The 64,122-nt window shown below is 42.9% G+C and overlaps 2 protein-coding genes across 2 annotated transcripts; both read left to right on the top strand.

The window, feature by feature from the left end:
- Window positions 1–7,800: 7,800 nt before the first annotated feature.
- On the top strand, window positions 7,801–47,141 carry LOC138783857 (macrophage mannose receptor 1-like). The gene is made up of 30 exons (XM_069959126.1): window positions 7,801–8,074; window positions 13,185–13,577; window positions 16,676–16,849; window positions 18,836–18,997; window positions 20,087–20,200; window positions 21,240–21,380; window positions 23,597–23,770; window positions 25,849–26,006; window positions 26,102–26,206; window positions 26,880–26,995; window positions 28,169–28,317; window positions 28,648–28,844; window positions 30,107–30,234; window positions 30,441–30,528; window positions 31,992–32,133; window positions 32,744–32,776; window positions 34,577–34,740; window positions 35,640–35,707; window positions 36,898–36,998; window positions 37,492–37,634; window positions 39,378–39,492; window positions 39,682–39,836; window positions 40,702–40,804; window positions 41,304–41,539; window positions 42,275–42,440; window positions 43,663–43,812; window positions 43,984–44,100; window positions 44,739–44,906; window positions 45,140–45,175; window positions 46,841–47,141. Exons 1-30 carry the CDS (start codon window positions 8,017–8,019, stop codon window positions 47,068–47,070), a joined length of 4,284 nt encoding a protein of 1,427 aa, XP_069815227.1. The 5' UTR covers window positions 7,801–8,016; the 3' UTR covers window positions 47,071–47,141.
- Window positions 47,142–47,154: 13 nt separating this feature from the next.
- LOC138783860 (patched domain-containing protein 3-like) lies at window positions 47,155–58,955 on the top strand. Its single transcript, XM_069959128.1, has 5 exons — window positions 47,155–47,239; window positions 53,575–54,330; window positions 54,419–54,540; window positions 56,521–56,666; window positions 56,801–58,955. Exons 2-5 carry the CDS (start codon window positions 53,584–53,586, stop codon window positions 58,435–58,437), a joined length of 2,652 nt encoding a protein of 883 aa, XP_069815229.1. The 5' UTR covers window positions 47,155–47,239; window positions 53,575–53,583; the 3' UTR covers window positions 58,438–58,955.
- Window positions 58,956–64,122: the final 5,167 nt, after the last annotated feature.

Genomic DNA, 64,122 nt, shown 5'->3' with positions numbered 1-64,122 from the left:
TCCATCCCCATATATATAGCCCCCTCATGTTGTCCTTCTTCAATATAGATATCCCCCTTATGTTGTCCATTCCCCCATATAGCCCCCTCATGTTGTCCATCCCCTATAGCCCCCTCATGTTGTCCATTCCCCCCATATAGCCCCCCTCATGTTGTCCATCTCCCCCCATAGCCAGCCCCTCCATGTTGTCCATTTCCCCCATAGCCAGCCCCCCCATGTTGTCCATCTCCCCCCATAGCCAGCTCCCCCATGTTGTCCATTTCCCCCATAGCCAGCCCCCCCCATGTTGTCCATCTCCCCCATAGCCAGCCCCCCCATGTTGTCCATCTCCCCCCATAGCCAGTCCCCCCATGTTGTCCATCTCCCCCCATAGCCAGCCCCCCCCCATGTTGTCCATCTCCCCCCATAGCCAGTCCCCCCCATGTTGTCCATCTCCCCCCATAGCCAGCCCCCCCATGTTGTCCATCTCCCCCCATAGCCAGCCCCCCCCATGTTGTCCATCTCCCCCATAGCCAGCCCCCCCATGTTGTCCATCTCCCCCATAGCCAGCCCCCCCCCATGTTGTCCATCTCCCCCATAGCCAGCCCCCCCATGTTGTCAATCTCCCCCATAGCCAGCCCCCTCATGTTGTCCATCTCCCCCATAGCCAGCCCCCCCCATGTTGTCCATCTCCCCCATAGACAGCCCCCCCTATGTTGTCCATCTCCCGCATAGCCAGCCCCCCCCCCATGTTGTCCATCTCCCTCCTATGATAAAAAAACAAAACCCAACTCACCTGTCACCACGCTCCCCCGACGGTCGCGCGTCTTTTCTCCTCTCTTCCCAGACAGATGAGCAGCTCCTGGTCCCGGGCAGCACCATCAACACTGAGCTTGCGCGCGCCGCAGCGGCTGGGACTTCCGGTATGCGCTACGTGAACCGGAAGTCCTAGCTGCCGGACCGCGCACAGAGCTCAGTGGTGATGACGCTGCCGGGACCAGCAGCTACTCATCTGTCCGGGCGGTGGCGGCACCGGCACGCTTGTGATCGCAAGCAAGACGCTGCTTGCGGTCACAAGCGTGATTGACAGGGCGGGAAGCCTATGGCTTCTCGCCCTGTCAATGGGAACACTGCTTGATTTAACTGGAAGCGATCGTTGCGATCGCTTGCAGTTAAAAGGGAAGGTGCGGGCCGGCAGTCGGAGGCTGAGTGGGCCCCCCAGGAGCACGGGGGCCCCCGAGGGACCCGGCTGCGTGTTCCCTGACTGGGGGGCGGGGCCTACTCCTGCTCGGGGCCCACCGGAGAAAGTCCGACCCTGAGTACAGCACTTGGCACTTTCCGACAGCTCCATAGGAATGAATAGAGCCGCAAGTAACGTGTTGTACCCACGGCTCTACTGTAACAAAGGAGACGATCTGGGGATGACTGGGCGACATCAAACCCCCCCACCCCAGATCTCTCACCTGTCCTCTATCCTGTTGATAGGGGACAAGTTAGTTTTTCTTGCAATACACCTTAACTTGTGTTTATTTTTGTTGCTGTTTTTTTGCAGAAATCAATAGTACAGGCGATTTTAAGAAACTTTGTAATTGGGTTTATTAGGCAAATATGCCATTATCTGCATTCAAAAAGACTTTCCCCAGGTTCCCCCCCACACACACACCCTCCTCTCTCTTATTCACTGCTCATTATCAGGAAATCTCAACTCTTTTACATCAGTCGGGCCCTGTGTAACAGGCGCGCATGGATGCGGCTGCATCAGAACTCTGCGGCACCAAAGATCATTGGGATGATCTTTTCAGAGACAGAGGCTGGTCTTATACGCTATGTGAACATAGCCTTGGAATCGGTCACTGATACACCGCAAGGAATTAAAATGATAAACCACTGATGAGTGAGATGAGTGAGTAAAACAATGGGAAAAGGGGGGCAACTATGTCTAGAACCTCTTGTTACCCAGTATTTATCATCTTAAAGGGGTTGTCCGGCGCTAAAAAATTATTCACAGAATAACACACATTACAAAGTTATACAACTTTGTAATGTATGTTATGTCTGTGAATGGCCCCCTTCCCCGTGTCCCACCACCCCCACCCGTGTACCCGGAAGTGTGGTGCGCTATACTCACCTGTCACGTGCCGACCACGGTCTCCGATCTTCAGTCAGTGACGTCTTCTTCGGGAGGCCAGCGGATCTTCCCGAGTGCCGGCCGCCCTCTGCAGCGTCATCCGAAGCTCAGCTGCGATTGGCTGAGCATAACTGTGCTCAGCCAATCGCGGCTGAGCGGCTGATGACGTGGCCACGTCATCAGCTGCGATTGGCTGAGCACAGTTGTGCTCAGCCAATCGCGGCTGAGCTTCGGATGACGCTGCAGAGGGCGGACGGCACTCAGGAAGATCCGCCGGCCTCCCGAAGAAGACGTCACTGCTGAGGATCGGAGACCGTGGTCGGCACGTGACAGGTATGTATAGCGCACCACACTTTCGGGTACACGGGTGGGGGTGGTGGGACACGGGGAAGGGGGCCATTCACAGACATAACATACATTACAAAGTTGTATAACTTTGTAATGTGTGTTATTCTGTGAATAATTTTTTAGCGCCGGACAACCCCTTTAACTAACCTTTCTGTGTGAGTAAATTAGTTAGTAAGAAGTATATGCCCCATAATACCACAATTCTAATGCTGCTTATGGAAGAAAGCAACCATTTTTTTCCTAAGCCTGGATGCTTCCTTTACCTAAAGACCCCTGGTGTTCCACTATTGTGCAGCTTCTTTCATATTTAAATAAAAAATAAAACTGTCCTAAAATATATTGTTGTATTCCGGCTCTTAGCAGCCTTTTTCCACTTCATGAAGCTAGTTATTTGTTTACTGGTCGCCATCCAAAAATTAAAAAAAAATAAAATACTAAAGCTATTATATAGCAGATCTCCCTTTAACCTCTTTTTTTTTTTTTCGTAATTATTCCTCAGCAAACCCAGAGGTCTTGGTTTTAAGGGCCGTCTGCTCTCTCCACACACAAAATCTTGGAGAGAAGCCAACTTTGTATAAAGTTCTTACAATTTTGGCCTACTGTTCCTTCAAGAAAACGAACGAGTAGTTATGCTCAGACAGATGGATAAAGGAAAGAAATAAAAATTATACTCACCTTCCCTGCACCTCCACTGCTGTAGATCTGACGGAATTGGGTCCTACTGCTCAGTAGTTCCTGGTGTTGGCAAAGAAAATTACAAAGGACAAAATACAAAAACGTACAAAGAAAAGTGAATATATACTATGCGAAAGCATAACAACTGTTTCATCTCCACATCGCCTCTAGTCCACTCATAATTCTAGAATTTAAGGAGTTACAGTAAGTTGCGTAAAAATTGTCTCAGATAAGGAGCCGCTCTGTAGACGTTATTCACAGTATAGCAGTTTGCTCAGAATGTTCAAAAGTCTTCTGACAAGAAACTGGAAGAGGATTAACGCTAACAACTCTGGAATTTGTTATATTGTAGATGTATATAGATAAAGGGGGACATTTATTAAGATAATAATTATTTATTACTCGTACCCTGATCTTAAATTGTGCCCCGCCCCCTTTCCCAAGCCAAATTCACTGAGGTGCGCCCGACCCTGCACGAGGCTTATCAAATCTACACCTAGATGTAAATCATTATAAATAAGGCACGGGAGGAGGCCATGCGTACCGCGCCTTAACGCACGGTGAGTCGGGGATATGGCAGGCATACACCAGGGAGAGGGGGGAAATCTGCGCCTTCTCCCTGGTGTAAGCTCCGGCCATAAGTTTCACAAATGTCCCCCATAGTGTATATATATACTGTGCATTGTATATATATACATTGGTGCCTTGGATTACGAGCATAATTCGTTCTGGGGCAGTGCTTGTAATCCAAATCCACTCTTAAACCAAAGCAAATTTTCCCATAAGAAATATGATATGCAGACAATTGGTTCCACACCCCAAAAATAAACATTTATTATTCTGAATAACATGTAAAACAGATAAAACAAACATTGAGAAATAGCAGAATCTGTGATATTATAAGTTACTGTACAGTAATGGAGAGGATGGGAAACACAAGGGCGGACAGAGACTGCAGGGAGCATGAAGGAATGAGCAGGACAGATGTGGGCACATACATGCAGCACTCTCTGTCCAAGGAGAGAGGGGTTACAGCTATGAAGAGATTACCTCCACAGTCCTGTCCCCTGATGTAAGCCCCAGCCTGAAGTAGATCTGCTATGATTTGGAAGATGAGGGAGACTTCCTGGATCAGAGTGCAGTACTGTAGACCCCGCTATGCAGACCATGCCCCTCCTCCACTCCGCCTCCCACCCAGTACAGGGAGCTTTTAAACCAAAGCAATGCTCTTAAAGTGACTGTACCACCAGGCCCAGGCTGAAGCACTGGAGGCGGGCCGACCCACCCTTAGTGGGAGGAAACCATAGCCCCTCTATGATAGGGTTCCATTGATTCTAATGGAGTCACGTCATAGAGGGGCTGGAGTTTCTTCCCACTAAGGGTGGGTCGGCCCGCCTCCAGTGCTTCAGTCTGGGCCTGGTGGTACAGTCACTTTAAACTAAGTCACAAGTTTGAAAAACTGTGAGCTCTTAAACCAAAACGCTCTTAAACCAAGGTACCACTGTATATTTATTAGATTTTTATACACACCAAACCATTGCTTTTAGAGCAGAGTGGTGGTTGGTAACCTAGACAGTGAGTCGCTAACAATGGGCTGGAAAAAGCAGTATATCTGAAGAAGAAGGCAAGTTTGCTAAATGAATGTATTTGCAAAAATATTTAACTTGAGTCCTTCAAATTTAACTATGTTAGTTTAAATCAGGGATGGGGAACCTTTGGCCCTCCAGCTGTTGCAAAACTACAACTCCCATCATGCCTGGACAGCCAAAGAGCTTTGGCTGTCCAGGCATGATGGGAATTGTAGTTTTGCAACAGCTGGAGGGCCAAAGGTTCCCCATCCCTGATTTAAATAGAAATATCCCTTTAACATTTGTTTTTTAATGGATCCTGTTGTATGGAATAGCTAAATGCTAAATAGCTAAATGTACATGCTAAACGGACATCACAAACATGGACTTAGTGAGCTCCAGCTGGACGGCACAGTCGGGGGAGGGAGCGTGAGGAGGAGTGTGTGTCTGTGCGAGAGGCGAACAAGCTGAAACAACACAAACATCCATCCAGCCCCCGCAACTCAGTAACTCTACTTCCAAGTGGTTAACCCCTTACTAAAAAACCAAAACAACACATATTACCACATTTGTAATGTCATATATAATAAAGTTAAAATGATTTATACAATACTTTTTAGTGTGGTACCAAGTTAACAAAAAAAAGGACGTTTCAAAACGTTTTTAAAAACCTGCCTGGTTTAGTTACATTAACCCTTTAGGCTATGTTCACACATCGTAACAGACCGACCGTTCCTTGACCCCGGCCGGGTCACGAAACGGCCGGTCTCTGCCCGGATCATGGCAGCCAGTACTTAAGTGCGCCCGCATCAGAGCTTCCCATAGCACACAGTGAAGCGAGCAGCCGGAGCCGCTCGCTGCACTGTGTGAACTGACAGGCCTTTCTGCGGCCGGAATTCACTGAATTCCGGCCGCAGAAAACTGACATGTCAGTTTTGTTCCGGAGCCGCATGGGCTCCCGACCGGAGCGTGTACGATGTGTGTACGCTCCGGCCGGGATCCCATTCAACATAAAGCTATGTCACACACCGCAAAACTAAGGCCGTAGTTCTGCGGCGAGAACTACGGCCGTAGTTTTACGTAATGTGAACATAGCCTTAAACTGTTGACAAAGTGGCGTTTGTACTCTCATTGCTGTTATTGAGCCCCTGGGAGTCCTCTTCATGGTGCACAGCTATTTCTTATTCTCTTTAGGGGACCAGAACTGGCCTGTTTGCCAGCAGTACTCACCTAGACTTCTTTTCCCTTACCTGTCTGTCCAATAATAATGGTCTTCACTGTAAAGAGAATGGGAGATTTACATTCAGGAGGCAACACTGTACAGTAGTAGGAATAGTGACAAGGTGATTTGGGGTTCTTACTTCTTATTCTATTTAAGTGGAAGGCACCAGAATTAGGCTGATTGCTTGCAGTACTCACATACTTACTTGTCTAGTCAACCACTGGACAGCATCTACTCCTCTCTGATATACCATAAAATACTCCTAGAGAACTGTTGCACCTAACAGGGCCTCATGCTGGGGGGTCATTTACAGTACCTTTCTATGGATTGGATTTGAGGGGGGGGGGGGGGTGCTGATACACTGGGTTTACAAGATGCTATGTGAACAGAAATTAAAAAAGTGCAAAACAGTAAGGAAGGGGTTTCTCTAAATCACCGCTGCCAATGTTGATAATTATGATGACAAGCCCCCAGAAAAAAATACGTAAGGCTTTGCCAACTAAGTATATCACTTTACTGCTGCCTCCTAAATGTAATATGCCCTCCCCCCTCAAACTGAGGACCACATAGGCCTTAACATGGAGGGGTGTTTTCTGAAACAACTGTGACCAACTCATTTACACTTGTGTATCACCCCCCCCAAAACTTTGTATACCTTCATAGATATGATATAAAAAGCTGCAGGTAAAAGCATTCACAAGACGACTGAGTGGAATTAAATCTGGGATTCTTGGTTTAATGTTTTTTGTCTTGAATTTTTAGTTTTTTATTGGGCAATCTGCCAGGGTCACCACAGGACAACATAGCCAAAAAAACAACAGCCACCCCATAAGATAGTGATTATCTTAGAGGAAATGCATAGATAGTTAATAGAGATGAGCGCGCATGCTGGTCCGAGCTTGGTACTCATTCGAGTATTAGGGTACCCGATGGTACTCGTTACTCGGACGAGCATCTCGCGATACTTGAGACAATGGCATCTTCCTCTTCCTGCATGTTTGGTGGCTTTTTTCAGCCAATCATCATGCAGGAGAGGTTTTGGGAGCTTATAGCATCACGTGGGAACCCTACATGTCCATAGCGGCGATTGGCTGGCCAGATCAATTGACCTGGGCATATAAGAATCAGGTCCCGCGGTGCTCGTGTCAGACGCAGGCTGGATAAGCTTAGGGAGAGAGCTGCTGTCTGTCAGGGAGAGCGTTAGGCAGGATATTAGTGTGCGGTTAGGCAGAAATCCGAAGAACCCAACAGTCCTTCTAAGGGCTTAACATTTTTAAAACATTTTTTTTGCTACTCTTGGCTGCTGGCTTGGTCTTGTAATGCAGCTGTCAGTAGTCAATTTGTCCTGTTGCTGACAATTTCTGGCTGGCTGGGATCTGTAGTTCAGCTATACCTATCCTCACTGTGCTGTGTCCTGTGCACGTGGAGCTGCCCCTGCAGTTTCCTGTCCATTTCCGTGTTGTTTCCTTCATTTTCTGGGGTTTCCAGGTTTTCACGCAACCTTTCCTGTGCAGAGCTTTGGTCCCCTGCAAAAATGCTCGAGTTTCCCGTTGACTTCAATAGGGTTCGTTACTCAAAACGAGCACCCGAGCATCGGGAAATATTCGTCTCGAGTATCGAGCACCTGAGCATTTTAGTTCTCGCTCATCTCTAACAGTTAATATCCTAGAGGAAATGTACTTAACATAACTTTTTCGCACAACCAGAACGTATAAACTTCTCTATAGACACTTTATTCATCTGTCCAGTTTTGCCACAGATGACATTAAAAAAAAAACAACAATAAGACAAGAAATTACGAAATGCTTCCGAAGAAAAATGATGCAATGAACTGACCAGGAGGTGTGGTCCCACATTGGCTGAATTGTGTCTCCCTGATTTAATTACGTAACAATCATGAACAGACTTATGAAGGCAGGAAGGACGGGGAGGTTCTGCTTTCTTTAAGGTCAGGATGTGACAGGATATGCTTTCATTATTAAGAGACCACAAATTTGGACTATTACTTCCTATAGTGGGCTGCAACTGGATTTGCTTATTGCAGTTATACTCACATTGTTACCTTAAGAACCGGAAAGAATAATGAGATATTTACAATGACTGCCTTCATACTACTCGCATTATTACATCTACTGTGGCCATGCTGTCTGCTGGGTGAGTAATCCGGTGTTCTTCTTATATTGCTAGTTATCGATGTCGATATCAGTGTGTGGACATATCATCGGACAGTGGTGGCATAGCTTGCAAGAATATGTCACTAGGGTCTGACTGTCATTTTGGGGGTTAACCCATGCAGTACTACTTTGCTGTAGGAATCAGAGAGGGTTTATTGTATTTACCAAGGAGAATAACAAAGTACGTCATGATACTTGTCAAGTAGTGTTGTGACCGTGTAAAACAAAAGACTATCGGATCATAATTTATACAAAACGGTGACACGTGTACTCCAGGGGGACACAATGTCTTTAGGGTGCAGCACAGTATATAGTCACAGTTTTGGAGGTACTTTAAAGGGGTACTCCGGTAAAAACCTTTTTCTTTCAAATCAACTGGTTTCAGAAAGTTATATAGATTTGTAATTAACTTTACTGTTTAAAAATTTTAAATGAGCTGCTGTATGTTCTACAGAAAGTGGTGCATTCTTTTCAGTCTGACACAGTGCTCCCTATTGCCACCTCTGTCCATGTCAGGAACTGTCCAGAGCAGCAGCAAATCCCCATAGAAAACCTCTCCTGCTTTGGACAGAGGTGGCAGCAGAGAGCACTGTGTCAAACTGAAAAGAAAACAATATTTCCTGCAGGACATACAGCAGCTAATAAGTATGGGAAGACTTGAGATTTGTAAATAGAAGTAAATTACAAATCTATATAACTTTCTGATATCAGTTGATTTGGAAGAAAAACATTTGTGCCGTAGTACCCCTTTAAGGTTTCATTATAACTTTCAAAATATAAATCAACAGGGGATGTGAAATAAAACATGTTTACGATTTACATTCATTATTTTTTTTAAATTTTATTTATCATGCTGTAAAACAAAGCAAAAAGAGACCAAACGCAGGAAGTTGTGGTCATGTGTCATCACAGAGAGAAGGTAGTCATGTGATTGATGGATGCATTGAGCCATAGCTCTCTGTACTGACCAGGACTTCCTGTATTTAGGAGACTGGACCTAGATTTCAAGTAAGTATAGCTTTCTTTTAAAGCATGATAACTAAAAAATATATAAATAGATAATATACTTTATTTCACATCCCCTGTTAATTTAGGTTTTGAAAGTTATAGTGACAGTGACACTTTAATGTAATATGAGTAGCGAGTAGTTGATCCTATGTACTTGCATAATTTTGGAAGACAATGGACACATTTGCCTCTTAAATTAAATATAAGACATATCAGGCATATTTCTAGTCTTCGTTAAAAATTATGTACCATTTTGCCGCAGTAGAATCTACACAACCTCCTCTGTATAGCTGGTTGTCCCGCTGCTTTTGACATACATCTGAAAGCAGACTGTTCCTGGATGCTTTTGGCTCAATTGGGCTTTGGACTTTGGAAAAATTGTTGTAAACAGCAGTTCAGAGTACAGAGAGAGAAGAAGACATCCAAGTATTCAGGGGGAGCAGATCACATATATGGGTTTCCATTCACTCAGCAGAACTTTGGAGGGTTGTCTCAGACCAGTCCTCACCAGGGCTGTTCCAGGTTGGCTGCTCACACCTCACATACAGCAGGTCCAACTGTAAGTACACTGGTCAGTACTGCCCTCACATAGGACTTTTAGTAGCCCCACACATCCCACATGCAGTGTATCTGTGCAGATGCTGTAAGTTTCCTCCCCCTGCTTAATGTCGTAGCCCCATTGTCATGGTACATGTTGCTGCTAAACGTCCTTACAATAACAGCACGGACATTTCCATAGCATAGTGACCAACAGTCCTAATCCACCACCATGCAATAGAATGATACAAACCACACCTGGAAGATCAAGTACAAGGGGAAAGACCAGTGTGTGTTCTTGGGGGGGGGGGGGGGGGGGGGTCGGGGAGGTCAGCAATGTCATATGCAAGCCATACTATACTAAACTTTAAACAGGCACAGCCGTCTCCTATCTGAGTGTTTAGACTGTGACCGATCAGTAGAGGCAGAAAGAGACGTGTGCTACTGCGTGCCTCCCTCCCCGCTCTATGTCCATGTGAGCCTTACATTGTAAAATAATATCACTGTACAAGGCCTGTATAATGTTCCTACACAATGGCTATTACTACCCAGTAGTCACTAATATTACCACAGCTATCGAATGAAAACAAGCACAATGTGGAGACCAATATTCCTTTTCCAAAATGACCATATAGTGACATTACTAGTTGTACTTTGTAGATCATATAAAAGGACAATAAAATATAGGACCTCCTTTTTGGTCCCACCTTAAGGAGATCAATACTTTGTTGTCCGTGCGGACAGTACAAACAGGAACCCAAATTCTAACTGCGTACCCGATCCGAAATCAACAGGATTCTCCCTGTAACCATTTCACCTTTTCTTATTGTTTTTCTGTGGCCATATTTCTCTGATACACATGGTGCAGTATATCAGACTACCAATTTGAAGCTGACAATCCTCTTTATTGCTAGATATGGGCCAGCACTATCTTAATATAGTCTATTTCTCCTGGGCTAAAGGTTTATAGGTCCAACTTCTGGAGAGTCTCAATTTTTACCATTTGTCCCAGGGCTTTAGAGTTTGCAGAACTCAAATACCAGATAAGATGGCTATCCCTCCACACCAGAGGGCCGTACCTGAAATTGTTACCTCTCCACACCAGAGAGCTATAGCTGGCATACTTACCTCTCCAAACCAGAGAGCCATAGCTGGGAGAGTTACCTATCCACACCAGAGAGCCATAGCTGGGATACTTATTTCTTCACACCAGAGAGCCATAGCTGGAATATTTACCTCTTCACATCAGTGAGCCATAGCTGGGATAGTTACCTTTTCATACCAGAGAGCCATAGCTGGGATACTTACCTCTCCACACCAGAGAGCCATAGCTGGGATAGTTACCTCTCCACACCAGAGAGCCATAGCTGGGATAGTTACCTCTCCACACCAGAGTGCCATAGCTGGGATAGTTACCTCTCCACACCAGAGTGCCATAGCTGGGATAGTTATATCTCCACACCAGAGAGCCATAGCTGGGATAGTTACCCCTCCACACCAGAGTGCCATAGCTGGGATACTTACCTTTCCACACCAGAGTGCCATAGCTGGGATAGTTACCCCTCCACACCAGAGAGCCATAGCTGGGATACTTACCTTTCCACACCAGAGAGCCATAGCTGGAATACTTACCTCTCCACACCAGAGAGCCATAGCTGGGATAGTTACCTCTCCACACCAGAGTGCCATAGCTGGGATAGTTACCTCTCCACACCAGAGTGCCATAGCTGGGATAGTTACCTCTCCACACCAGAGTGCCATAGCTGGGATAGTTACCTTTCCACACCAGAGAGCCATAGCTGGAATACTTACCTCTCCACACCAGAGAGCCATAGCTGGGACAGTTACCTCTCCACACCAGAAAGCCATAGCTGGGATAGTTACCTCTCCACACCAGAGAGCCAAAGCTGGGATAGTTACCTCTCCACACCAGAGAGCCATAGCTGGGATACTTACCTGTCCACACCAGAGAGCCATAGCTGGAATACTTACCTCTCCACACCAGAGAGCCATAGCTAGGATAGTTACCTCTCCACACCAGAGAGCCATAGCTGGGATAGTTACCTCTCCACACCAGAGTGCCATAGCTGGGATAGTTACCCCTCCACACCAGAGAGCCATAGCTGGGATACTTACCTTTCCACACCAGAGAGCCATAGCTGGAATACTTACCTCTCCACACCAGAGAGCCATAGCTGGGACAGTTACCTCTCCACACCAGAAAGCCATAGCTGGGATAGTTACCTCTTCACACCAGAGAGCCAAAGCTGGGATAGTTACCTCTCCACACCAGAGAGCCATAGCTGGGATACTTACCTGTCCACACCAGAGAGCCATAGCTGGAATACTTACCTCTCCACACCAGAGAGCCATAGCTAGGATAGTTACCTCTCCACACCAGAGAGCCATAGCTGGGATAGTTACCTCTCCACACCAGAGAGCCATAGCTGGAATAGTTACCTCTCCACACCAGAGAGCCATAGCTGGGATACTTACCTGTCCACACCAGAGAGCCATAGCTGGAATACTTACCTCTCCACACCAGAGAGCCATAGCTAGGATAGTTACCTCTCCACACCAGAGAGCCATAGCTGGGATAGTTACCTCTCCACACCAGAGAGCCATAGCTGGAATACTTACCTCTCCACACCAGAGAGCCATAGCTGGGAAAGTTACCTCTCCACACCAGAAAGCCATAGCTGGGACAGTTACCTCTCCACACCAGAGAGCCAAAGCTGGGATAGTTACCTCTCCACACCAGAGAGCCATAGCTGGGATACTTACCTGTCCACACCAGAGAGCCATAGCTGGGATACTTACCTGTCCACACCAGAGAGCCATAGCTGGAATACTTACCTCTCCACACCAGAGAGCCATAGCTAGGATAGTTACCTCTCCACACCAGAGAGCCATAGCCGGAATAGTTACCTCTCCACACCAGAGAGCCATAGCTGGAATACTTACCTCTCCACACCAGAGATCCATAGCTGGAATATTGCTCCACACCAGAGATCCATAGCTGGGATAGTTACCTCTCCACACCAGAGAGCCACATCTGAGATGGCTACCCCTCTGCACAAGAGGGCCTTACCTGAAATGGCTATCCCTCAACACCAGAGGGTCAAAAGGGTGATAATTGAGATAATAACCTTTAGACACAAGGGAGACAGACTTTAGTATAGTCAACCATCCAATTGGGCATACCAGAAATAATCACTTTTTTCACAAAAGGATCAGACATAGGGGGAGATTTATCAAACATGGTGTAAAGTGAATCTGGCTCAGTTGCCCCTAGCAACCAATCAGATTCCACCTTTCATTTTCCAAAGAGTCAGTGAGGAATGAAAAGTGGAATCTGATTGGTTGCTAGGGGCAACTGAGCCAGTTTCACTTTACACCAGTTTGATAAATCTCGCCCATAGTGTATACACCTGTATTAAAGAATTCATGTTTAGAATTTTGTAATGTAACCTGCAGCAACTAATATACAAGTTGTTAGCACATTTTTTCAGCAAACAGTTAATAAAAATCATCTTGTTTTTCAGGTTCCAAAACCTTTTTAATCCAGAATGACTTCAGCCGGCGATGTCTAGAAGCCGAGAAATCTGGGCTCATCATGGGCAAATGTGATGAGAATTATTTAATGCAAAGATTTCAATGGATTTCTAAGGAGCAGCTTATAAATGTGGAAACGTCACAATGCCTGTCTGTATCATCTCTGGCGGAGGGGTCAGCAGTGACGCTGAGCACATGTGACGCCAAGAGCGACCTCCAGAAATGGGAATGTAAAAAAGAGACATTGTTCGGAGTCCAGAAGGCTGATCTGTACATGTCCTACAGGGATGTAAAAAAAATCGCCCTCTATTCAGGAACGGGAAATGAGAGCCGATGGCAAATCTATGCAATGGATGATTCTTTATGTGCTAATTCTTATGAAGGTAAGGAGGGGTTATCCTTAGAGGTCTAATAGAAAATGGACCCAAAGATGGTGCAACCATCAAATCTATATCATTTGGCTTCACCCCAAGGATGGAGTCACCCTAACCTGATATGGATGCATTTTGGCGTCCACATTACACACGCAGGTTCTGGCCCAACAGTAGTCAGTTTGGTTCCTCAGAAACACGGTCAGGCCTGGACTTGTAACTGTAATGTGTCTATATTAGGCTAGAGTAGACCCAGCTCTACAAATGTGGGTTGGTTGCGTCAAGTGATGCCATTGTAGCCTTAAGGCCCTATTACACAAAAAGATTATCGGACGTATTAGGACGATATTGGACGATAATCTTCTTGTGTAATAGAATGCAACAATCAGCCAACATGAACGATGTCGGCTGATTGTTGCTGTTGTTTGTCTTTCAACATGTTCCCTGGAATAGGAGCGGCAGCAGCAGACTGCTGCTATCTGCTATGGGCTGCCCAGACAATCAAATGATCACCTGCAGCTCCCCGCGGCCCCCCTTTAACCACCCGCTTGCTGCGGGTGCAATGGATGACGGCTAGATGGCAATTAAATGATCAATTACTAGGGAGGCCTGGATCCTTTTTACAAGTTATGGGCACTAGATTACATGTGATAGGACATCGATACAGGGATTTGCGCTGTTTGCCGTTGGAGTCGGGAAGGAATTTTTCTCCCTGTGACGGAGTAATTGGCATCTGCCTCATGAGGGGTTTTACTGGGTCAACACAGTAGGGTTTCTGTAAGTTGAACTTGATGGACTCTTGTCTTTTTTTTCAACCTTATGAACCCCTAGATGACCCTGGACGTACATGTATGTCCTGGAAGTCTGTCACCAGAAGACCAGAGACGTACATGTACGTCCTGGGTCTCTATCGAGCTGTAAAGCGCGCTCCGGTTTGGGGGGCGGCTGCAGTCAGCCCCTCACCATTAAAAAAAAAAAAATTAAAAATGTTTATAAAAATAACCCAAAGCTCCATCCCCAATAAAGTTTAAAATCACCCCCCTATCCCATAATATAAATAAAACATATAAAAATAATTAAATAAATAAACATATTATATAGGGTATTGTGCGTAATTGTCCGATCTATTAAAATATAACAAATGTCATTCCGTACGGCGTAAATGAAAAGAGGGAAAAAAGCGCCAGGATTACCGTTTTTGTTACATTATATATAAAAAAAATTAATAGTAAGTGATCCAAACGTCCGTTCTACACAAATAGGGTATTAATAAAAACTAGAGATCATGGCTCAAGAAATTATGCCCCATACAGCCTCGTAGTTGAAAAACTAAAACCATTATAAGAGTCACAATAGGCCCATTTTATTAATAATTAATTGCAAAAAAAAAAAGGATTTCATAAAAAAAAAAAAACCATTAGAAAATCTGTGTAAGGCTATGTTTACACTGCGTAAAATAACGGCCGTTGTCCGCGTTGCAAAACTACGGCCGTTGTTTTGAGGTTCCTTATAATGACTGCAATGCAATGTAACTACGGCCGTTGAATTCACACTACGTATCAGATAACGGCCGTGGATTTCAATGGGGCCGCAAATGTAAAACTTATATCTGCCGAATTAAACTTAATTTTGATGTAAAAAAATTTCTGAGTGGTTTCTCGGGCTGGGCGCAGTATTTAAAGTAAATGACCTGTTTCATCTCGTCTATAATCATGCTAGGAATCAAAATTGGTTATTTTACGCAGTGTGAACATAGCCTAAACCTGCATGTGGTTGTGTTGGGCTGACCTATAGAATAGTGGTATCATGTCGCTTTTTCCGTATAGTGCATTACGTAGACACAGGAACCCCCCCAATTTATATATTCATCATACATGTTATGGTAGAATGAAAGACGCCATTACACAGTGAACCTATTCCTGAAAAAAACAAGCCATTACATGGCCTTGTAGACAGAAAAATTAAAGTGCTGGAGCTCTTAGAAGGGGAGGAGGGAAAAATTAAAACGCAAAAATGAAAATTGTCACGGTCCACTGGGTCATTTTGGGCTTGATCCTCAAAGGGTTAACTATGTTACTGCAGTTTAATGATGGATTTACATTGCATTACTGCGTGTGTGAACACAGCCTAAGGCTGGGTTCACACTACGTTTTTGCAATAGTTTTTTTTTTAATCTGTTTTTTAAAAAAAACGGATGGAAAAAGGATGCATTTGCGTGCATCCGTTTTGATTCGTTTTTCCATTGACTTCCATGATAAAAAAAAAATTTTTAACGCACAAAAATGAGGTCAGTTAAAAAAGCTAATGTGTTTTGATTTTTTTTTTATAATGGAAGTCAATGGAAAAACGGATCAAAACAGATGCACGCAAATGCATCTTTTTTCCATCCATTTTTTGCAAAAAACGATGAAGAAAAAACGGATTGCAGAAATGTAGTGTGAATCCAGCCTAAGCGGTTTTGCCTCAAAACAGGGAATTGTTTACTGTTCTGATTGGGATAATGGAAAGAAGAGAGATAGTCTTTATGTATATGTCTGGTTGTTAATTTTATACCCTACGGGCCAGTTCAAACTGAGTAAACACGGCGTAATTCCGTGGCGGAGAGGTGCTGTAAGTGAATGAGAGGGTGCGCGCTCCCTCTTCTCTCCGCTCAATGAAGTAACATGCTACTCTTTTGAGCGGAGAGCGGTGGCAGCGGACGAGCGTGCGCTCTCTCATTCACTTACAGCAGCACACTGAGCACGGAGGACCTCTCCGCCGCGGAATTACGCCGTGTTCACTCAGTTTGATCTAGCCCGTGGGGTGTAAAATTAACAACCAGACATATACATAAAGACTATCTCTCTTCTTTCCATTATCCCACTGTTTACTCAGTGTGAACTGGTCCTACTACTGTACCTGTGCAAGTCTTTGCGGGTCTTGCTCCAGCTCTAAGGATCAAGTGGAAACTGCAGTTGACTGTGACAGGCTAAAGCACTGCAAGGCCTAGCCTCCCCACAGAGACCCTTCTTCTCGGGGATGTTCCACCTTGACTGTAATAAGACGACCTGGCAATAATCAATGATGTATTCATTTTAACACAATCACAATGATATAATGTTTTTCCGCAGAAATATTCACTTTAGGCGGAAATAGTAACGGACAACCCTGCAAGTTCCCATTCAAGTTCGACAACAAAATGTATTTAGACTGTACAACTGCTGGACGATCAGATGGGAGACTCTGGTGCTCCACAACTTCAGACTATCACACGGACGTGCTGTATGGATTTTGTCCTTCTAAATGTAAGCCAAATAGTGTATTGTGTACACACAACCCATTGCTTTGAATGTGCAATATCATAAAAACCACAATGTTTGGTTCCAAGATCATAGAAGCAGCCCAGACAAGCTGGTGTAAAAATCAGAACGTTAAAATAACTTTTGACATGTAAAAACGTGACGTGTCAAAAGTTATTGATCACAGTGGGTCAATGCTGAGATCCGCTGTGGTCAGTAGATAGAGTGGGGAGAGAGCGTGGTAGCAGCAGCATCCACTCCCCTATCCTGCTGATAAGGCTGGGTTCACACTGCATTTTTGCAATCCGTTTTGTTTAATCCGTTTTTTGAAAAAAACGGATGCATTTGTGTGCATCTGTTTTGATCCATTTTTCCATTGACTTCCATTGTAAAAAAAAAAACGGATCAAAACGGGTCAGTTTTTTTTAACGGACACAAAAGTAGTGTCAGCTACGTTTTTGTGTCTGTCAAAAAAAACTGATCCTTTTTTTTACAATGGAAGTCAATGGAAAAACGGATCAAAACGGATGCACACAAATGCATCAGTTTTTTTCATCCGTTTTTTGCAAAAAAACGGATGAAAAAAACGGATTGCAAAAACGCAGTGTGAACCCAGCCTAATTCTGAAAATGTAGTCTCATAGACTTACATTGTTGGAATTGACCTTTACGAATATGTGGAACTTGGCCATTGCTGTGATGTTACCGGTGATGCCAGTTCTGTGGTATTATACAGGTGTGATGTTGGTTCCTGTTTGGCCGGTTTGTTGTCTGCAAATGGTCGGTAACCTCCAGGATTGTTGACGGTCCCTTGTCACGGTAACCTGGAGTGGTAGTAGACCTACCCGGGATGTTGGTACTGCCACCCACAGAAAGGGGAAAATAACCCAAGGTGAACAGTGGTGTGTGTGAGTGCAGGTGCAGACAGATAAGACAGAGTCCCGTGCGTTTAGTAGAAAAAATAGAATACTTTACTGAACAAGGTTGGAGGTACACTTAATACAGGTAGTAAATCTTGATACTGAAATGTACTTGCTGACAGTAGAGTAGAACCAGTGACCTGTAGAAGTATGTGCTTTGTGGATATAGGTGCTCTGTAGTAGTAAGTGCTTTGTGAAGAGAAGGAAGAGGAGAGGAGTTGCCTAGGTAGGTAGCACGAGCCCCAGTCATCAGTTATCTGTAGCAAGTTCCCGAGATTACCCAGTCGTCATGGGCTGCGCAGTAGGATACGTAGACCTTTTACTCTGGTAGCTTTGTCCTACTGGGGGTCAGCTCCTCTTGTTTCAGAAGATTGCCCTGCACGCTTTAGAAAGGTTCCTGGCGTGGGCTAGGGTTATCCTAGGTGGCTTCTCTCCTGTGGTAACTGCTTGCATAAGGAAAGTCTCTTTGTCACTGTCTCTGGTCCCTGTCAGGGGTCCTGGCCAAAGTCAGGCCCTGGCTTAACTACTGCAGGAACGGGGTCTCTTTGTGTCCTCTCACTCTGAAAACTTACTAAAGACTGACTCACTTACTCCACCAGGTTAACACCTCCTACAGGGGTAAATCTTAACCCTCCTGTGAGTGGTGGGTCTCAGTGTGTGAGAGAAGAAGGATAGGATAGGACAGAAAAAACACCTGTGACTGGTCAGTTTTGAAACACATGGTATAAAACATAAAAGACAAAAACAGAAGTGACACCTAGTGGGGAAAATAAGATACTACATCTCCCACTTTGTTAACCTGACAGAAAACTTTGCACAGGTACCAAGGAACAGCACCCTGTGCTGGGACAGCACAAATGTACAGCCAGAGAGTGAATGGCAAGGCAGTCTCACCCTCTTCATGGCTATATCTCATGATCTTAACTGGTCTCTGCAGTGATACACTCTGCAATCAATAAGTTTTGACATGTCTAATTACCTTTTTTTAAGTGACAGGTAATCTTTAAATAGTATTGACAATAACATAAAATAAAAGTATTTCCTTTTAATATATCACATATTATTCTCCGCAGCCACATCCGACAGTTTGTGGACAACAGATACTGTTAGTGGTGCCTACTATCAGATCAACTCTGATTCAGCCCTCACTTGGTACCAAGCGAGAATAAGATGCCGACAACAAGATGCCAAACTACTGAGTATAACCGAGCTACATGAACAAGCCTACATCTCAGGTAAGAACTGCCCCCGGGATGATACATTATCGGCCGTATCTGAGGCTTCCGGCTCCCTGAGGTCCCACGCAGCTAATTAGTGACTGTGGCGGGGCCGTGCATGCATACTGCCTGCATACACAGATTTTAGTAATTGTAGTTCGTCTCCATTAACTTCAATTGTACTGAGCTACAATACCACACCCAAACTGAGTGGCACTGTTTCTTGAAGAAAATAGCCACGTTTTTATAAGCCTGGATGACCCCTTTAATGGGAATCAACCACCTCCATGAGGGGAAGTAGAGTGAGTTGTCCCCCTGTACCTTACAGCTGTCCAACGCTGTATTCGGCAGTCTCCAGCGGGACGGCAAATTCCAAATCTTCATGTTTAAACATCGGTCCTGGAGCCCGATAAGTACACATGAGGGCAGAGCCGCAGTGGTATGTATTAATGCTGACTCCTCCCTCCGTAGACCGCCCCCCTCCGTAATGTCATCATCGCATAGGCCCCACCCCTCAGCAGCCATTGGAAGGACCAGTCTAAAGGTCTAGGCCTATGCGCCGATGACATCACGGAGGGGTGTGGCTACGGCGGCAATGTTGGCGGGGTTAAGTGGCATTGTACACCTAGGTAGAGAGGTCATAAAGTAAAAAGGGGGTGACAGTGTCACTTTAAAGACCAATGAAGAATAAATGTATACAGGCTCTCAAGACTTCTAATTAAAAGGTATCTTTTTATCCTTCTTCATTTTTTGCCACTGTTAAACATGTTAACATGAAGAGGAGAATTACTCTGTATCTAAAAACAACAAAAACTAATTAGAAATAAGATAAAGGTAAAATAAAAAAATACATTAAAAAATTTAACAGAAATGTACAATAACCTTTTAGCATGTCTTGTAATCCCACATTCATAGAAACTGTGTTGGTAAACTCCTTTAATTATGAATTGTCTCCCGAGTGCCCTATTATTTAAACTGTACAATACATGTTCTACTCAGCTATGTTAGCACATTGGCATCCCCGACACCACCATTCCACCATGCATCTATGGCATGTATGTATGTAATGTGTGTTATCTAGGGTTATTACCTATCTCTATCTTGTAGGATTATTGCATGGCCTCACCACAAGCTTATGGATCGGACTCAATAGTCTGGACTCTAATTCCGGCTGGAAATGGGATGGTGGAGCTCCATTTAGATATCTGAACTGGCTTCCAGGTAAATATTGGGATTGGTCTTTGGATGGTAACTTACTAAGAGCTATATATCACATTTAAACTTTAAGAGTCACTGTTGTATTTATTTATATATATATATTTTATTTTTTTGCAGAAATCAATAGTCCAGGCGATTTTAAGAAACTTTGTAATTGGGTTTATTAGGCAAATATGCCATTATCTGCATTCAAAAAGACTTTCCCCAGCCCCCCCCCTCCCTCCTCTTTTCCATTCACTGCAAATGATCAGGAAATTGTGTCTTGTTGAATCAGACACAACCCTGTCTGTTCTATGGAGAGGGGAGGGCGGAGGAGGAAGGAGGGAGATTAGTTGGCAGCAGAGAACAAAGGATTACACAGTGGGAGCTGTGTGAAAGCCGGTATTCAGAGGTCAGAGAGGTCAGTGCTGAGTTAAGAGGAGATAGCCCGGTGATGTAACTGTAAGTTGACTCTTTGTTGTCCTGTTTTGGTGCCTCATCTCCCTCCACCCCTCTCTTCTCCATAGACAATCATGAAGACAGGGGGGAGAGCTTCAAACTGCTTTTTCATGATAAAAATGCATTTTTCGGCTAATAAACCCAATTACAAAGTTTCTTAAAATCCCTGTACTATTGATTTCTAAAAAAAAATAAAATAAAAGACAGTGACACTTTAACTGAGTGGTAAAATTTATTCCAGTATTTATCTGCTGCTGTATGTCCTACAGGAAGTGGTGTATTCTTTCCAGTCTTACACAGTGCTCTCTGCTGCCACTTCTGCCAGTGACAGGAACTGTCCACATCAGTAGCAAATCCCCATAAAATCCTCTCCTGCTCTGGACAGTTCCGGACATGGACAGAGGTGGCAGCAGAGAGCACTGTGTCAGACTGGAAAGAATACACCACTCCCTGTAGGACATACAGCAGCTGATAAGTACTGGAAGTTTTGAGATTTTTAAATAGAAGTCATTTACAAATCTGTATAACTTTCTGACACCAGCTAATTTACAAACAATTTTCTTTTTCACCTTGAATACCCCTTAAAACTTGTCGCTTCCTATAGGAAATCCCTCAGAAGAGCCTGATATAAACTGTGTAGCAGTAAATCCTGGAGAAAGCTTAAAGTGGGAAAGCAAGGAATGCCAGAAAAAACTGGGCTATATCTGCAAGAAAGACAACAAGTCTTTAGAGGTCCCCTCTCCAGGTAGGAAACAATGATATTGGTAATGATCACCCTGACAATCTCACTAAGGTTACAAACCCACTTGCCGGATCTGCAGCGAGTCTCCTTGCTGCGTTTTTGCAGGGAGACTCGCTGCAGATCCCGGCCCTATACTTTCAATAGCAGAGAAACTCGCAGCAGGGATGTACATCCCTGCTGCGATTTTGTCTGCAGCCCGCCCCATTAACCCCCCGGCCGCCGGACATTATACATTACCCGGTCCCCGTTCCTGCTTGCTTTGGGGCTCCCGGTGTCTTCACGGCCCGCCCGGCCAATCAGTGCGCTGCGGCGGGGCAGCGCACTGATTGGCCGGGCGGAACGTGCCTGGAGCCGCTGAAGCAAGCAGGAGCCGGGATCAAGTAATGTATATCCTGCCCGCCCCCCTGCAGCCCCGATCGCCCCCAGCCCCCGGCCGCACGATCGCCCCCAGCCCCGCAGCCCCCGGCCGCACAATCGCCCCCAGCCCCTGGCCGCACGATCGCCCCCAGCCCCGCAGCCCCCGGCCGCACGATCGCCCCCAGCCCCGCAGCCCCCGGCCGCACGATCGCCCCCAGCCCCGCAGCCCCCGGCCGCACGATTGCCCCCAGCCCCGCAGGGCTGCAGGCGATCGTGCGGCCGGGGGCTGCGGGGCTGGGGGCGATCGTGCGGCCGGGGGCTGGGGGCGATCATGTGGCCGGGGGCTGCGGGGCTGGGGGCGATCATGCGGCCGGGGGCGATCATGCGGTCGGGGGCTGCAGGGCTGGGGGCGATCATGCGGCCGGGGGCGATATACATTACCTGATCCCGGCTCCTGCTTGCTTCAGCGGCTCCCGACACGTTCCGCCCGGCCAATCAGTGCGCTGCCCCGCCGCAGCGCACTGATTGGCCGGGCGGGCCGTGAAGACACCGGGAGCCCCGAAGCAAGCAGGAACGGGGATCGGGTAATGTATAATGTCCGGCGGCCGGGGGGTTAATGGGGCGGGCTGCAGACAAAATCGCAGTAGGGATGTACATCCTGCTGCGAGTTTCTCTGCTATTGAAAGTATAGGGCCGGGATCTGCAGCGAGTCTCCCTGCAAAAACGCAGCAAGGAGACTCGCTGCAGATCCGGCAAGTGGGTTTGTAACCTAAAGAGATATATGGATTATACTCTTTGGTAAACTAGTCGCACGTTTTTCCAGAATACAGTGGTGACTTGGATTACGAGTATAATTCGTTCCGGGACCGCGCTTGTAATCCAAATCCACTCTTAAACCAAAGCAAATGTTCCCATAAGAAATCATTGAAATGCAGAAAATTGGTTCCATATTGGTTTTATATTCTGAATAACATGGAAAACAAATTAAACAAACATTTATAAACAGCTGAATATGTGATATTATAAGTTACTGTACAGTATAGCAATCAGCATGTGGTGTATAATGTATAGTAAGTGCATAAACCTGATAACACAGCAGCAGTTTGTAGATACAAGATGAGACTGCAGATCCCCATAATGCAGTAGCATAGTACAACATGCTAGAATAGAGAAGCAGGGCTGCTGTCAGAGGTCTGTGTGGTCACATGACAGCAATGGAGAAGGGGTGTGTGTGTTCAGCATGGACCAACCAGGAAGTGAGAATAACAGCTGAGCAGGAGGACAGTAACAGAAACTTTTTTTTATACAGCAGTGTGAGTGGCTGAGTGTAAGTGCAGGCACATTATAGCAGCAGTATGTATAGCTGAGTGTAAGTGCGGGCACATTATAGCAGCAGTATGTATAGCTGAGTGGGTTTACAGCTATGGAGAGATTACCTTCACAGTCCTATTCCCTGATGTGAGCCCCAGCCTGAAGTGGATCTGCTATGATTTGGAAGGTGAGGGAGACTTCCTGAGTCAGAGTACTGTGCTGTAGACCCCGCTATACAGACCCTGCCCCTCCTATGCTCCCCCTCCCACCCAGTACAGGGAGCTCTTAAACCAAAGCAATGCTCTTAAACCAAGTCACAATTTTGAAAAACTGTGAGCTCTTCTTGCTCTCAAGAACTGGTGAGTGCCCTTGCATTTTTCTTCTTAAGTGATTGTGTGACTAAATACTGCAACTCCAGCAAGAGAGCTCCACCACTGTAATAGAAGTACGCATAAGTGTAATTCTCCACTAATCCTGCATACCATCTAAGCCGCATGGAGGTAGTAGTGCCGGTATCTGTATCCTACTAAGGTTCTTCTATCTCGTTACAGAGACCACCTTTTGTGATTCATCATGGATTCCTTATAATGGATACTGCTATTACTTTGCTAGGGATAGAAATACTTGGCAGGGCGCAAAGTTGTCGTGCAGAAAGGAAGGGGGTGACCTCGTAAGTTTGCACAATATTGAAGAAGCCAATGCTGTTGCCTCAATGTTTCACTTTGGTAAGTATTACTAAAAATGAACAAACCTCCAGACATTTATTTGGGAATTTTCACGGATTTTGGATTTGACGTTGATTGGGATTTGGTCCCAACCATTCTGGGCCAGGTTCAGAGTGCTCGGCCCATGGAGTGTAAGGAGCTTACTGTCAGGGCACAACATGGCCACAAACTCAATGGCTTAAACAAGATGCCAAAAGTTCCTGTGTAATTTCAATGGCATCCTATACTAGGGCACTGTGGAATATATGTACTGAGAAAGAGGAGATTTTAAAGAGGAGAGTTAAAGGGGTTAGCTAGTGCTACAAAAACATGGTAACTTTTTCTAGAGACAGCACCACTCCTGTCTCCAGTTCAGGTGTGGTTTGTTATTAAGCTCCATTCACTCCAATGGAACTGAGTTAAAAACCCTACACCCAAACTGGAGATAAGAGTGATGTTGTCTCTGGAAGAAAGTGGCCATGTTTTTGTAGTGCTGGATAACCCCTTTTATGCATAGCATCTTGTGAGAACAGGAACTTGGAGGGTGAGAAAGTACTTACCCCCTCCCCATACCTGTCCAGACTAACATGTCAACTATAGGGGCTTAATTAGAAAGGGCTGGGCCCTTTTGATTGGGCCCCCCTTCTTCTCTCTATCCCACTATAGGTAAGCCCCCTTGTTAGCCCTCTGCTCAGTAAATAGCATATGTTAGGCATCTCCCCTGACACCCCCCACCCCAGTAGATAGTGCCTTCATCGTAGACATCTCCCCTAGTGTCCCCTAGTAGGCTTCTCCCCTGGTATCCCCTGTAGATAATGTTCCCCAAAATAGGCATCTCCCCTAGTATCCTACCCCACCCCCCCCCTCCCCCAGTACATAGTGTCATCCATGGTAGGCATCTCCCTTGGTAGTATGATGACAGCTCAGAAGGCCCAGTGTATTGAAGGAAGGGGCCCCATAGCATTCGCTGTGGCTGCTATGGTGGTAGTTACGCCTCTGGTCAACTATACCCTCTAGTGTCCATTTGATTATCACTAGATCTCTGCAGAGGAAAGCCCTGCAGCATTCTATCAATTGCTACATGATCAAGAACGGCCATAGCAGAAGAAAATACAGGACAGGAGTGGGGAGCAAGTGAACAAGGCTGGGTTTACATTACATTTTTTTCATTTTCTTTTTTTCCAAAAGTTTTTGCAAAAAATGTATGCATTTCTGTGCATATGTTTTTATCCGTTTTTCCATTAACGTCCATTATAAAAAAAGGAATCGAAAGGCATCTTTTTTTTTTTAATGTACACAAAAATGTAGCTAACCCTAATTTTCTGTACGTTAAAAAAACGGACGCATTTTGATCCGTTGTTGTTATAACGAAAGTCAGTAGAAAAACTGATCAAAGTGGATGCACACAAATGCATCCGCTTTTCCATCCATTTTTCATCAGTTTTTTTTTTTTCAAAAATGTATAGGAAAAAAAAACGGATAAAAAAAAATTAGTGTGAACCCAGGCTAATCCAGTGGATAGCTCATCAGTATGTCTTAAATGAAAAACCCATTTAAAAAGTCACTGTCGTTACAAAAAACTTTTGACATGTCATAGAGACATGTCAAAAGTTTTGACCGGTCTGGGTCTGTGTGTTCGGGAGAACGAGTGGGGAGAAGACGCGCTGCAGCGCATCCACTGTCTGCTCTGATTTAGAAAAAAAAATCAGACTTATAATGGAGCTCTATGGAGCCTGACTCTTTTCTGAAGCACGTCTTCTCTTTGCTCGATCTCCCGATCGGTACGGGTGTGAACACTCAGACTCAGACTGATCAAAATTTTTCTCTATGTCTCTGTGACATGTAAAACTTTTTTGTAATAACGCAGTGTATTCCTTTTCATTGCACTTGTAAAAGTTGCATTCATGGGCGTGTCGTAGTAAATGACCTCTAAGTGCTGGATGCCTTCGGACTTTCTGCTTTTTAAAAAAAGGTTAAAGGTATATGAGCAACTTTGGAATCAATCAACTATCTCTCTCTATGTGTAATTTAGGATAATACTAGCATGGCCATCTATTGGAGGGTACATTATATTACATATAATCACCATGTTCTTCCAGGAGATGTAGAGTATGTCTGGATTGGGTTGAATGACTTGAAGACTCAGCAATTTTTTGAGTGGAGTGATGGATCACCAGTGACATATACAACATGGCAGAGAGGAGAACCGTCTCACCTCAATAGCAGAGAAGAGGATTGTGTGGCATTATCTACTAAGGTATGACATGGTTAACATGGCGACCATGAGAATACAGTTAATAGTAATGTCCTCAGTGATAAGAAATAATCTCCTTGTAATAAATTCTTACACAGGACGGAGAATGGGCGGACACAATTTGTTCGAAACTTTTTCCATATATTTGCCAAACTCATTCCCTGGAACATGGTCCAAAACACAACACGTTTGGATGTGATGAGGTAAAGTACATTATGTGTTTAAAGAGGATGTACCATCAGGTACATCCTCTTTAATCTGACCCATGGATAGAACGGCGCCGCCACGGGGAAGCCGGTGCTGTGGTCCATTCTTTGAACCACCATCAGGTTCGTGTGTACGGCGCCATTCTATGCACAGGAACTGAGCCGAGGCTGAAGCACAGGAGAGGCGGGCCAGCCTGCCCTTAATGGGCGGAATCCCCCGCCCCTCTATGACGTGGCTCCATTGATTCTAAAGGAGCCGCGTCATAGAAGGGAGGGAATTCCTTCCCACTGGGGGTGGGCCGTACCGCCTCCTGTGCTTCAGTCCCGGCCCGGTACCCATGCATAGAACGGCGCCGTAAAGGGGAACCGGGCTGCAGTTAAAAAACCGGACTGCAGCACCGGCTTCCCCGTGACGGCGCTGTTCTATCTGTGGGTCAGATTAAGTGTTGTACCTGTATCATAGAAAGGGGAGGCTCTATAAAGAGCAGCTCTTGTGTCGGAAAACTTGGCCAATGTAGCTAATTATTTACATGTATCATCGGCTAGAACTTTCCTGCAGTAACAATAAAATAAATAGATCTCAAAAAGTGTCAACATTTTTTTAATTCACGGTAATTTAATTTGGTGCCATTCTTTTTCCCATTTTTGTTATCCTGTTATGTGTGAGCAGCCTTGGAAGAGACACGGCTCCTACTGCTATCTAATAGGTGAGGTGTCCGATACATTTGCAGAAGCTAACACCACATGTAAACAGCAAGGAGCCTCTCTCATGACTATTGAACACAGGTGATTATTATTATTATTATTATTATTATTATTATTAATAGTATTATTTTGTCTGGAAAAAATGATAATTTTCTAGCAGGGGCAAGGAGGAACATAATAAGCAAGATCTTCTTACCTCTCCCTGTGCCTTCACAGCACTGCCTTACAGCTACAGGATTCCCGCCGCGTTCCTGGATTGCCTGCTCTGCCAGGCAGTGACTGGGGTGGGACACCGTTCTGAGTCACTAATTCGAACAAACCATCAGCTGAGTTGTGACAACATCGCAACTTGGGGGAAAATTAGTTCTGGCGGGGGTCCTGGAGCCTGTGACGCAGCACTGCGGGGCACGGGGAGAGGTAAGTAAAGTTTGTTTGTTATGTTCCCCCCTACCCCTGTCTGCTGGCAAATTATCATTTTCTCCAGACTTCTCCGGCGACTTTGAAAATCCACCAGCTGGCAGGGACAGGGGGGAATTTGATAACAAGTTGTGATGATGTCAAAACTCGGGGGAAAATGCCTGCCCCGGCCCCAGTTGCTGACTGGCTGAGCAACCAGTTCATCATACGGGTCGTGACGTGCACACCCCGGAGATCCTAGAGTCCGATAGGGGTCCCATGGCTGGTCCCGCTGCTCAGGGCGGCACAGGGAAAGGTAAGTTTGTACTTGTTATCACATTCCCCCCTTCCGGCTGTATGCATTTTATTTCCCCCCCACATTTTTTGAGTGGCAGCAGTACGGAGTTATACGGCCCCTCCGCTGCAACTGATGGCTGTGTTGGCAACTGAAAGGCTGCTCAAGCTCTGGTTGTGGCACAGTTACAAATTGCTAGAGGTGCTGCATGTAGATACTTAGCCTCCCCTGATGTCTATAAAATACATGTTAGTATTAAACTAGACACATTACACTTGAAGAAGCAGTCTATGTCAGTAGTGCTACAGCCATGGCACAGTGTCGCAGAGAGGGTGGAGATACCTGTGAATCACCACTCTGCTACACTGTGCCACGGCTGCAGCGCTACTGACACAGACAACTTTCCCAAGTGTAATGTCTATCCTAATGCTAACATGCATTAGGGGAGGCAACAGTGCCTGGACCAGGGTTTCAGCAGTCCTGCAGTTCCCGTCACAGCTTTTCTAAATCTTTTGTCTAAACTAGAAAATAAAAGATGACATAATGTTGACTTCTTACTGCAGGGTTGAACAGGCCTATATAACAAGTCTGATTGGGTTTAGACCAGAGAAATATTTCTGGACAGGACTCGCTAATATAGAGGATAGGAACACTTATACATGGGCTAATAGGCAAGCTGTTTCGTATACACACTGGAACGAAGACATGCCAGGTAAGTCCTTTCTCCGCTAAATGGTCAGTATTCATGTAGATATAAAGTAATACTATATTTTCTATGCAGTAGCCACTGATGGTTTTAGCTGCTAGACCAATGGTGATCATACTTTTTTTTGGCTATTTGAACATTGAGATAGCAACCAATCACAGCTCATGTTAAGAAGCTATGAGCTGTGATTGGTTACTACCTATTTTAGACAAACTGATACATTTTGCACATTCTTAGCTTGTCTAGTCTTAGCTTACACTGTCTAGCCATTAGACAATTTTTATATTTCTGCCCCACTCCTTTCTCTTTGCTATAAATTTTAATTACATTTCATAGGCAGAAGACAGGGTTGTGTCGCTATGAGAACTGGAGACAGAGCCGGATTATGGGATGTTGTAAACTGTGAAGAAAAGGCTAAGTATGTGTGCAAAAAATGGGCACAAGGAGCGACCCCGCCGCCGCCTACCCCTACAACAACAGCAGAACCAATATGTCCAACTGATTGGACTTCATCAGGAGATGCATGTTTCAAGGTAAAGAAATCCAATTCAATTATATCATAAATCTAGTGATTATAGTCTTGCTGTCCTCCAATGTTTTTTTCTAGTTTTGGTTGGACATTTGTTTAAAGAAGTTATTCAGTTTAGAATGGCACAACTACTTTCTTGCAAAAAAAAAAAAAAAAAACACATTCCCCACAAAGACATGTCAAAAGTTTTGATTGGTAAAGGTCTAAGTTGTCCAACCCCAACCAATAAGGAGAATGGACCAGGAGACAGGAGAAGTCCACCCACTGTATGTTCACTCATGGGTCTTTTACCTGGTGGACCGTATTGGCTAACGTAATGCACCTGTCCAGGTCACATAACACAGAGCCGGAAGAGAACATGCTGCACACAGACTTCTTCTGCCTCGTTCTCCCGATCGGTCGCAGTCAAAACAGTCAGACCCAGACAGAATGAAACTTTTGACATGTCTCTATTAGAGATGAGCAAACCGAGTTCGGGTTTGAGTCGATCCGAACCCGAACGTTCGGTATTTGATTAGCGGGGGCTGCTGAACTTGGATAAAGCTCTGAGGTTGTCTGGAAAACATGGATACAGCCAATGACTATATCCATGTTTTCCACATAGCCTTAGGGCTTTATCCAACTTCAGCAGCCACCGCTAATTAAATGCCGAAAGTTCGGGTTCGGATCGACTCGAGCATGCTCCAGGTTCGCTCATCTCTAGTCTCTATGCAACCCTCTGTGTAGTTCTCCTATAGTAAATGGCCCCCCTTTGCGTCTTAAAGGTGCACACACAATTGAATGTTGTGCTCGCCCAGGAATCCAGGACAAGTGCCTGCTTCCCAGAACAGTCCGGTAGCAAAGCTGTACGGTCATCAGGGCCCACTGAGGATCAGTACGACACTAGCTGCCCTCTGGACAGTGTCATCTGACATGTAATGTTGGATGAAAGTAGCATTTTTGCAGATGATGGGCTGGTATAATTATACTGTAAAGAAAAGTAGTTGGGTGTGCTTTTCAGTAGAGGGAGATCCCACATAAACTAAAGGGAGTGAATGGCACATATGGTCATAACTCCAAATGGCATATTCTTCATAGTCAGTAGGTAATTCACTGAGAACCATATAAATCCCTGCTGTAGTTTGCTGCCTCTAGTGGTGGTTACTACTGATGCAATTCTTGCGCTCTATAGAGATTAAACTGAATTTTGACCTAATGTTATAGGATAAAATAATTTTTAAATCCTTTAAGGGGGGGAAAAATGTTTTGTTTGTTTCTTTTTTTAAGTTTTACTCTGAAGATTATTATGAAGAAAAATCCTGGTATGAAGCAAGAGACTTTTGCAGAGCTATAGGAGGTGACTTGCTCAGTATCACCAGCAATGAGGAAGAGACAGCTGTGTTAGCAATGATGAGGTAAGAAGTGACCTTCCAAACAAAAACAAAAAAATTGTACACTATAGACAATATGAATTACGATTGTTGATAGAAACCTGTCAATTGAAAAGCAGATCTGGGAGAGAGAAACATGTTATAGAGCAGGAGGTGCTGAGCAGAGTTATAGCTTTCGGTACATTGACGATTATTAATTTTATTATTATTATTTTTTTTTTTTATGCAAGTTCCCATAGCGCTTTCTATAAACCTATCTGGATGGGCCTAGAGTACAGTAATCCTGATGAAGGCTCCACATGGTCAGATGGGTCACCTGTAAGTAATACCTTTTGTGGTATCATCACTATTGTTCCTTTACTGGTAATAAAATTGGCCAGTTGGGCCTCTAATCAGAGTTTGTTTTCAATATAGAATAAAAGAAAATGTATCTGTCCTCTAAGCATTAAGTGCTAATAGGGTGTTTTAATCACAAACATATAAAATCCATCAGCCACTGGGCCCTTGTGGTGTAATAAAATCAAAATATTTAAGAAATAAAATACAAAGCAGTAAAATAACAATGTCAAAGTCCTTAAAACATGATACGTCAAGCACACAGAGTTCATATAAGCTTCATTTGATGGGTAATCTGGTCTTTGGATTCAGATCTGGAGAGTTACTCCCATCATCCTCTCCATAGCTTGCAGCAATGCCTGTCAGTGATAGTGGACAGATGAGGGTTATACTCCTTACCCACTGTGCTTGTGCAGCACTGCTAATGCAGCAAAATTCAGTTTGCTTAAAATAATATATGCGATGTTCCCCTTTATATAGGGTATATATATGTATCTACAACCAGACAAATAGTACTGCCCTCCTGGCGATCTGTCTATAGTACAATGTTTATACTCAGTCTCTCTGGCTTTACAACTGCTAGTTGTCATAGAGGGAGAACTTAGACACATGCAAGTCGTTTGGTGCAGGTGCGCCTCTCACCCATGCAGGATCAGCGTGACAAGCATATTTTATGCTTCAGCATATATTTTCTTATTCTTAAATTCACAAGGTTTATGACGCCTTAAATGAAGGCAGCATAAACTAGAGACAGAAATGTTGAACAGATCGGTGTATTACTTACATCATTCTGTTCAGCCGTTCTCCTAATATGCAGGAGAATAGAATTCTTGCCACACCCCTCCCCCCGCCTTCCAGCTGAAGATTGACTATACACAGCATGGATAGATAACTGCCAATCAGCAGCTGGTGATTGCATGCATGTTTGAAGTGAAAAAAGTGTAATAAAAAAAAAAGGTTTTAAAAGTATAAAAAAAAACTTATAACCCCCCCCCCCCCCTATAAAAGTTTAAAATACCCCTTGCCTGTTATAAAAATAAAAATATTTTAGTAAATAAATATATTGTATATCATAGTGTGCGGAATTGTCCGGTCTACTAAAAGAAAACATTATTGTTCCCGCACAGTGAACCGCGTAAATGAAAAAAAAACAAAAACCAAGATTGCTGATTTTTAAAAACTATATATCAGGAAAAATTTTTATAAAAAGCGATTCTAATTTTTCTGTTACACCAATATGATGTTAATAAAAACTAAAGATCATGGAAATGACACCCCAACCAGCCCGATAGTTGGAAAAATAAAAGCGCTATGGCTCTTAGAAGGCGGGAAGGAACATTGCATACATTTGACCCGGACATTCGGGCATCAAAGGGCTCTGTGTTGAAGGGGTTAATATAGTGACTTTTTATTAGCTAACAATTTCTTACAAATTTTTTTATTAGTTTAGTTATGACAGCTGGTACTACGGGGAACCGGAGACCGACAACGGGCAGGAGTCCTGTGGGGCGCTGTTTGGTTTTAGATTAAAATGGCGTATTCTCCACTGTGATACCAGATGGCACTGGATTTGTAAACTAAAAAAAGGTACATACCTGTCCACCTATGGATTCTTTATGTAACTAAATGGTATCCTGAAGCAGGGAACACCAGAGAGGGTTCAGTGTCTGCCTTGGTGCATAAGGATGAAACATAAAATGCCGCTTTTCCACTATTGCCTTTGGTTACCACATATCTTATGGGTGCAGTCATCCACCATTACCCATTATTTGTGTCTATTTCCTTTTATACTATTTATATATTGTTTTTATTTAGTGGAATAATGTGGAATTAACATAACATATGGGATAGGTTCTTAAACTAAGGCAGGGTCTACATAGAGATTTTGGCCCAACAGGGGTTGCACTGCATAGATCATACAGCATCACAGCTAAGGCAACTATATGGGGTCACACTGCAACTCACAAGTGGTCACAACCCTAACAGACACAAATAAGTCATCTCAGCTGCTACTTATGGCTTGGAGCACACTTACTTTCAATGCACAATCCACTGCAATATGCTAAGGAGAAAGGAAGGGAAAGGGCTGTAGACCTAAATGGTCAGGCAATGTCTGTACCAGTAATATAAGTGATACAGGTTATATATGTACAATTTTCTGATGAAAATGTCTGTTTTTTTTTGGTCTGGTTTCTAGGAACGGAATTAAAGGAAGAACCAAAACCTATTGGTGAGCTTTTTTTTTTTTCATTTATCAAACTGGTTTGTCAATCAGTTTTATAATATATACAACACAAAAAAATGCCCAGACTTCAGACCCGACACTCAGAATGGATAGAGAACTCAAAAAAGACACACCAAATAACTCCAGACCAGACATTCCGAATAGATACAGACTCCAGACCAGACAGTCCAAATGGACACAGACCTCAGAATAGACCTGCTAATGTAATAAGGACCCCTTACCAGACCTCAAAGCGTCTAAACTAATACCCCCAGACCAGTTCTCCTAAGGGCCCTATTACACTGAGCGATAATCGGCCGAATCAGGCTCTGTGTAATAGAGACAATGATCAGTCGATGAAACGATCAACGGTTGATTGTTGTTTTAGGTTTGAAACTAAAATTGTCTGGCACCGACCGCTCATCACTATGTGTAGTAAGCATGGCCAACAACTGACGATTGCCCCAAAACCTTATACCTTACCTCTCCCTGCTCCTGGTCTCTTCTCCTGTGCTCCACAACTTCCTGGTCCCGGTGGCTGCAGCGTCTGGCGCTTAGCCAATCACATTTCATGGTGATCCTGGCCTGTAATTGGCTGAGCGGCCTGTCAGCTGACAGGCCGTTCAGACACTGCAGCCGCTGGGACCGGGAAGCTGCAGAGAACAGGAGAGAAGACTAGGAGTGGGGAGAGGTAAGGTATTAGGTGTTTGGGCAAGGGCTGCATGGACATCGCTAGCAATGTCCATACAGCCGTTACTGCCCAATTATCAGGCCGTCTAATAGGTCCAGTAAACAAGCGCCGATCTAGCAGATCTGCACTCATTTACTAAAATGATCGACCCGTGTACTAGTACCCTAAGTAAATACATGTCCCAGACTAGATACCCTAATCTAGTAGAGACCAACCCCATAATAAAGACCAACCACCTTATAAATACTAACTCCAGACATCATAAACATACACAGACCAGACTCCTGATATCAGACCTGAATGTGTCTGCTGCCACATCAGTAAAGAGGACAGTAGGAACAAGTAGACTTTGAATAAAATACGTAACTCTAGATCCCTGATTCCTGTGATTTCTTATTATCATATTATAACCCATAGTCAGAGAGAAATTACACCAACATTTCATATACCATATTTTCCATCGTATAAGACAACTAGACGACCCCCAGCTTTTCCAGTTAAAATATACAATTTGGGATATAGTCACCGTATAAGACTACCCCTCTTACGACGCACACCAAATAAAAATTAATAAAAAACATCAGACAGCAGCGAGATCTGAGAGGCAGAAAAGGTGGTACAGTAATACCGGTAGGATAGAAGGGCGGCCAAACGGCTGAAAGTGATGTGTTTTTCTAGGCCCCTCTACCGTATCTTTTTTTTTCTATACATCGGACGTCTGCAGCTTGCTCTGCCCTCCATACGGTCGCCGCATATGTCGGAGATGCAGCCCCACCATATGCGGTGACTGCAGATTCTCCAGTCCGGTTTCAAAGCTTTTCAGCACCCGCCCTATAAGATGACACCCATCGTAGAAGACAACCCCTGACTCTAGAGAAAATTGTATGGGTAAAATAGTAGTCTTATGCACAGGTAAATACAGTACATTGTTGGAGTTTACATTCTGTTTTTCTTACCATGGAAGGTAAATGGAATGCCCGAAATAAAACTGGTAAAAAAACAAACCATGGTCCGAGGCCTCCAGGGCCACCATGCTGTCTGATAATTTTTATGTATTATTTTGTCAGTCCTGCTCACTTACATGTTATAATCAGCTATTTGTATCCCCTTTATAGAATATGAATTTACAAGTGACGGCTGGCTAATCTACAATGACAGCCACTACTATATTAGCGAGGATCAAGTGCCGATGGAGAAAGCACAAGAATATTGTAATCACAATTTCTCCCGTCTTGTCACCATTAACAGTGAACCTGAGCGCAAATTCCTCTGGAAATATGTACGTCGTGTATACTTATATTCTTCTAATTATGGGCTAGGGATCCAATGGGACTTTGGGTCACATAACAATAAAGCTAGGTTCACACACAGTAAAATAAAGGCAAAAATAGCTGTTATTCTTCTAATAATCTTCTAGGCTCAGGGCTTGTGCAGCCCTGCAGTTCCCAACACAGCCATTGGTGACAGCAGAGAGGCCGCATCCCCTCTTACTACTGCGACTCAATGTGAAAATGCAAATAAAAATGACACTTTTTTTAATAAAGCTATGTTAATTAAAGTAGGAAAAAGTCTTTTAGACAGCACTTCTATGTCTAGGGTGGTGCTCGCAGTAACAAAAAATTCCAGCGATATTATAAAAGTTCAATCTTGGCACTCACCATAATGCTTCATAGTTTTTATTGTAGAAAAAACATCAAAGCAACACCGAAACGTCCTGTTGCCGTTGTATTTTGTGATGGACTTTTTTCTACAATAAAAATTATGAAGCGTTATGGTGAGTGCCGACATTGAACTTTTATAATTAAAGTTTTATAACTTTAACTAATGTAAACAAAAGCAGGGTAGACTAAAACAGAGTAAGCAGAGCTGTTATTATAATGTTGCTGGGAGGCCCTTATTGGAGGGTTCTTACTGTGGTAGGATATAGTAGTATGTTTATTGGGTGGTACAGGCACATGTGCCGGCTGAAATATACAACCTCGATGAGATTAGGGAGCTGGTGGCGAGGTAAGGGGCCGGAGGCATGGTGTAGCAAATTAGTGTAACGCTGGCAAGAAATGATGTTTTGGCTCAATGGATGTCATTGAATAAAAAAAAGAATAAAAAAATGTAAAAAAATTCTATCTCAGCCCTGTTTATGGACTAATTTCTATTGCATTCTTTTTTCACCCTATCCAGATTTTAACCAAAAGAACAGAACCCGCTTATTACATTGGCCTACGTTTGGGACTGGATAAAGAATTTAAGTAGGTGTTGAACAGTGGCTGATATAAGTTTTGTTGAATATATATATGGTTGGTATGTATAGCTGTTGTCTAGTCTATATACTGCATTTGGTGTACAATGAGAAGTGTCAAAGCTTCAAAAGACACATCTCCTCTTCTGTAAGGCTGCATTCACATGTTTCGTATATACGGTCCGCACATACTGTATACTGCAGACTGGACCTTGGAACTCCCGGCATCATCATTCATTATGATGCTGTGAGCTCCAAAGGAGTTAAATCCTTACGCTGCTGTACTGACACCACTGTGACAGTACAATAGCGTGGAGATTTAACAGTTTGGAAGCCCTCAGCATCATCATAAATTATGATGCCAGGAGTTTCAAAGTCCAGCCCATGGCATACAGTGTGTAAGCACCATATATACGGAACATGTGAATGCAGCCTAAGTGCCCAGTTACACCATTTTAACGTCCGTACCTACACACGCTTCAGCACTGGCCTCTGTGCGTGGTTTGCAGTGGAGGATGCTATGTTGTGATTTTGTGCACTTATTGTTTTGTGATCTGAACACGGCTCTATTACTTCCCTGCAGTGTGATTGAATTCCTCTACATTCTCTTGCTGACCTTGTTTTGCCCTTCAGATGGTTAACCTGGTGTGATTGACAGATCCCTTCACCACTCTCATTCCTTCTTACTAGCCTGTTTTCTGTGAGATCTGAATGCCAGAAGTTTGGTCCAATCACGCCCTGGCATCATATAAGATTACCTCTGACCCTTCTTTCTGTGCTTGCTATAAGTCTATTTAGATTTTGCTAGCGTTAACCTTTTGCTACTTTGTTCTTCTGACCTTTGACTCAGCTTTCTCTGACTTTGCTCTTCCTTGCTGGTATAGCATTTGCTATCTCCGGTATTGACCTCTTTTTGCTTAGCTATCCTTTGTTGTGGTTGTTTGTTTTGCTTGGTCTTTGTGTGCACTGTTACATAGAGAGGGACTGGTATTCAGTGTCCATGTAAATGCATGTTTCTAGAAAATGCATCATGTCTTGCACTGCTGCACAGATCCATTTAAGTGAATGGGTCTGATATACAATTCCAAAACCTATAGAGAGATATGGTGCTGCTTCTAGAAAAAAAAATGTTGTGCATCTTCATGTCCTATGAATGTGCTCCTTTATGGATGTGTTATATAATATTTGTTTTAACATTAGGTGGATAGATGGTTCTCCAGTTGACTATGTTGCCTGGGAGATAAACCAACCTGATTTTTCTCACAATGATGAGTTTTGCGCTGAGATCCTTGCCCGCACAGGTATGACATACACCGGTAATGGTACCTAAAGTGGTACTCCTGAACTGAAGCCTTTCAGCACTTATCAGTTCCTGCATGCTCACTGCTATATGCTTGGGGCTCTATGTCCAGAACATGGTCGCCATCTTGAAAGCAGCCATATTGTATCAAAGGCAAGTTTTTGTAATGGGAAGGTGGTCATGTGGTGTATCAAAGAAGACCAGAGTTGTCTCTGAAATCAATTGCTGCAATCAGATTTTTCTCTTGTGGTTAAAAAGTTATAAACATGGAAAATACTGTAGCAGACCGTGGGATGATGACTATGGTGCTATACATATTTTTTGTGGGCATGGCAGATATACTTCTGCACAGGGTATGTGCCTTTTCTATATGGGGTTTAATCACCACGTGTGTGCATTGAATTTTTTTTGTGCATTTTGTTTTTTAGCCAGTAGATGGTAGTGTTGCAGTAGGATTTATTGGTGTTGTTGTTTCTATTCTGTTACTTTTATAGGTGCCTGGAAAGATATAAATTGTGGATTTCTTAGAGCTTTTATCTGTGAAAGGACAAATAGTTCCATGGGTACAACTTTTCCCCCAACTAGCCCAGCACCAGATGGTGGATGCCCAGCAGGTTGGCTTTCATTTGGACAAAAGGTAATCTTCATAATATAATATATATTAATATTTACAGCAGTAACTTGGGTATCTATAATATTGTCAGCTTGTCACTAGGAGGCAGAACTGGAATTCACCATTACTAGTCCCCTCTCCTGAGACCTCACTGTGGCTCCCAGTACTCAGATACTACCAGGACTTACAGTAAATATGAAAAACAGTCATCAGAAAAGCATACAAAGCACACATCAATACTGGGAGGAACAAAATAGCAGATCAACAACACATGACAAGAGCCGTAGATGATGGAATGAATGATGGCCTGAATGAGTGATGATGAATGGAGCCACTGGAGAGAGTGATCTCTTACTCCTGTGGACAGGTGACAAGTTATTTTATCTTGGAATACCAGTTTAAGTTCCATTCACTTCCATGGAACTCAGCTGCAAAACTGCAACCAAACTAGAGACAAGAGTGTTGCTGTTTCTGGAAGAAAGCTTTTTTTTCTAAGCCTAGACAACTCCTTTAATTATAATAGGGATCCTGCATGGACCTAATTCAGCATGGGAACAGGGAGCAGGGGAAGTATACATGTTAACCCAATCTTCTGGCATCAGCTGTGACTGCATATCAATTGGAGGAGCAACATAGTGATAGGTACCATTAGTTTTAATGGGACAAGTTGGGAAAAACACAGCCTTCAAAAACCAAAAAGTGTTTCACCCGTATAGAAAAAGACACTTGCATGGTTCAAGCTCCCACTGAAACCAATGAAAACTTTAATGAAACTGTCAATGGAAAAAAAAAAAATCTGCACAGAACTGCACAAGCCAGGGGTTTTAACATGCTGAAATAAAAGACGTCCACTTACCTCCCCGGTTCCAGCAGCGGGTCCCTCATCACGGCGCTTCGGTGCCCGGTTACCGGCCACTTCCGGGTGTCTGACGCTGCCCGAGACGCTACGTCTCAGGGCCGCTCAGCCACTCAGTGAAGGAGGCGGGATCCGAGCAGACTTCAAACGGATCCCGCCTCCTTCACTGAGTGGCTAAGCGGCCCTGAGACGTAGCGTCTCGGCCGGTGTCAGACACCAGGAAGCGGCCGGGAACCGGGCACTGGAGCGCCGTGATGCGGGACCCGCTGCTGGAACCGGGGTGGTAAGTGGACGTCTTTTATTTCAGCCACCTCCTCCCCGGTCCCCCCAAAAAAGTGCCCCCACGCTGGAGCACCCCTTTAAAGTGAATCTCTCATCTGCAATTCACGTTTCAAATTGCTGACACTGTTAGACAACTGTTAGGACAAGAAGACACATGGTACCTTTCACAAATATGTCTGTGCTTCCATACCATAGAAAAATGCTTTTAGTCTTATGTACAAAGTGTAAAGGTGAAGTGCTGAAGGTTGTAATGCCTCCTCGCTCCCCCTCCCATCCCTGCTTGATTGACAGTCAGCTTCCAGGGCTGAGCCCTTCTCCCAAATCTCATTCCTGCGCCATGCATATAAATTTTGCACAGGGGAGAGATTTAGAAGCAGGGCTTGGCTTCCAGCTGACTGTCAATTAAGCAGGGATGGGTGGGGGAGTGAGGAGCCGTTCCAGCCCTCAGCATTTTAGGTGATTGGGAAACATCTTTTTAACACTTTGCACCCAGAGAATAAAGGCATTTTTCTAGGTTATGGAAGCACAGATGGACATATGAAAGGTACCATAATTTTTCATGTGCTTAAATTTATTTCCCATTAGAACTTTGATATAAATTATAATAAAATTTTCTTAATATATTTCAGTGTTATGGAATATTTGGCACAGGAGAAGGTGAAGGAGCTCACTGGGTTAATGCCAGGAATGAATGTCAGTCCCTCGGAGGAAATCTGGTCACCATAAAGGATGATTTGGTACAATGTAATGTATAGATTTTTTTTCAGCTCTATCTCCTGCTGTCATATTGTTATGTATAGCATTTGTGGAACTCAAGGAAAACCAACACTGTTACAGGAATTGTACAAGATCATATGCATTGGCTATACTATGTGATTAGACTACATTACGCTTCCCCGTATGATGATATATATATGTTGTGTTTTATTCCAGCTTTTTTGATGTCTAATTTAAGAAACGTTAAGGTTGATGTATGGATCGGGTTACATGACAAGAGTAAGGTGCACAAGTTTGTTTGGACGGATCAAAGTGGAGTGTATTATACCAACTGGGCCAAAGGTCGACCTAATGTTTTTAGATTTTATAATGTAAGTAATTTATTGTTTTTATACAATATAATATATATATATATATATATATATATATTATAATATATATATATATATATATATATATATATATATATATATATATTACTTATCAATGCATAGCTACAAATTAATTACTACCGGATTTACCAATAGGAAGCCCAGCGGGATGGGCATCTGCTGAATGTAGACGTTTAGCTAAAAGGCTAGGTTCACATCACTGTTTTACAGTATGTTGCTTGTACATTTTGGTAACCTGTCAAAGTGAGGTGTAAACATGTGTGTCCATATTAGCATGGGACCTAATGGCCCCATATGGGTAAAATACCAGTCCTGGTTTTTGGCAGCACAGGGACAGCGAATACATGTGATAAGCAGTTAGTGAGGATAAGTGACTAGCCGTACAGCATGTGCCCAAAGCAAATCACAAAAAAAATTAGATTTAAATTTTGTTAAACTCATTCATAAATGTATTCATTCATTATTCATCAGTTTGCCCATCCCTAGTTAAAGGGGTTGCTTACACACCATCGGAGTGAATCAGAATGTGTCCACAACAACAGCATATAAAAGTGAAGGTGTCATGGTGCTCTGGTCAATGTTTCCAAGGAAATACAATATAGAAGAAAAAAAAAACATTCTTCTTTATTATAAAGTGTCCATAGTGGGGTTACAAATCAGTAGACGGGTAAACAAATAGGCTACAGATGTTTCACACTACTGCGCTTCTTCTGGCCCATATATACATCATATAGGTGTGCAGTTTTCGAATACCTTCTGCACAATGTCAACGTTCCAAAAACAGCTCCTATCTGATATACATGAAAATGTGTCTTTCAGTCTTAATGTCTTTTTGTTTTTGAAGGAAAATTGTGTAGTTTTGCATTATGGGAGTATATTGGATGCTGGTACCTGGATGGAGCAGGATTGTAGGCTAAACAAAGGATACATCTGCCAGAAATATAAGGGTAAGTTCAGACATGGAGGATCAATGTCTTTTAAATGGGTTTCTTTTTTAATCAGTGGGGCCTGAATGTAACTGCAACCCCAGCACCTCTCCAGAGTAGATGACCCGCTGCCTTTTGGCAATTTAGGAGCCTCGCTGAGCAGGCATTAAAGCACATAACTCCGAAAAATGTTTTCAGATCACTACCCATTCACTCTCTACCCCATTACCAGAAAGTTGATCAGCAAGACAGCAGCCGCTTGTGCGTTCAGCATTTCCATCAGGTAGAAGCCATCCATGGTGAATATTATCTATCGGGGAAAATGTATTGATGACAGTTCATGACTACTGAAACCTACACACTTGTTGGTTGTAGGGTTTAGGAGTCAGGAGGTCTACAAAAAGGTCACAAGCCACATGTGACATACCTTAGATTTTTTTTAATTATTATTTTAGATTTATGAGCTATAATTGAATAGTTGGTTGTATTCTGATAATTTATTTGTATAAACTTTCTCTAGACCCAACTCTTCCAATTATTCCAACCACTTCTCCAGCCAGTGACTACTATAACTATGGAGATGCCAGCTACAGGTTTGATACAGCCAAGAGAAGTTGGGATGAAGCGCGTCAGGCGTGCCGGAAGTATAACGCACAGTTAGCCAGCATCTTAGAAGAGTACACCACATCTTTTCTAAAACTTCACTTGGTTAAACATAAGGAGCCTTTCTGGATTGGACTACACAGTAGCAATGAGGTGGGAATAGTTTCCAATATTATTTCTAAACTGGACAGAGACAAATTTCATCTAGTAACATATGGCTTATTTAATAAATGGGGAACAAGCAATATACATTAATATGAAATACTATACAACACTGAGAAATTAGAAAAGGTACTGTCTCCAACTAACTTTCATGTTAGCATAGCGTCTATTTGTCTCATATGGCACTCTGATTTGCCCCAAAGCTCCAGCATATGAGAATAAGTGACCCACATAAACTCCCGCAAGGCAGACATACCCTCCATTCCTCTACAAGCCATAGACACACCTGTTTCAGCCATATACTTGTAATAGTTGTCTGTTAAGGGCATCTCTATGTCCATAGAGGGAATTGTTCCATTTAGGACTCCCCTCTATGAGGCAGAGTGGTAAGGCGCTAAGAGGGTGTTAGGGGTACACTGATTCTCAGACTTATTATTAGGCAATGCTCTATATTAAAACCATGCAAATTATCTGGACTTCAAAGGAAGCAAACTGTATCATGAGGGCCAAAAAAAGAGTCTCCTTCAAAAGGAAGAGTCACCTGTTAATAGCTGTTTGGGGGGGGGGGGGGCTGTCCGTTATCAGTACAGTGCAGGACAGTGATTGGCTAAAGGGGCAAGACCCCTAAAATAGCTGTTTGAATCAACAAGAGTCACCATAAACTATAGTTTCCTGCTCATAACACAAGTAATAACACTTTCACGTATACAATTATATTTCTTTCAGACTAAAAATACATATAAATGGGTTGATAACTGGAGAGTACGTTACACAAAATGGGCTGCTGAGGAGCCAAACAAGAACCTTTTCTGTGTATATGTGGATACGGACGGACAATGGAAGACGTCCCCTTGTAATAACAGTTATTCTTCAATCTGCAAGCAAACAAGCGGTAAGCCGATCATATATCTTTATAGCGGTTGAACTCTTTTTTTTCCCCTGTAAACTTATATCTAATATATACAGTAATACCTCGGTTTTCGAACGCTTTGGAACTCGAACTGCTTGGTATGCAAACGGAATTCGAACTTTGCTCGGTTTTTGAACATTTTTCGAACGTTTTTGAGAGCGTGGATGGTGGGTTGTACCTGGCGAGTTAAGCAGTGGTGAGGCTTCACATACAGTACAGTGCTGTATAAGACTGCTGGAGTGCATATACAGTGCAGTAGTAGTACAGACAGTGCACCACCATCTCCCATACATTACAGTGCTTGGATGGGGGGGACGCTATACAGTAAAGGATGGGTGAGGAGTTGGTGACTACTGTACTATAATTGCTGGTTCTGATGAACATTTCTTATATTTAATGTCCTGTACAGTATATAGTGCTGCTCTGTACTGTACTGTAGTGATTATACTGAGCACTTATCAGTGTAATAAATGAGTATTGTAGGTAATTATTGGTGGCTGCTGGAACCAATTAATCACATTTACATTATTTCCTATGGGAAGACACTGCTCGGTTTTCAAACTGCCTTCCGGAACCAATTAAGTTTGAGAACCGAGGTACTACTGTATTATAATATATAAATAATTTCCTGTCAGCACTACGGTGCACGGAAACTTACTGGAGAAATCTTTATTCGAGAGTTAATTAGTTAAAAAAAATGTGGTTGTTGTATAGTCGTAGCACGGTGTTGCAATATCTTTAAGGCCGTGTTCACACAATGTTTTTCTACAGACGTTATTTAATAATGACTCCCCTTGTTTTGAGTACCAAACAACGTCCGTGGTTTAGCATGTTTTAACGGCCATCATTGCAACGGCGGCCGTAGGAACATTATTCTTATTTCCATACAAAGTTGGCTCTTTTAGGTGCATCCTAAATTTAAATGTCCATTGAATTTAATAGAAAGGGCAGTGGAAAAAAGTACTGTAAAAAAATGTGTGAACAAGTTAGAATAACGTCTGCATTTTGCTCAATAAAGACACAAACTTTAATTTGACAGCTGCTGTGAACTGCAGTCGTTACTTTATAATCTGTGTGAATCAACGGACGTTGTTTCCATAGACTTCAATGGAAGTCATTGAAGAATGAAAACAATGGCTGATCTTATACAGTGTGTAAACATGGCCTTATACTGTTTTCCATCTTTGATGTCTTCTTCTTCAAGTTCTCGCTGCCACTGACCCACCTGAAACACCTGGAACGTGCCCAAACATATCTACAAAGTCCTGGATTCCCTTCCGTAACCATTGCTATTTTTTTGAAACCTCTTCCGCTATTTGGTGGCACGAGGCGTCCGTGGAGTGTCTTCATCACGGTACGTGGTAGAAATACTTCATAGTAATAGTTATTGTACAAGACGTGTAACAAGAACTAATACCGTTGTACAGCCAAGTAAATTATAGGCTAAAACATATCAGGTCACTCTGTAATTTTGGCAAATTTTGTGCCTAGAGGAACAGAATAAGTTATTATGTAACTTCTATAGGTGCCAGTTTAACTTCAATTGAAGATTCATCTGAATTAGATTTCCTCCGTTATCATACTGAGTTACTCAGTGACCGGCAAGAGACATTTTGGATCGGACTCTACAAGAATGTGGAAGGTATAGTATCAGAACATCAGCTATCTTACCAGAGATTATTTCTATCTTATCCTATTTCTGCCTCATGATTTGACCCTGATTTACTCTTGTATTGCTGTGGTGACTCTTCTGCACGTTTGTCCTTTAATATTTGGTTATTAAAGGTAATGGACAGAAGGCCTTACTTGTAAAGGAGAAGGGATCCCATGGTTCGGGAGATTGCTACTTGGAAACGCACCCCCTAACCCGCAGCCTTTACCTGCACAGTAGTGTTCTTTAGAAAAAGTTGAGAAATCCAAGTGTTGTACCAAAGTCAGACAATCACAGGTCGGGGCAGGCAGGGTACTTTCAATATAAAGGACAGTCAGGAGGTCAGGGTGGGCATCAGATGAGCAGACAATACCAAGAACAATAAAGAGATCAGTAGAGCACCGACAGTATGCACTTCTATAAGGCCCACCGTGGCGTCATACAAAATATAGCAGACATGTTTATTAGCCCTTGTGTATATTGGCCCATAGGATTTAAAGGGTCCTATACTGACCGTAATTGTGGATCCACCAATTAAATAAGTGTGTGAGAGGCCTAACCTGAAATGTGGAGAGGGTTATCCTGAAAATGGGCGACTGTCTCTAAGATGGAAACATTTTTGCTTCTAGGAAAGTGGCTTTGGTTCGACAAAACACCCACAGACTTTGTAAATTGGAAAAATGAAGCGCCCCCTGGAGATACGTTGTCAAAGTGTGTGAAGATGGATGCCATAAAAGGGACATGGGACATGGCAATGTGTACTGGATACAGAGGGTATATATGTAAGACACTAAAAAGTAAGTAAACTAAATAAAAGTAAAACATTACTATAGAAACAGATAAGAAAAAAAGAACATGTATCAGTATCTGGTTCTGATCTAGGTGATACATTCCCTTTAAGCAGAACAATTAAAGAATGAAGGGTAATGACTCCTCCATCACAGTATAATCATAAAACTGACAAGAGCCGTCACTGATCATAAGATAAAATACAAAAATACGTATAACCCGTTGTGTCTTGTGTCTACAGCTCCGCTGCCCACGGAAAAGAAACTAGAGGAACCAGGTACAGTAAATATCATATCTACATATGTATTTTCTGTTATAAAGAACAAAAGGGTTATCCGGGATTAGAAACGACAGCTACTGTCTTGCAAACACACAAAAGAGCACCACCCCTGTCCTCAGGTTGGGTGTGGTATTACATTTTAGCTCCATTCACTTCAATGGAACTGAGCTGCAAAACCCCAAACCCATACTGAGGGTAAGAGTGGTGCTGTCCAGAACAGTATTGACAGCTGAAAAGATTCTCAATATCAATATAAAAATTTTACTATGTTAAAATATGTTGATTTTATAATGCAACTAGACCACCATGTGCAATACATAAAAGTGGTGTCTATCTTATGAGGCAGCAGGGCCTAAGGATCCTGTCAGACACACCCTACACTTCTTGCTCTGCTTGTATGATGATAATGTTTCCCATAGGTCCTATTCACTGTAACATGAGCTGAGGCTGCAGTACCCCAGCATCACCACTACTCTGAGAATGGCACCAAGTACTTCTGGCTCCATTGTTCGTGTAGTGTTGTCGTGTAGTTCTCGAGTGGGAAATTTTAAAGGGGGTATTCCACGAAAATCAACTTTTCCCCTATCCACAGGATTGGGGAAAAGGGGATACGACCTCTGTACCCCACGAGCCCCTCTGTATCTAGCCCCCAGCCAGGCCCGCTTCTGCCATGAGGCGGAATGAGCCTTCCGCCTCAGGCGGCAGAATTTGCGGTCCGGCAGGGGGCGGCATTATGTCCCCCCTGCTGTCATTTTTGTTAAGTATCACTTAACAAAAATGACAGTGGCCGCTCACCTGTCCCGTCGCCCACGCTCTCCACATCCCGTCAGGTCCCGCGATGTCACCCTGCAGCTGTCACGGACCTCCAGGCTGTGGTGAGTGCCCGGGGTCGGTGGGGGACGCGCTGGGGTGATCGGGTCGCGCGGGACCGCCCCGCGCGACCCGATCACCCCACTCACTCACCACAGCCTGGAGGTCCGTGACAGCTGCAGGGTGACATCGCGGGACCTGACGGGATGTGGAGACAGCAGAGATCACGGGCCGGCTGCGGTGTGGGACAGGTGAGTAGATGGCTGCTGCTGCTGCAGCGGGGCCGCCGGGGGTGGGGGGGGTTTGTTGGTCCGGGGGGATGCCAGCTATCACTCGGGGTGGCCGCCTGAGGTTTGCCTCAGGCGGCAGAAACCCTTGAATCGGCCCTGCCCCCAGCTACTGTATTATGAATAGAGCCGCAGGTACGGCACGTGACCGCAGCTCTATTCATTCCTATGGAGCGACAGAAAGAGACTCTGGAAAGGCGATGTACTTGGCTCCCCCCTCACACACCTTCACCTCCTGTGGATAGGAGAAAAGTTGATTTTCTTGGAATTCCCCTCAAAAATCTTTTACTAAAGAAAATTTTTTCGTATCCAATCAATCAGCTGTTTGGCAGAAACACTACACAAAGAATCGGTGCCATTCTCAGAGTAGTGGTGACGCTGGGGTACTGCAGCCTCGTCGGGCCCAATATAGAGATCGGCGGGGGGTACAGAGGTTGGACTCCTTGCAATCCCCTACTTATCCTGTGGATAGGGGAAAAGTAGATTTTCCTGGAATACCTCTGTAAGTGCAACCTTTTTTCTTATGTACTGTAATAACTTTCTTATCCCCATTTTCCTTTCGCAGAAGAAAAGCCCTCGCACGGCCTGACCATCGGTGTGGTTCTTCTCGTCGTACTTGTCATTGCCGTCACGGCCATCGCAGTCTTCTTTATCTATAGGAGGAAATGGAACAAGCCGCAACAAGAAAATGGTTTTAACAACAGAATATACTTCGACAGTAGCTGTGAAGGTGCCGCACAAGATGCAAATGTCTTAGTGGAAAGCATTGAGCAAAATGAACAGGAAAATTCCTAATATATGTACAATCCTAATCATATCTGTGCAATAAAATCCAGGCTTATGTGCGATACTAGTCAACAATGGAACTGGTGAACATGACGTTCTTTATCACGACAACATGGTCGAATTAAATAAAGATGCGATACAATTAAGTTAATATTAGGTGGATTCACATCTCCTAACAGTAAGTCCAATGTATCCATCGGAAGCCTGTCATTACTGAAAGATGGTCATGACTTGGCCCTAAAATGACATCCGTCTGATAAGACAGCCATCATTTTCACGTATTGGGAACAGAGCCTAAGTGCAGGAACCCTCATCCCATTTTGAACTTAATGGGCCCATTAATTTTAAAAAAGTACAGGTATTGTACAGACCAGGTTTCAGTTATAAAATGAGCAAGATGTAAATACTGGAGATAAGCGAATCACTTAGAAATTCGTTTCGCGAAGTTCACGAATATTCGCACAAACTCGCGAATATTTGCTAATTGCATACAAACTAATTTCATTAAAAATAGTGGCTAGTGAACATGTTCATATGTTTGTACAAACATGCTGCTAATTGTTCGTGTTCGCCAATACAAACAATTTGTTCGATGATCGGAATGCTTATAACAACCATTTTCAAACATCCAAATGTTTGTCTCATCATGTATGCAACTGCATAATATTCGCAATTACGTAATGTTCACAGCTGAGTTATGTTCGCAAATGCGTAATGTTAGCAATAGCATAGTATTCACAACTGCGTAATGTACGCATCTGCATAAGTGTAGGCTAGCATGTGCGGTCGCTATTGCAGCCGCCATGTTTATTGAATTTGAGAAGCAAATTTCGCAAATCGCAATGAGGCGAATTAAACGCCTGATTCTTTGCGAAACAGAATTTGTCAGAGTCGCTTAGCTAATCTCTAGTAAATACCAATAAATAACAGAAAGTGACAAAGCAGTCCCTCCTTGACTGAAGAGATAGAGCCTGGGAGCATGCAGAGGAGGCCATTTTGAGCTGTGACAAATAAATCAAGCCCCAAAAAAATTCAATCTCGGATTTCACCAAAGAATGCAAGATCTGCTGTGAGTTTTACATTTTACAAGTAATTTCTAGAATCTTCTGCACAGACCTCTACATAGAGGCTAAAAATGAAAAAAGGCAAAGTTCCATCAAGCCTAATCTAATCTATGTCTAAATGGCAATTGCCCCATGGCTAAACAATTCATTAAAGCGACTCTGTACCCACAATCTGACCCCCCAAACCATTTGTACCTTCGGATAGCTGCTTTTAATCCAAGATCTGTCCTGGGGTCCGTTCGGCAGGGGATGCAGTTATAGTGATAAAAACAAATTTTAATCCGGCAGCGCTGTGTCTAACGGCCGGGGCTTACATTTGTATATGCATTAGGCTGGTACAGCCTCTCTGTCCTTCCTCCTCACCCTCCTCATGATTAGGAATACTCCAGGCAGATTGCTTCCTATTCCCCACCTGTGGCAGCCCGGCACATGGGCTGGATCGTTAATACACCTGTGCAAAGCTCAAACAGCAGTAAATGTTCCTGGATCATTCCTAATAATGAGGAGGGTGGGGAGGAAGGACATAGAGGTGGTGCTAGCCTAATCATATACAAATGTAAGGCCCGGCCGTTAGACACAGCGCTGCCGGATTAAAAGTTGTTTTTATGACAATAACTGCATCACCTGCCGAACGGACCCCAGGACAGATCTTGGATTAAAAGCAGCTATCTGAAGGTACAAGTGGTTTGGGGGGTCAGATTGTGGGTACAGAGTCGCTTTAAAGACAGACTTAATTTTTGGATCCAAAAACTGGCTTCAGAAACCTAGCACCCATGAGTAATAGTATGGGGGAAATGGATCTTCTGAACAATTTTTTTAACAGGTGGTATCTTTTTGGGCTGCACACGAATATATGGTTGTTGCACAAATATTATATTAGGCGCAAGTGCCTAGATAATTTGAGCACAATTTTTTGCACAATTTTTGCCTAAAACCCCCCAGCTAAATAAACTATGCAAGGGTAGGAGAGGAATACAGCTGCACAAATGTGTAAAAAATCGAACATGAGAAATCAGCCAAAAAAAGGTAGCTAATCTGAAACCGATCGCCTCTTGGTACAAAACCCCAAAAATCCAAATAATTTTTCAGAAGAGCGACTCATGTTGCCCCTGTTGCCCATGGATGGAAGTGGCTATATAAACATAAACATACATTTGTTTTAATGGAGATTTATTACAAAGTAACATAACCTTAATAAAGCATTATATTAGTATTAAAAAAAATGTAGTCCCCGGAGTACCCCTTTTAAAAAATGACAAAATAATTATTCTGTTACTAATAGTATAGGGAGTGTCTAAAAATTAAGGCAACACAATTTTTACACCTCATTTGTATTTACATAGATAAATCAATTATTTTTTTTTTATGTAAACGGCACTGATAAAGAAGTTACACAAGGAAGTTCTGTGCACTGTCCTATTTCCTTGTTTACAGTCCATCTCTTTGTTTTTCCATATAGATTAGATAGAAGTAACCTTTAAAATGTCAGTAGTTGCCTTTCCATTGGTCAATAAGTTAATAAACCTTCGAATATCTGGGCCATTACATCATAGCGATACATTTTACTGCTGTTCTAGCTTTAAGTTTTACGTTTTCACTTTACAGTACATTAACTTTCTTATGAACTGTGCTGTTATTCTGCCGGTTATTCTGAAGGTGTCACATTTTACATTAAACTTAAGACAGGTAGAATTTAACCCCTTAACAACCAAGGACGTAAATGTACACCCTGGTGTCGTTAAGCGCGTTCAGAGGGGGGCCATGCGGTGACCCCGCTCTGAACCACCACAATCCCATGTGCTATCTGCAGCCCGGGACCGCAGCAATTAGCCATTTAAATGCAGCTGTCAAAGTTGACAGCTGCATTTAAGTGGCTTGTTTTTGCCATCCCTGGTGGTCTGGTGGAGGATCGCGCCAACCCCCCCCCCCCCCCCCCCCCCCCCCCGAGGCGATCGCGGAGAAGCAATCCCTGCATCCGCTCTGGCTGGGGGTTTGCAATGTGATGGCGCTGATCCCGGCTCAGCAATCTATTGCTCTTGGCTGCAGCAGCTGAGAGCAATAGAACACCTCATTGATCTATGCAGAATATCTATACTGCTTGGATCTCAATGAGAGATCAGAGTAGTCATACTAGAAGTCCCCCAGGGGAATAACCCTAAACCCAGGGGGAATAACCCTAACCTCAGGGGAAATAACCCTAAACCTAGGCGGAATAAACCTAACCTCAGGGGGAATAACCCTAACCCCAGGGGGGGATAACCCTAACCCCGGAGGGACTTCGAGTAAGTGTGTAAAAAAAAATTTTTTTTTATTAATAAAAAATCTCCTCTTCTAATAAAAGTTTGAATCACCCCCCTTTCCCCATTTTATAAATAAACGAAATAAATAAACATGTTTGGTATCAATGCGTGCGTAATCACCCGAACTATTAATTTATTTAATTCCTAATCTCAAATACTAAACGGCGTAAGCACAAAAAAATTCCAAAGTGCAAAATTGCGCATTTTTGCCCGCATCAAATACAGAAAAATTGTAATAAAAAGTGATCAAAAAGTCAGATATACACAAACAAAGTACCAATAGAAAGTAGAGATCATGGCGCAAAAAATAACACCTCACACAGCCCCATGGACTAAAGATAAAAGCGCTTTAGGCATGGTAACAGAGCGATTTTAAGGAACATATATTTAAAAAAAAATAATAATAATTCTTTAAAAGCCATCAAATAAAATAAAAATTACACAAGTTACATATCATTGTAATCGTAACGACTTGAGGAACATGTATAACAAGTCAGTTTCACCCTAGGGCGAACAGCGTAAACATGAAACCTTTCCAAATAAAAAAAAAATTTTGTTCAATTTCATCACACATTTAATTTTTTTTCTGGTTTCGCAGCATGCAAAGTACAATTAGTGGCGCAAAAAATAAGGGCTCATGTGGGTCTCTAGTTGACAAAATGCAAGTGCTATGGCCTTGTAAGCACAAGGAGGAAAAAATGAAAGCACAATGAAAATTTGCCTGGTCCTTAAGGGGTTAAAGACATAACAAAATCTGGGAATCCGTTCTTTGTTGTCACATACTTCATTACTATATTGTTTTCTATTATGTCGTGTATACGGTAAGACTAATTTCATTTGATTAATTTTATTTTATTTTTTTTATTTTATTTTATGTTTATTTTCATTCAAAAATTAGCCCTTCCCCTGATAGCAATTTCCAGCACCTTTTTATCTCCTCACCTTCTTACAGTTATAACTCTTATTCCTCCATATAAAGCATATCAAGGGCCACACAAACTTTTGCAGTATAATTTGTAGGAAAAATAAAATTTGTGTACTGAAAAATAAAAAAACCAAAAACACAGTTCTGAAAATTTTGGTAAGAGCGACATGTTTATTCGGCAGGTCAGTCCTATTACAATGACAACTAATGAATATAACTAGTTTTATAATTTTTTTAGAAACAACTTTTATATAACAAAAAACTACCGTATTTTTCGCTTTATAGGACGCACCTTTTGATAAGACGCACCCCTGATTTTAGGGGAGAAAAATAGAAAAAAAAATATTTTGCTCATTGTCACAGTTTGGAGATAGCATATAGTGCCCACATAGTAGCCAATCCCCCATAAAGTGCCCCACATAGTAGCCAGTGCCCCCCATAGTAGCCAGTGCCCCCCATAGTAGCCAATCCCCCCATAGTAGCCAATCCCCTCATAGTAGCCTATCCCCCCATAGTAGCCAGTGCCCCTCATAGTAGCCAGTGCCCCTCATAGTAGCCAGTGCCCCTCATAGTAGCCAATCCCCCCATAGTAGCCAATCCCCCCATAGTAGCCAATCCCCCCATAGTAGCCAGTGCCCCCATAGTAGCCAGTGACCCCCATAGTAGCCTGTGACCCCCATAGTAGACAGTGACCCCCATAGTAGCCAGTGACCCCCATAGTAGCCAGTGCCCCCATAGTAGCCAGTGACCCCCTTAGTACCCTGTGCCCCCCATAGCAGCCATTTCCCCCCTAAAACAACAAACCAGTAACTCACCTGTCCGGCGGCCCCAGCAGCTCCTGTCTCCCGTCGGCCGTGCGCACTTCCGACATCCTCCGGGCACAGGCAGCGGGGTACAGAGACGCTGCCTGTGCCGGAAGTGTCCTGCAACCTCTATCATGAATGATAGAGGCTGCAGAACACATCCAGGACACAGGCAGTCTCTGTACCCCGCTGCCTGTGCCCGGAGGATGTCGGAAGTGCGCACGGCCGACAGGAGACAGGAGCTGCTGGGGCCGTCGGACAGGTGAGTTCCGGGACCACCTCCGCCCGCTCAGGAGCCCAGGAAAGTGCTGCTCATTGCACTTTCCCGGGCTTCTGATCAGCTCAGCTGAGCGGCGATGGAGGGGCAGGCTGGGCGGGCGGAGGGGATCGCTCAGAGCCGCTCACTATGCATATGCATAGTGAGCGGCAATACAGGGGGCGGGCGGGACGGCTTCCATGCGGTGCTCTGCACTGCTTGGGAGCCGTCTTCGCTTTATAAGACGCACTTAGATTTTCATCCCACTTTGGGAGGAAAAAAAGTGCGTCTTATAAAGCGAAAAATACGGTTACATACACACAAGAAACAAAAGGTTACAAATGTGATAAATACCGCATGCAATTAAAAACATTAAGTAGAATTTATCAGAGCTGTACGATCAAGGTCACACATGGGCTATGTTCTCTCTGGGTATTAATATCAACAGAAGACATCCGTCTCGTGAGATAGATCGCCACTAATAATGATTATGATTATTATTAGCGGCCGTCGATGTTACAAGATGGCCGCCTTCCCTGATATCTTTCCAGAAGTGGGAACATAACCATGAAATTAATTATCACAACTTTGTGTTTAACAATTCTCTCAAGTCTCTTATCAGTTCTCTCCCCTTGGCTATATAAAGAAAAAAAAAAAGCATACATTTGTTTTAATGGATTTTTATTACAAAATAATACAACTTTAATAAAGCAATGTATTAGAAAAAATATATATTATTTTTTAAGTCTCCGGAGTACCCCTTTAAAAAGTGACAAAATAATTCTTCTGTTACTAATAGTATACGGGAGGTCTAAAAATTAAGGCAACGCTCTTTTCATACCTCATTTGTTAACATAGATACATCGATTTTTTTATTGTGTGAACTTGACGCTGAGGGATCAGTTACACAATGAAGCTCTGTTCTCTGTCATATTTCCTTATTTACAGTCCATCTCCTTGTTATTCCATATGGATTAGATATAAGTGACCTTTAAACTGTCAGTAGTTGCCTTGCCACCAGGAAATCAATAAACTTTCAAATAGCTTGACTATTACATCATTAGCAAAAAATTTTTTACTGCTATTCCGTCCTAGCTCTCATTTTTATGCTCTCACTATACAGTACATTACTTTCTCATGAACTGTGCTGTTATTCTGCCATCAGATTTTCAGAATGCCGCGATGTCGCACAGACTGTATACAGAGACCTCTATCTCTTGGCTTTAGTAAGCTTGGTAAGCTGGTGGGAAGGTACCCATGGTGGTTCCTAATCCTTCCTATGGTCCTGTCTGCCGGCTTGGGAGCTGGATTCTACTTCTTACCCCAGAGACAAGCAAATGACATAGAAGATCAGTTCACACCAGTTGGAGGTCCGGCTAAAGCTGAACGAGAATTTGTAAAGAATCATTTTCCCACCAACGACTCGGGACAGTTTTCAGCACAGCGATTGTATACCGAAGGGTCTTACGTCTCTCTCATAGCTGTAAGTACGTCTGACAATGTCATCAATGTTGAAACATTCCGAGAACTTATAAAGCTGGATGAGATGGTGCAAAACCTGAACATCACGGAAGATTCGACTAGCACTACTCTTGATTTCCAGCGACTATGCGCAGAAGTCCAGGGACGGCAATGTATCCCGGCTAATCCGCTCCTCTCTGCAGTACAAGGTAATGTGAGTCTGATAGAGACAATACCTATAGGTTATCCAATGTTTCAAGGTAGAACGTTCCTTGGAATATACCTGGGAGGAGTGACGCTGAATACAGACAATACTGTACAAAAAGCCAAAGCTATCAAGTTACTATATTATCTGAGAGAAGACAGCGAGAACGACAGGGAAAACAGCCGGCAATGGATCAAACACTTTATTGAATCTATCTCAGAGAATATAGAAAGATTACAGATGAAGACTATAAAGGTAAGAGACCTCTATATTGCATTTTAAGTGTATGGGTCTATAACATCCCAATGTGCTAAGTTAGAGTTTCTTATTGTCATTTCTGAAGGTGTCACATTTCACGTCAAACTCAAGACAGGAAGAATTTGAAGACATAACAAAATCCGTGATTCCGTTCTTTTCCATCACGTACTTCGTTACTATATTGTTTTCTATTCTGTCGTGTATACGGTAAGACTAATAATACATGGAAAGGATGATGGTTAAATAATATATAGCACAGTTATAAAATTCATAGGACGGTGGATTATTTTATTAAATTGGGAATCTATCATATTTTATAGAGCGCCATTACGGGAACAGAAATGGAGTGGTGGCTTTACTCAGAGCTTATTTGACTATTGTTAGTAGGAGATTTCAGATCTGGATCCTGTAGAACTGACAATACATCTCCGGGTTGTACTTTAAAATCAATGTCAAATAATAATTGCAATGCATTAACAATACCCAACATTTTTGAAGATTCATTCTATTGTAAGCGGGAACTTTAGTTAATTTATATAATTTTGTTTATGTTTACTTTTATTCTGCAGGTCAGTACTATTAGGCTACGGTCACACATAGTATTTCTCTCAGTCGTTTTTAACCAAAATCAGGAGTGGAACAGACAGGGCAAAATTATAATGGAATGATATGCCCCCGCTTCTGTGTTTTCTACCCACTCCTGGTTTTGGTTAAAAAAAAAACTGACCAAAAGAATGACAGAAATACTATGTGTGAACATAGAATTAGGCTATGCTCCAACAATGTTTTACTCTTGTCCATTTATAATTTTTAAAATGACATTTTAAGTGCAAAATAACAGACATTGTTTTGAGGTTCAAAAACAAAGAAAGGTCTGAGGATAAAGAATCTCTGCACATCCAAAAGTATACAAGAAAAGATTTTATTATACAAAAATTAAGAAAACACACAGAAAAAAAAGAAAGGCTGTATACAGCAATAAAACCTAACTCTAAGGGGGAGAATACAATAAGTCACCCCACCAACCGGGATCCTCCACATGAATGAATGTACCATGCCTGAGAATCTAGCATCCCTCACATATATACATAAAGTATAGGGTACATCATGCAAAAATGACAATGAAACAACACAATACAAAAAATAATGTGTATAAATAATAAGATATATGCAATGATGTATAAACCAAGATAAAGAAATGAGAGGAGACGAGAGTGACCCCGGTGCTGACCCTACCCCACGCTTTCCGTCAGCACAATGCTGACTTCATCAGGGGACTGTCAATTATTTTGAGGTTTGGCTGTCCGTCAGTGCAGTAACGGCTGTTGGTACACAACAGGTGGACTGATTGGCCTAAGGCGTGTATTTAAAGGGAACCTGTCATCCTGGACAGCCCCCCTGAACCCACCCCTGGACAGGGCCCCACATACATACCTGCTCCTGTGTGTCCCGCTCCCTTTGCCGATCCCGCCGTGGAGATCTAGCAGTGGCTCATCTGTGTGCTCAATATACAAATGCAAATGAATATGCGGAGATGAGTTCAATAGCCACTGCTACAGTGGGTGGGTTCGGGGGGCTGCCCGGGGTGACAGGTTTTCTTTCATTGAAAAGTCCATTGAATTCAATAGTAAAAATGGTGAAAGGAAGGTGAAAAAAGAAAAACTGTGCGTGAACAACTAAAAATAACATCCGTTGTTTGCAAAAGACGTCCGGAAATAATTGTCATGAACATTATTTGACATCCGCCTCAAAAGACGTCCGTCATTTAATACAGTCTGCGCAAATGACGTCCGTTATTGCATAGTCTTCAAAGCAATTAAATGAAGTCAATGAAAATGATGCAAGAACGCACTTTTTTTAAAACCAAAAAGCTGACGCCTTTTTTTTTTTTTTTTAACTTAGTGTGAACATAGCCTTACAAAGACACCTAATGAGTATAATTCGTTTTATTACTTTTAGGCTATGTAAACGTCTGTTATTACCTTTTTTGTAATTATCTGCATTGTAATGATGTAGCTATAGGGGGCTATCGGCAGGTTTGATTTGTGTAACCTGCTGATAGTTTCCTTTTAAATAGTAATTTGAAATAACACCTTATAAACATAGTTACATGAATAAATAATTGGCCTGAACTATAAAATATATGTTTTGTAATTCTATTTTTCTAAAATGTATGTTTTTCTACAGACGTGATAATGTTAGGAACAAAACCGTGGTTGCTATATTCGGAATCCTTTCTCCTGGATTAGCTGTCCTGTCTAGTTTCGGCCTGTTATTACTTTGTGGGGCGCCCTTTGATACCACTGTTGCAAACGCCCCATTTCTTATTCTAGGTAAATAACATGATAAGTAATATACTAATAATAATAGTAGCAGCTATAATAATAAATAGAATACTTTAATAGGTAAAGCGATTAAATTAACAAAAAAAAAAGAGTAAAGACTTTTTACAATTTTTTTTTTTCAGGTGTCGGGGTGGATGACATGTTCATCATGATTTCCAGTTGGCAACAAACCAAAGTAAAGGATAAAGTTAAAGACAGAATGGCTGATACTTACGCTGAGGCCGCTGTCTCCATCACCATCACGACGCTCACAGATGTTCTAGCTTTCTACATTGGTATTGTGACCCCTTTCCGGTCAGTGCAGTCATTTTGCATATACACCGGGACCGCCATCTTGTTCTGTTTCCTGTATAACATCACATTCTTTGCAGCTTTCTTGGCTCTCAATGGTAGAAGAGAGGAGAGTAACAGGCACTGGTTCAGTTGTAAGAAGCTGGCAGAAGAGAAAGATGACAGTCGTTCCCCTATGTATAACGTGTGTTGTGTCGGAGGAGGATACGACCAAATCACTGGTAAAGAGACTGACCATCCCATCACAAGTTTTTTTCGGAAGCAGTATGGCCCATTCCTCACAAACATCTGGACTAAGGTCTTTGTTCTTCTCCTGTATGGAGGATATCTGGCCAGCAGTATATACGGGTGTTTCCAGGTTCAGGAAGGAATTGACTTACGAAATTTAGCTGTAGACAGTTCTTACGTTCGTTCCTTCTATGATGATGATGATTTATATTTTTCAGAGTACGGTCCTAGAGTTATGGTTGTGGTGACTGAGGAGGTCTCCTACTGGAACCCAGATACATATAACAAAATTGAGAGATGTCTGGACTCGCTAAAAAATGTCTCCTATGTTACTTACGATCTATCTGAGTCTTGGTTAAGGTCATACATGGCCATTGCTGAACTTCTTCAATTGGACATTAGTGATAAAAGTTATTTTATGGGAAATTTATCTAGACTTTTCCAGATTGTTCCAGATTTTAGACAAGACGTAGACATTCAGTCAGGAGATATAAGAGCTTCTCGATTCTTTATCCAGACTGTGAATGTTACATCAGCAGTGGATGAGACAGACATGCTAAACCGAGTCCGAGATACAGCAAAGAACTGTGAGATCCCCACTCTTGTCTATCATCCGGCATTTATATATTTTGACCAATATGCGGTAATCATACAGAACACCATACAGAACGTGGCTGTGGCTGCAGGCGCCATGTTTGTGATCTCAATCCTGCTAATTCCAAACCCTCTGTGCTCTTTGTGGGTGACATTCACCATAGCATCTATTATAGTGGGGGTCACCGGTTTCATGGCCTACTGGGATGTGAACCTAGATTCCATCTCCATGATCAACCTTGTCATCTGCGTTGGATTCTCTGTAGACTTTTCAGCTCACATTACATACGCTTATGTCTCCAACCACAAAGCCAAAGCAAATGATAGGGTGACTGATGCATTACATTCTCTGGGCTATCCTATACTACAGGGTGGTCTGTCCACCATCTTGGGGGTGGTAGCTCTCTCTGCAGCAGATAGTTACATCCCTAGAACATTCTTCAAGATCATATTCCTTGTCATTGCCTTCGGTATGTTACATGGGTTGGTTTTTCTTCCTGTGTTTTTAACAATGATTGGGAATTGTTGCCTAAAAAATAACGAAGACAAAAAGATAAAGGCGTCATTTGATTTGAGAGAGGATTTAACGGTTAAGAATGGTAACAATATAACCATTTATTCAAATGAGACATTTACATCTGATTAGCATTACCCACTATAATATGTATGTTACATGTGCGGGGGGATGGTATTGGGGGGTGCCGGTTTGTAAGCATTGAGAAGTGTATTCAATTAGCTCTTGTTTCCGTTAAAAGTTAAATATTTATTGTTTTCCATTTATTATGTAACGATCGAACCACATTAATACCACTGTCTGGTCTTGCAAACGACAGCTAATCACAGCTTAGATTGTTTTGATTTAAAAGCTGAGCTTTGATCGGGGGGAGAGCCCGATGGTTTTGAATGATAAATGTGGGGCATAGTGTACACTTAAACAAAAAATGAACAAAACATGATAACAAAACATTTAAAAAAAAGATGTTTAAGGGCTACTCTTGAGGAAAAAATATATAATCAATTGGTGTCAAAAAGTTATACAGATCTGTAAATTACTTCTTTTTTTTAAAAAAAAATCTGAATGCTTCCTGCAGGAAGTGGTGTATTCTTTAACGTCTGACGCAGTGCTCTCTGCTGCCACCACTGTCCATGTCAGGAACTGCCCAGAGCAGTAGCAAATCCTTATAGAAAACCTCTCCTGCTCTGGACAGTTCCGGTCATGAACAGGGGTGGCAGCAGAGAGCACTGTGTCAGAACAGAACTGGACAGAATACATAACTTTTTGAAGGACATGCAGCACCTGGTAATTAAAGGGGTAGTGCGGCGCTAAAAAATTATTCACAGAATAACACACAATAAAAAGTTATACAACTTTGTAATGTATGTTATGTCTGTGAATAGCCCTCTTCCCTGTGTCCCCCCACCCCTACTCGTGTACCCGGAAGTGTTGGTGCATTATACATTACCTGATCCGTGTCGAGGGCCGTCCGCCATTTTGTGCCAAACGTCATCTTTTATCTATCCATTATCTATTTTGTTCTTTTTTTTTTTTTCTGAGTCACATGGTCTGCCTGACCTTTACTAAACATTCATTAGAGCGCCACATCCATTTTTTGCATTTTGGAGACAAAAGATTATCAGGCTATGTTCATACACATAGTTAATAATACTGAAATACAGCGGTAATGTGAGTGAAAATTTTTAAAAAAATGTGTAAAAAGGTAAAAAAAAAAGGCAGCTTTCTACAAACACGGGTTGTATATAATAAGCAAGTTCATTATTTTTATGCCTGTACTCAGTTACTCTACTTTCTCTACTATGTGATAATAATATTATTTGCCCTTTTTTTTACATTGTGGGGACATAGCCTCACATTAAAAATACAGCTGTATACTGTGTGTGATCATAGTCTCAAAAAGAATTATGGTCTATGGCGTGTCTTTCTCTCTCCTCAGTAAGGGTGCATTAAAGGGGTTATCCAGCGCCACCAAAACATGGCCACTTTCCTCCTACTGTTGTCTCCAGCTTGGGTGGGGTTTTGAAACTCAGTTCCATTGAAGTAAATGGAGCTTAAAGGGCAACTCTGGCATTTTTTTGTGCTTATTTAACACACATTACAAAGTTATATATATATATCTGCGCACCGGCAGCCTTTTCTCTCCCATTCACTTCACACAGACTCGGAAGTAAGGGAGTTCTGAACACTGGGGCCGGAGGTGACGGAGTCGCGGGCGGCGGGAGATTCAAGTGCAGATCCTCACCGGAGGGATGGTGAGTATGATCTGTTTGTGTGTCTGTTTTTTTTTTTTTTTTTCCCGTCCCGCCGGAGTTGTCCTTTAATTGCAAACCACACCTGAACTGGAGATAACAGTAGGGGGAAAAGTAGCCATGTTTTTGTAGCGCTGGATAACCCCTTTAACACAAAGGAATCCGTGCAGAGAACTTCCTACGGATTCCACCTCTCACACACTCCCTCCCCCATTTACACCGCCCACCCACCCACCCCCACTTGAAGATCTGCCTCTCCCATAGGCTCCATTATTTCAAGTTGTTCCGCCGTCTGCCCAAAAAAGAATTGACGTGTCAATTCTATAGGCTGGCGGCAGAATCGGCCTGAGCATAGAATAAAGCCTATAGGTTGATTGGATCTTCAAGCGGGAGCGTGCACGGAATCTGCTGAATATTATCCGTGCGGATTCCATAGAGTGAACGCACCCTTATGCTAGAAACATATAGTAGACACATAGCAGTCTGTCTGATGAAAAAGATCCCCTAGTCCATCTAGTCTGCCCTTATATTATTTATTAATTTAGTATAGATATATTATTATCCCAGCCAGGTTTAGACTCACATACTATACATTTACCAACCACATCTGCTGGAAGTTTGTTCCATGCATCTGCTACTCTTTCAGTAAAGTGATATTTTTTCAGTTTTTCTGCCAGAACCAACCAAAGGTGCAGAACAAATGTTTCTTGGTGCCAGTGATTGGTGGGAGATCCCATGATTGACAACTTCTAACATGTCTTCAGTAATCTGTACACTTTGATCATCAATAACGATCACTTGGTTATCTATAACCCACTTACCATACAGTGGTATTTATCAGTCATTACAGATATATATGAGCTCTTGAAGAAATCCTATACATTAAAAAAGATATTTTATAAATCATTTTATATTATGGGAAAGTTGCCTTTCCAGTTTTTCACCTTTGTACTGATGTTTGTTATAGAGAAATTTCGACTTAATAAAATTTGATGCGTTTATGGTTTTCTTATACGTTATTTAAATGTTATTGTTAGAGGGGTGCTCCGAGCAAATGTAAAAAATCACGGAGAGCGGGGGAAGTTGGGAACATTACGATCAATACTGACCCGTCCCTGTGCCCCCGTCACCACTTATTGTTGGCCTCCAGTCTCCAGTTTCTCCCAGATTCCTGTGCTGTCACGATCCGGCAGGAACTACTTACTTAGCCAGTCTGTGACTATAGAGGTATCCCGCCCCAGTCACGGATTGGCTGAGAGAGCATTCGGAGCTGGGTCGTGACGTCACAGGACCAGGAGATTCAGGGGACCATGAACTTTATTATGTTCTCACTAGAGATGAGCAAATCAGTCAAAAATTAGTTTTGCGAGATCCGCAAATATTCAGTTGGATTCAGTTGGATATTCGCGAATCTCATCCAAAGGAATCTCAATTAAAAAAGCCAAACCATTGTAGGTATAATAGTGTGACTATTGCAGATTACTGTTTTGTTCAATAGCTATTGTCGTGAAAAATGTCAAGTTTTTTTAAAAATGAATTTTTGCCCTGAACAGCAGTGGATGTTGGTGGATGAGCAGCACCCTTTGTACTCCCTGTTAGTTTAGGTGCCACCAATATAAGTGTTAATTTAATATCGATTTATTTAATTTAGATTTTTATTTCGATTCAAATATATTTTTCTCTGCAAGGATGTCGAAGCGTATGAAGATGTCTGGCCCTTTTCATGGTTCGACTAGTGGCAGCGGGAGGAGTAGCAGTCAAGGGGGTGGAAGCGGTGGAAGTGGTGGAACATGGGGTCATAGTGTCGGCGATCCTGACAGGCTTGGACGAAGATTGCAGTTCTCAGTAGGAGACAGTGGTTTGGTGAATCCTTTAAAGTTCCAGTCCGGTCAGTAGTCAATCCTTGAGCCACTCAGGAACATCGCCTTATCTGCGTTGTGACAACACGGTAGAACAAAATGTGGGCCCGACTGTAAGAACAGAGGTCAGCGGTCTACGAATTCCTGTTGACACATTCTAACAGCTTCACGCTATAATGACACTATTGAAACTCAATTTGCATAGATACATATGACATCTAGTGGCCAGATTGTATAACACACTTGATATTACAGAGTTAGTGGGACATTTAATGCAATATTAAATGTATCTGAATGTATAAATCCAGTAGGACTCACATTTATTCAAACGTGTCCATCTATCTACTAGGCCACAGGCACTACGTAACAAATATATAACAAACTCGGAAGAACAATTTGTGTTGTTTAATAGTGAACTCCTCACCTGTGGTTTTCGAAGATTTTTCTCATTATGTGCCATGTTATTACTTTCCACATTTAAAGATTTCTAATTCTTTCCTATCTCATTTCCTAGATAAGGATTTACAATGGTTCAAAGTTCAAAATTTACTGGGAGACATCATATTACGGATGGTAATCACCTGAAGGTGATTCTAAATTTTACTGGGAGCAATTTTTTTTTTATAAATAGGCATCAGTCTTAAATATACCAGTGCTTCTCTAAAATTTTTCTAATAAAACCGTTAAAAGCATTAGTAAAATTTATAGTAATAGCAGAGGTGCTTTTTTTCTTTATCTTTAGGCATAAGGACATCTATCTGTTTCAATTTTTTCTTATATGCCTCCTTAATAAGTTTTTGGGGTATCCGTTCCCTAAAACCTATCCTCTAAGGTGGCAGCTTGTCTCCTATAATCCTCTATCTTGATGCAGTTTTTATGAATCAGACAGTGTCTTCTTTGGCAGGTCTCTCTGAAATTAGTGATCTGATTGCTGTATTGGTCTACTGGGCAATGCTCTTACTTAGCTAGAACCCTGCTCCACGCTGATGAGGGGCAACACCCCAAAACAGCTGTCTGTGGATGGATACCCGCTTTGGTATTTCCCTGGTCATATCATCAGATTCATAATTGAGTTGGATATTGACCGAAGGGGCCACTTAATATAGTGGTTTTAGTGGTCTCTGTAGAGGAGCCATCCCTTTGCTATCTCCTTCTCTAGCGTGATATTTGGCTAGTCCTGTGTTTTGAGACTCGTAATTGAGGCTCTGCTGACCTTTTTGCAAACTAATTGACAGTAATAGACAGAAATACAAACAACTGTTTGTTATATAATAAAGCAATTAGAACCTTCTTTGGCTATACTGATAACTTATCAGGGTTCTAATTGCCTTATTGAATTGTTAGTGTGTATTAGAATATAATATGGAATAACAAAAAGTAGAGAACCAGTCCTCTAGACATCACACTATTACCTTCATAAATGTAATCACGTTAGAGTGTAAAGATAAAATATGAAATATGAATTGAATATAAATTATGACACAAATAAAATCACAAATAAAACTATGCATAAAAGATAACCTCCAGAGGGCCCTTGTGGTAATTAAATTAGAAGTCCGGCGGAAATTTTTATTAAAGTATTGTATTGCCACCCAATACAATACTTTAATAAAAATTTTCACCGGACTTCTCCTTTAATACAGCATATTTTCGTTCTAAGTTTGCTATTTTTCATTAACAAAAGCGAAACTACAGCGGATTTCACCCTGTGAGTTTGCAGCAAAATCCACTGCAAATCCTGGTAGTGTGAAGTTCAATGGGGCTACATACCAACAGCGAAATTTTCATTCCGCCGCGAGTATGTATCCCGGCCCCTTTAACCCCCTGCTGCCCGCAGCCTGCAGCATACATTACCTGCTCAGAGCCACAGCTGCATGTGAGGCTCCAGTCCCACTAAGCCAATCAGTGCTGCCCCTAGTGCTTCAGTGCTCGGGAAAAGAACGGTGAGTCACAAGTATGAGAATTGGGTGGCGTTTAAAAAAAGGACCTTGCCACCGGCTCCCTGTGCCAGCGCCAATCCATTAAGGATAAAAAAAAAAAAAAACTGTGATGAACTGCAATCTAGGTAAGTTTTGGGACATTAAAGGGGTACTCCGGTGGGGGGGCACTTTTTTAATGGGACCGGGGGGGAGCTGAGGAAAAAAACGTCCACTCACCTCCCCGGTTCAATCGGCGGGTCCCGCACCGCAGCGCTCCGGTGCCCGGTT

Source organism: Dendropsophus ebraccatus, chromosome 2 (genome assembly GCF_027789765.1).
Source record: "Dendropsophus ebraccatus isolate aDenEbr1 chromosome 2, aDenEbr1.pat, whole genome shotgun sequence".
Lineage (NCBI taxonomy): Eukaryota > Metazoa > Chordata > Amphibia > Anura > Hylidae > Dendropsophus > Dendropsophus ebraccatus.
The sequence above is the reverse complement of the archived record's forward strand: the minus strand, read 5'-3'. Positions and strand labels throughout refer to the sequence as shown.

What these genes read in the sequence shown, in the direction of transcription:
- LOC138783857 (XM_069959126.1), top strand. Translation starts at nt 8,017, where the DNA reads ATGACTGCCTTCATACTACTCGCATTATTACATCTACTGTGGCCATGC. An exon ending in GTGTGGCATTATCTACTAAG is followed by an intron (nt 26,007 to 26,101) that starts GTATGACATGGT and finishes ATTCTTACACAG; the next exon opens with GACGGAGAATGGGCGGACAC. An exon ending in TGAGATCCTTGCCCGCACAG is followed by an intron (nt 36,999 to 37,491) that starts GTATGACATACA and finishes TTACTTTTATAG; the next exon opens with GTGCCTGGAAAGATATAAAT.
- LOC138783860 (XM_069959128.1), top strand. Translation starts at nt 53,584, where the DNA reads ATGCCGCGATGTCGCACAGACTGTATACAGAGACCTCTATCTCTTGGC. An exon ending in TCTATTCTGTCGTGTATACG is followed by an intron (nt 54,541 to 56,520) that starts GTAAGACTAATA and finishes GTTTTTCTACAG; the next exon opens with ACGTGATAATGTTAGGAACA. An exon ending in CGCCCCATTTCTTATTCTAG is followed by an intron (nt 56,667 to 56,800) that starts GTAAATAACATG and finishes TTTTTTTTTCAG; the next exon opens with GTGTCGGGGTGGATGACATG.